At 41.0% G+C, this 72,089-nt stretch overlaps 1 protein-coding gene across 1 annotated transcript; it reads left to right on the top strand.

The window, feature by feature from the left end:
• Window positions 1-38,629: 38,629 nt before the first annotated feature.
• Window positions 38,630-61,960, top strand: LOC125746952 (CTTNBP2 N-terminal-like protein). The gene is made up of 5 exons (XM_049021550.1): window positions 38,630-38,700; window positions 47,883-47,990; window positions 57,236-57,478; window positions 57,766-57,873; window positions 58,650-61,960. The coding sequence occupies exons 1-5, from the start codon at window positions 38,662-38,664 to the stop codon at window positions 59,847-59,849; spliced, it is 1,698 nt and encodes a 565-aa protein (XP_048877507.1). The 5' UTR covers window positions 38,630-38,661; the 3' UTR covers window positions 59,850-61,960.
• Window positions 61,961-72,089: the final 10,129 nt, after the last annotated feature.

Raw genomic sequence — 72,089 nt, 5'->3', positions numbered from 1 at the left:
GATCTACATGAAGAGAAGGCAAACACATTTTTCATTGATGTGTCTCTTAGCCTTTTTGTTTCTTGCCTTTTCTCTTTCTAGGAGATGCTTATCTGGCTCGTCTCCTTTCTATTTCAGGTTCATTATCCTGTAAAGGCGCTTATCAACATTTTACAGGACAAAGTTGACTTAAAATCGTACCCTATGAGCTATACTCTCAAGCACAGGCTATACTGTAAAGCACGAAATAACCAAATATTATTACAGTCATCGGCATTGGCTAAATTCAGTTTGTAATATAAATACGTTCCTATGAGTCAGCTGGATATGTGGACAATTACAATTAAAATACTCATTGTCATATAAAATTGCCCCATTTTGTGCAACTGACATGACAAATAACACCATCCATTGTATGCGTGAGATACTGGGATATACCAGAGAAATTAGGGAAGCGGACAGGCTGCACACAAAGATACTAATGGGATTTTAGTAAGATCACATGAAAGTCAAGGCCATAAAGACCTTTCTGAATAGATGTAATAAATATGGATTCAGATGGTCCCGGCTTGATTCAGTTCAATCCTGTTTGGAATGTCTGTCTCATACAAAAAGGTCCTATTAATTTTCATCACAGACATGTCCCCGCGCATTTCCTTTAATTGTCATGCAACACACTACTATAATTAGCATTCATCAAGGGCCGCGCACGGGGAGGTTTCACCTGCCTCTGTATGGTTCGCAGGCATGTTTTACTATATTCACAGTCACACTGGGTGTAACTTGGGACTGAATGATTATAACTGGTTGAATTGTCCAAGGTGTTCAGATATCCTCACTGCCAAAATACTAATAGCAACAGGATAACAGGATAACGCATATATTGGGCTGTTGAGAATGGAGGGACGTTCACACACACACTAAATGAGTTATACCCCTATCAAAATTCAAGATTCAATCTTACTAGATATCTGAAAGGGAGTAAAGACATTTGAAATGTTCCGGCTTTTTAATGTACATAACATTTCCTGCTTCAGTTATGATATAGACCTCTAAAAATGATCTCTCTTTTTGATGTGATTTTATCTTTATATTTAGATGTAGATATGGCTAAATCTCTTTTTAAATAGAAGGATAATCTCAAGTCGAATATTATCCATGATGCCTCTATTATAAGCCACTATTTCGCACATGTATCTACACAATCCCTACTGACTAACTAGAAAATGTCCCTATTACCTCACCAGGTGTTATTTTGTATTTCTGTTCATTTATATTCTTGTTGTTCATTGAGCATTTTCACTCAGAGAAACTTGTCATTCAAAACATGTCGTAAAAAATACAAAGTCAAACAAAAATCACTCTATAAAACTTCATTGCCATTATCACCAATTAACATGATTATTCTTTAAACAAGCTTGGAATAATAATTACATAAACGTTTGTTTTGAGAAATAAAACATGCATTTTTTTCTTTAGATGCAGACAGAAGATATTTGAGAAGATTCAGAGATGCAGAAGAGCAAAGCAAGTATATGATATGTCATTTTCAAAATAGTGAGTCCTCTGGTTCAGCTGTAAAGGAAAATGCAGCGAACACAGACTTTCATTGCTGTTATAGATGAAACCAAGTTTATGCAATAACCCATAATTAATAGACATAATGACACAAGGATATAACCTTGTCATGTACTTGCTAATCTTCTTGGGATCATCTTGATCTCTGCAGTTGCCTGCAGTCAGACTCAACATCAGAGTTTCTGAACAATGAGGTCAGTGACATTAAAGACCCCCATCACACAGACAGCCCCACAAGAGCTCTTAATTGTAATTATGTCATCGTGAGGAGCTCAAGCATTTAATTGCTCCATGCAAAGTGTGACCTCCTGAAATTTCATCAAGGTATTGACCCCCAGCTGTTGTTCTCCTTCTTTATAGCAGGGTAGAACAGGCACAGAGATATGGGTGCTGCAACGATATTGCAATTTTCCAGTTTACTGGGCCATTTAGTGTCCAATGTGGCTAAAATGGAGTCATGGTGAAGATTAAAGATCAGCGAAATAGAAAACAAGTGTGACCTAACTACACATATATTAGGACTGCCAGCTTGCCAGTAGCTTTATTATAGAAGAGTAATATATAGTCTGTATATTTAAATGTCTTTTTCAACACGTCAATCTATATTTTCACCCTACATTGATGATGCTTTGATATAGATAACGAGTGATAACTGATATAGAAAATTAACCATTGGATGGATGGATGGATGGAGGCATAGATGGATGGATGGAGGCATAGTGTATGTAGCAACCTGCTTAGCAAAATATCCATCCATCCATCTATCTATCTGTCTATCTGGCTGTTACGCAGTGAGTGGCTCAGTGGATTATGTCTCTGTGCCCGTGGTCAGAAGGTTGCTGGTTTAAGCCCCGGCCTCAGCACACATGTCAAATAGTGAGCCCCCCCCCCCCCAAAAAAAAAAGCTATGCAGACCATGATGAGCTGGAGGCAAAAAGAATTCCAAGGTACCTCTCCTCATACAGTACTTGTGCAAATGGATGATTTATCTTCTTATCTTGAGCAGGGTCCTAATGGGAGATTCCAGGTACCATTGAACTATAATACAAGAAAACACAAGATGGCAAAAAACAAAACGTTTATAATTATTACATATTTCATGTCATGTTGCCCTACATGGACATCCTACAAGGATTAGTGCAAGGTCGTGCTGCAGAATCTGCAAAAAATCTAAAAAGACAACTAATGATCTTCATGCATCTCCTACACTATCATCATGTGTTCAGTCTCAAGAGATTCTACAAGAAGATCTTAAGGCGTCATCAAAAAAAAAAAAAGAGTAGCTAAGACCAACACAATTGCAAGTACAGGAAATTAAATAGTTTTGTATCGAAGACCAGGCCAAAATATCTCCTGGTCAAGTCTTTACTGCATCTACAGAAAGTAGGTGGTACAAGTTACTGCCTTGAAGAAGGTTCCATTAGTTACTAAATGTAAGGAATCACTTACCATTTCCATCAGTTACTTTGACTCTTCAAATAAATTTTTCAACATACTGTGTGTGTTTTTGTTTGATGAGACGAACAAATTATTTATTACTGTGACTCACATGAAGACGAGATCATTATTTAGGTGCCATTTATACAGAAGTCCAGATAATTCCAAAAGCTTCACACACTTTTTTCCCAGAGCTGTAAATGATTAAGTATAATTAAATATCTCAATATAATCTGTTGAATTATTCAATTTGGCCGTTTTATGAGAAGGTGATGACTGGAAACCGAGTTTCTGTAGTTTCAGTCGACTTCCTTATGCAGCTGACCGAGTGCATTAGGAGACCTTGTTAACATTTGAATTATAAAGTTCCCTTTCATGATGTCTGTGTTCCTGCATGTTAACATTAAATCAGTTTGTTACTAGTTCTATTAGACCTGCTTTCTCATTATTATTATTATCATACAGAGATCGAATATGGGTCACGAGTGCTCCCCCATTCATATGGGCTGGATCCAGATTTGCAGTTATCCAGTGAATCTGCCTGGCCTTACATCCAGTGCACATGGGTGCACAAATTCTGAAGTGCAAACAAAGTGTGACATTTGGGAAATGTCCGACTCGGATCATCTTCACGCCCAAACACATTGTCTCATAAAAACGGACAAATGAAAGCAATTGCTGTTATTGGTCTCTTCATTCTCAGTGTGGTTTTCTTTTGCTTGATGGGCTCCTCCCTTCAAGCAGAGTTCCCATTTGTCACAGAAAACTGGAATATCTTTCCAGCGTGCTGTTTCAAAATAAAGAAAGGGAGTGAACAAAAAAGTCAATAAAACTGACCTGTGTCTCAGATGAATGATAAAAAGAATATGACACAGAAGCCAGAGGCTCTCTTCCTGCCAGTATTAGAAAATAGATATGAAGGAAGGGAAAAGGGAATTCAATCACTGATAGCCCTCATCTTCCCAACATGTGAAAATATATAGCACACTGGGTTCTATACAGTTTAAGTAGGCAGGATTATAAAGGCTGTGGATAAATAGTAATCTCCCACAACTGAAAAGAAAGCAACCAAATTCACACTGTTTATGTTGATATGAGGTGACCTACAAACACTGTCAAAAGTAATGAGGACGCAAAGATCTTCTCACTTGGCTATTAAAAACTGTACTAATTGTAATCAGTGTTTCACATCAGCTGAAGGGCACTCTCTGCTACCTTGTTGCTGGCTCTTCGAAGGTCATGTGACATTATAGGAAGAAGACTGATTGGTGTGCTGGCTCTTCGAAGGTCATGTGACATCATAGGAGGAAGACTGATTGGTGTGCTGGCTCCTCAAAGGTCATGTGACATCATAGGAGCCTCCTTTCAAGAGGCAAGGTTATACTGAGTCATGGACTGGCCACTGCTGTTATACCAGAGAGAAAGGTGATTTTATCTTTTTGTCAAACAAAATGAAACACAATAGGTGCCCATTCCTCAGCATGTTCTCCTGTCTTCTTTAACGTCTCACTTATCTCTCTTATCTTTAATAATGCACCTTCACATCCTTGGCACTTGTGTTGACAGGAAGTGAGAGTAGACATTGATTGACAGTTTTACTTGCTGTTGTTCTTAATTACTCTTGTTAATTAAAAAAATCCTGCCCTTTGTGTTTTTCTTCTTACTGCAATATATTCCATGAATTGTGTAATCTTTCTGGCAATGAACATAACCTCCAGCTACTGCACATATTTTCTTTATGCAATCTTTCTGTTTGATTTTTTTTTTACTATTGGCTGTATCCGCTAAAGGTTACACAAAGTACCTGTGAGTTGATCCCAATTTCCAAAATGGAATGGAATATTTTTGAGTGTTACTATCATTAAGAGTGAGGCGGTGCATTTTAATAATGGATTTAATTGATAATTGATACTTTATTGATCCCCTGTAGGGAAATTATCTTCACGCCTCCCTCAACTTGCTCTTTGTGGAGTAAGTTGACCGCGCAGGGCTGCCACCCGTAGCGGCACCCAGGGGTTAAGGGTCTTGCTCAAGGACCCGCAAATGTGCTGAGGCTGGGTTCGAACCTGCGACCTTCTGATTACAAGGACACAGGCTTAGCCCACTGAGCGACACACTGCCCCCTTCTTCTTCTTTTTTTTTATATATAAAAAAAAATATGAAAATAAATATGTATTTATTTATTTATTTAAATATCAGATTCTCTTTAATAAACATTTTGTGGGAAACAAACAGATAGTAATATATTAGATGCTTCAGTATTTGTCTCTTTATTTCCAAAGCCTTTGCAAAGATTTGATTTACTTAATCTATATCTCCTTTGATGTGTAATGTGCATAATTTTATCTTCCAGATTTGTTTGCTCAGATGGAGAAAATGAAATGCTTTGGAATTATTCAACATATACTGTAGATGCTCACGGGGGATGCAAGCATGTTTATCTTTTTGTTGAGGTGACAAGCCACTTCGGAATGTTTGAAAGCAAATGAAGGGCATGGTGGCATCCTGATAGACGAGGTTCAGTTTTAAAAGCTCCTTTTCCCGGGATCTGTACATGGCAATTGAAACAATACCAATTGGAAAGGGGAGAGAGGCCAAGGAATTGCTCAAGTTGGATTTTCTAAGTTTGTTTATTATCCACAGTGGAAAAACACTTTGATTTTCATTGAAGTTGAACTTAAAATGAGCACATTGCCTTCTCATCCAAAGTTTTATATCCAATATGAAAGATAAGTCAATGGGGCATTGCATTTAAGAACATCAGAGCTGCTGGCCCCTCTCAGTCTCCTTGCCTGCTCCTGCTGTCAGTTCTACAACTGAAGATAAAAATTGCTTTACAGATTTTTTGGAAAAAGTGAAAAAAAGCTTTTCAGAACTGACTGCTTTGAGACTTTCAAACACGCTTCGAAGAATAAATTGTCATCAAATGAGTGTAGTCAATTGCGTGAATTGCACCCAACACCTCTGAATATGTCATTTTGCGTACTGTACCCATTTTTTTACTTTTTCAACATGTTTAGAGATCCCAGTTTTCATCTATCTGAAGTTTATGACCATTGGCTCTCAATGCCCTTTGAATGAAAAACAGTGGAAAAATTAACTCCATAGACAATCATATTCTTACAGGGGACTAGGACACAGATTGAAATAAAAAGAAACACAAATTTTCTCTGTTCAAGCTTTAGAATTAACATTTAACTCTCCGTAATTGGAATAATGCTACAAGGAACTCAATGCTAATCCTAATCAACTAGTATTGACTGCAGAACCAGCAGTCAAAGCTCCAATTCATGTTTGTCAAAAAAAATAATGACTAACAGATAAGAAAACTCTTAGTTGTGTATGGTGAAAATGTCAACTCTAGTTATATCAAAACCAGAATTCCTGATTTTTTTTAAATTATTCAAGGGTAGAAATTTAAAAGAAATCTCTTTCATTATCAATTAGATGTCTATTTGACCAACAAACTGGGTTTAACTTGGATTTAATAATAAAGTTCTAACCATATGTATTCTGAAACTTTCAGTGAATTTTAGATTAATGGATTTGATTTGAGTCATTCAATTAACATTTTCAGATAATAGGGGCTCAAATTGAAGGAAATCTTGTAATCACAGTGCAGTGCCAGGAAAGAGAAGAATTAAATGAGGGTGTCTTTTGGCAGACTTAAGAATGAAAGAACAACTGTTTTTTCCAAACATGGGCGAGGGAACTGGTGGTTAGTCTCCAGATGATTAGTCGTAGTTTTATAATGTTACATCACGGCTTTTTAATCAACCAAAAACTTTAACAAAAGAAATGTTACTGACTGCAAGTGGTGGAAAAAAAAGATGGAAGAGAGAACTATCAACCTGCCAACATCTGAAATTCAGCACACAGTAGACAATGTCTGCATGGGCTTAGTGAGATATTGCGATGTGGGTTTTCTAAGTTATGAATGAATAGTAGGAAACACAAATCCAGGATTGAGGTTTCAATGCCAGACCCAGTTGTGTCCATATTTCCCAGGCAGCGGTGGAAAGCTCAGCAGGGTAGCGATCTGTGCTCAGGAAGGTCCATTCATCTTCTAGCTGTTTATCCTGGCCAGGATCATGGAAGAGCACACACAGTCATACACTACAGCAAGTCTTTGGGCTGTGGCAGGAAGTCTGTGCAACACAGAGAGAACAAAACAAATAGGAGGTGGAATTTAAACCCTCAACCCTGGGGGTATGAAACATCAGTGCCATCTACTGTGCCTCCCTGTGTCAAAAGGTCATGGGTTCAAATCCTATGGCTGGGAGGATAATCAATTAATTGGGTCATTGCAAAAAACCCCAACTGCTTCAGGTACACTCATGGAACACTCTGTCTCACCCTAACCTTTCCCCACTTGCATATCACAGAAGTGTCTGTGAAATAAGCAAATGTAACGTAAATAGTTTTCCTCAGTTCCAAGGGGTGAACTAGTGCCTCTAAAGTACCCAAGTAAGTGATGCTCTGGCCTGTAATGGACTGGACCACCCAGAATGTCTCCAGCCTTTTCCTGTGCTTCCTGAACTAAAGTTCAAGGTCACTATGACCATGCACTGAATACACAATTATGGGGGTAAATGAATGAGTGAAGCTTTTAAATTGATCTTAATTTGTACCACAATGGTTCCATGATTAATATCAACAGGCATGAAATTTTGAAGGGAAATAAATAGACACCAGGCAATTCAGTTTGCTATTTATTCAGTTTGGAATTTGCCAGAAGGGCTGACATTGCTCTTGCTTTTGGTAATTAGTTGTGTTAGTATTTTCCCAATTTAGACCCCTTTTAACAATTAAAACTTTCTTAACTCATTTACTTCTTTATTTGACTTCCATTATACATTACTGATTTCTAACATACATCATGACAATGAGATGTATGAGAAGTAAAGCACATTGTTTTGCTAATTGTTTCCGTTTTTCTGTAGCCTGTTCATATTGACACTACTCAACTCTCTGACCCACCAATCAAACTGCAGATCATTGTTACATTAGAGGAAACGGCATCACAGGAGTGTGGCTTGGTGGCAGAGTGAGTTGTCAGCTCTGTGAATGTGTCCTTCTCATGTTCTCCCTCTGTATTTGTTGCCTTCCTCTGGCAGCCAATGCACCACATGTGCTTCAGGTGAGCTGATGAGTGTTAATTGCCCTAAGTGTGTATGTGAGTGCCCCGTGACAGACTGAGGGGGTCAAGCCTAAGATGAACACTGCACCGTTTCCTTCTGCTTCCTAATCAGAGCAGCATAACCTGAATAATAATGGTATGATAATTACTGAAGAAATATGAAAGAATTGCAAATAACACTTTATTTAAATACCCCGCGTTGGGTTGGTGTCCCATCCTGGGTTGTTCCCTACCTTGTACCTGTAATAATAATCGACATTTTATTGATCCCAGAGGGGAAATTGTCTTTACGCCTCCCTCAACTTGCTCTTCGTAGAGTAAGCTGTCTGTGAAGGGCAGCCACCTGTTGGGACACCAAGGGAACTGGGGGTTAAGGGCCTTGCTTAAGGACCCGCAGTCATGCTGAGACTGGGTTTGAACCAGCAACCTTGTGATTGCAGGCAGACAGGTTTAGCCCACAGAGCCACACGCTGCCCCTGGTGCAGGAGTTGAGCTATGACTCCCCCGCCCCCCATGGATGGATGGATGAACTTTACTTAAAGCTGTTATTTATTATGTACTATAGATACCTTCATAATGCATTATAATGGTCAGTATTAATAATAATGAATAAGTATTACAGTATCTTCAATTGACAGTCATAAGGCATTATAGTGTTAATTATAATACTTCATAAGCTCCAATGAAGCTCTCATCTACAATGCATTGTAACTACTTTCACAATGCATTATAATGGTCAGTAGAAGAATTTTGGATGCTTTGTACTGCATTATGAAGGTATGATTATCATAAGGTATGAAGGTATCATTATAGATGAGAGCTTCAAATAGCATTTATAATGCATAACATATATGGATATTATGTGTTATAACATGTTATGCCTTTTTATACAAATTTATAGTCATGTTTATATAGTTTTTATACTATAGAAAATAATTTATTGGAAATGGTATGTGGGCTGGCTGTATGTCAAGTTAAGAGGGGCTGACCTATTTTCAGAAGATAAGTGTCCTGTGTCCTTCGTAAAGTATATATATGAGATTGCTGGGAAGCAGCAATCAAGGGAGTTCCTCAGGCTGGGGGTATTGAGGACACAAAGCTACCTAATGTGCACCACAGACAGTTAGATCTCACTAAAAACCCTCTAAAAGGGGATGCAAGATGCCAGCAAAGATCCATCCATTTTCCACGGTCATTCATCCAGTACAGGGTCACCATGAGCCTTAAGCCAGACCTGGGAAATTCAGGGTGTGAGGGAGAGGGGGCCTTGGACAGTATGTCAGTCTGTTACAGGGCAAACGCACACAGCGCCATAGCACCTAACTGACTGGTCAAAGCCAGCTACTGTAACAGCTCACCTTCACTCAAAGATGTTTCCGTTAGATGGTAGAACAGTTCGAACATTTAAAAATAACTTCCATGTTTCATTCTTTTATAACATTAAACCTGACACGATAATGAAAACACTGTTTAAGTTAGTCACCTACAGCATATTTTCATGAATTTTTTACTGGAAATGCAATAAAATCTCTAAGCTGGAAAAAAAATGATAAGCATTTATAGGTCACAGCTCTGTAATCCTATTCTGAGCTGAATGAAGGCAGGTGCGACTGAATTTTAACTTTCTGAAGAGGAAGATAACCCCTGTCTTAGCCAATACATTCCAACAAGGTTGCCTGGCATCAGTTGCTAAGATACCAACCGCTCCCCCCAGTTGCTGCGATAGACTGTTATTACGATGAACCTATATTTAGAAATGAGCCGTATTTATCCTTGACCTAAGAAGGACACGACTGGCTTTCCTGCCAAGAATAGATTTCTGCAGTTGTTCACATACTTAACTCTATGGAATAGCATCGGAATAGAAAAAAAATGTTTCTTACTGTAATTCCCATTGCTCTATATTCTACCATTGCTGTTATATTATTCATCTACCAAGAGCTCACATCTTTAACTTTGCATAAAGTGCAGTTTGAAGGTTACAATGCAAATCATGCCAGTGCAGTATATCTAACAACTGTAGCCTTCTGTTCTTAATTCGAATTAAATATTTACATTTTCTATTCACCGCCTCCACTCTGTTTATGTGGAGTTTGCATGTTCTTCCCGTGTTACGTGAGTTTCCGCCAGGTTCTACGATTTCCCCACGGAGTCAGGATAACTGATGTCCATAAATTAGCCACAGTGCATGATTGTGTGTGGGTGTGTGCGTATATGGACCCTGTGATAAACTAGCATCCTGTCCCGGGTGTACCCCAGCCTGATGCCCTTGCCATGACCCTGACCAGCATGAGTGGTTGGAAGATGGATGCATGCATTTTTCATTCAGTCCTGTTGCAAAATTTTATCAGGTATACATTTTATTTAACATACAGGAAATACAACTGGTTTACATCCGTATTTCAAAGTAAATATCTGTCCAGCTCAGTGCACTAAACTAAAATCCATAAATGCAATAGTGAGCAATTTATATTATGCAATTCAGTGTGAAGAACATTGCACATATTTCAAGTCACCGACTAGTCACTGTTTAATAGTATAATCGGAAAGTTAAAACATGGCTTCTCTTTGCGTTAAATGCTAGTAATGCTCTTTCCTTTTCCCTCTTTGTGTTACTGTATGTACATTATGTAGCCTATCTCGATTGTCTATTAGTAGTATTCTATTAGTATTAATAGTATTCTATGACCGTGTAGATAATCCCTAAGGTGAAGATTCATATCATCTCCTCCTTAAGACTTCCATATGGCTTCTACTTGCAGGTTTTGTTATGGTATCTTCCCACTCATGCGGTTTTTTATCTTTTGGTCATTTTTACACTTTCATTGTTGACTTCATATAAAATCCTTCCTTCAACTTCAGTTTGAGTCTAGTTACCCTGCAAGTTCCTCATTTCCCCAGTCATAAAATTTCAATGTGTGTAGTTCATATTTTCCACAACAAACCTTCTCTCTACTGTTGTTGTCAACTACGCTTGTTATATCATTTGTTTGTGTTGCCATCCAGACAACAAAAATACACTTCTGACCTGTGTCCAGACTGTGGGACACTTTGTAATGCATTTCTGCAGGACAGCTGCCATCCTGACGACAGTTTCATTAAAAGACAAAAGAAACCCTGATGTGAATTGTACGCTTCTTCTGATGAGTGGGTTTGTAGGAGGTTACGGTCTCTGAAAAACGGCGTGATTTTGTGGTGCCGGCTTCACTGTAGGATCCGGTACAAATATTTCATTACTATTTAATAATATATCAGAAGGAAGCTTCCTAGTTGAAATGATTTAGGAGCTGAACAGATTTCTGTCGCATATGTTTATCTAGTACAAAAAAATTACCAGCCTGTAAAAAGATGAATGAAACAGAATATATTTCACTTTGGCTGTAGTGGTACATAAGTATAAATACAACTAAATACAGAGGTTGAATTCCATTGCTAATGTAGCCTGAGCGGTACTCAAAATTAAACTTGGTTCTACATGTGGAAGTTCAAGTTTGACATGCGATACAATTGTAGGGCAGGGGGGTTAGGATGATTCCAGGGGTCCCTGAGTGATGGGGGGCCTGAAAGCTTTGGAACATGATTAGATTGGTTTGTACTGAGGGCCCAATGTGATGTCATGCTTTCATGGGACCCAAAATCTGTAGCGGCACTCCTGTGTGCAGGTCGTTTGGTGGAGACGATTTACGATTTACACCCACCACTTGACCTGTCCAGCTTTGTTGGGTGGCCATCAGTACTGACCCAAACTTGGATTCATACCCGATCCTGCGGCCTGGATCAGAGAGGCAGCGGCACCCCCTGAGGAGCCACTGCGTCTGCCTTGTGCCGCACCATTACACAGGAATGATGTGGCTCCCCGCTAAGCTGCTGGCTAGCTGGCTTACTGAATCTAAATGATAGCATAAAAGAGATGCTTCCCTAAAATGCAAGCTCACCTGCCTTTTAAGGAGAATCCAGACCTGGGCCTGTATTCACAAAGCATCTTAAGGCTAAAAGAAGCTCCAAACTCCTAAAAATTATGGGCATGTCAGTCCTGAATGTAGAACTTTTTTTGACTAAGAGCAATTCACGAAGCCCCTTAGCGCTAAGAGTAGCACGTAAGTCTGGGAGAACTAAAAAGTAGTGGAGAGGATTCCTAAGTCACTAAGACCGATTCACAAACAGTTGCAAAATGGCTGCTGTCAGTCCACGCCGCAATGTCTTGGAAACCTTAAATGACTGCTGAATTACTTAAAGGATACCGCCTCATTCGGGAGGGAGTAATGATTGTTGTGGAGCTTGGGAGGGATGCAGTAACATCTCCAACAAACTGAAACAACCCAATCATATACAGTGGAAACCGCGTATAGTGATCGCATGCAGTATAACCATTTTTTTTCTTTTTCTTTATGTCTCAGGCAGATTACCATCTAATTGACATTCGTATATGTATTACATGAATATAAGTTAATGCATCGCGATGTACTGAATTTTATTGATTTGTTCAAAATACATTACAACTGTTTCAAATGCTTTTCAAATTACTGAACTGTTTATAAATTCAAAGACGTTGTAAATCTGCACTGTACATAAAATATTCCTTAATGTAGTTTTGCTGCTGCATCTCCTTGACTCATTATTGCAAGCAAACCCATGCATGAGAACTGCTGTCAGCCAAATGGATCGAGTCTTGCTCTTAGCTTAGGCTCTTTTCCTAACAAAAAGTTGCTTTCAGCCACTTTGTGAATCAGTTTTAGGAAAGAACTCTTATTTAAAAACTATTAGTGTGATTTAGGAGTACTCTTAGAGATATGATAAAATACAGGCCCCAAACCTAAAGGTTGGTTTGATGCAGGACCAGGTAAGATTATTTTTCTTCCAATTTATGCAGCTAGGTTTTAAAAAAAGAAACACCGGGTAAACAGCATTTTTATTCATCCAGTCATTAATTTATTTCACGGAACTGCTTGTCCAGTTCAAGGTTGTAGTGATCCTGGAGCCTATCCAACGAAGTATAGGACACAAGGTAGAGTGTACCTTGGATAAGAACAAAAGTCCATCTCAGGGCACTTACACCAAGGGCAATTTAGAGGCATCATTTCACCTGAACAGGAAGTCTTTGGACTTTGGTTTGGGACCCATATAAAAACATCTACACAGTCCATGCACACAACCAAGGCCCAAATCCGTGCTGCAATTCTGGAGTTGTAAGGTCATGATGCATGGCTTTCCTCAGAAACATCCATCTTGGCAACAATTTCATTAGAGGACAGCAGAAATCCTGATCTGAATTATACACCTTCTTCTGATAACTGCATCTGTAGGTCATAGCCCCTGAAAAACGGTGCGTCTTTGCGGTACTGGCTTCTCTGTAGGATCCAGTATACAGATATTTCAATACAATTTAATAATATGTCACAGGAAAGCTTCTGAGCTGAAATCATCCATCCATCCATCCTCTCACTGCATATCCATCCATCCATCCATTTTCCAAACCGCTTATCCTATTGGGTCGCGGGGGGTCCGGAGCCTATCCCGGAATCAATGGGCACGAGGCAGGGAACAACCCAGGATGGGGGGCCAGCCCATCGCAGGGCACACTCACACACCATACACTCACACATGCACACCTACGGGCAATTCAGCAACTCCAATTAGCCTCAGCATGTTTTTGGACTGTGGGGGGAAACCGGAGTACCCGGAGGAAACCCCACGACGACACGGGGAGAACATGCAAACTCCGCACACATGTGACCCAGGCGGAGACTCGAACCCGGGTCCCAGAGGTGTGAGGCGACAGTGCTAACCACTGCACCACCATGCCGCCCCTACTGCATATCTTTTCTGATATTTTTTATCTGTCTCATCCCATCTGGGGTATGAATTAATAAGAATGAAATATGTATCATTACTGTATGTGTTGAAACAACTTAAGTGCTGTAATTCCATCCATTTTCCAAACCGCTTATCCTACTGGGTCGCGGGGGGTCCAGAGCCTATCCCGGAAACAATGGGCACGAGGCAGGGAACAACCCAGGATGGGGGGCCAGCCCATCGCAGAGTGCTGTAATTTTGTACTAGAAATTGTTCTGAGATTTGTTTTCCTCTCATAAATGAAGTATGTTTGGGTGTCTCTCTGTTAGCTACTGTAGTGGTGGGGCTGGGTCTGACATTCTGGAAACCATTGGGCTGCAGTTTGATATAACCACACTTTCTTTTTGCTGTAAGGCAGATTTTTTTTTGCTGATCAGTATGATGGCCTGGGGGCTGGATGGCCTTTGCTGCAATATATCAAAATAAGAAAACAATAACCTTTATGCACTTGCTAACATATAAAGCAGTATCATAACCCCCCCCCCCCCCCCGCCCCCCGACACAGTTTCTTCCCTGAGATTCTACTGTAAGCTGCTTTAGATAAATATACTCATTAAGCACTAACTAAAACACTAAAATGAAAACATTCATTAGGACTTGTCCCAAAGATGGAAATGCTCACCATTCATACCTACTATGCTATATTTACTCATGTATGACTAAGAAAATACTCAGACTTAATCCATCAACTTTACGAATCTATCTTGTTTTCAATAGAGAAACAGGGAGTTATGTATGATATTGTAAACGGGTGGACAAAATGACAGAAAGAGCTAACAGTATAGTAGTATCAGGGACCCAGAAAAGACTTGGGCCACCCTTTACCTTCAGAGAAACCTCAATCTAAGTTCAAGATTACATGTAATGCAATGCTTAACATTTTTCCAGAAAATCCTCCAGTTCTTGCACGGATAAAGGAGGAACTCCTTTCACAATATCCACTTTAGCAATAACCATAGAGGTGCAGTAAAAATTAGGTCTCCTCATTGGGGAGACACTGGACAGCACTGTAACTTCATCCTTACATCCTCATATTGCTTACACTTTACTTGAAGGGGCAGAAGTAACTTAGTAATTCAGTTACTACTCAAGTTCAAATCATGAACAAATACAGTAACTGCATGGAATACATGAACCGTTATGATTAATGATGCACAAACATAGGATCAGTACCTAAAAAACTGGTAAATTAATACATCAAATAAGAGTGTACATTATTTGTGCCTCATTGAAGTGTTGACCCTCAAATTTGGTTACTATATGGTGTTTGGGAGGGTAATCTTCCTTGAAAAAGAGAGCATTATGAAGAACCAGTCTTTGCATTACAGGTCCCAATCATCGGTCCTAATGAGTCTCACAAGATGGCTGTCCATACCATTATAGTGCTCCAGATTGTATGCTGAAGGCATCCTTCAGCCAGCTTTCCCGAAACATAAACCAGTCTCCATGTGGGAAAAAAAAAAAAATGACTCATATGACCAAACTACTTTTTTCGGTTGTAAATCCAGGTTTTGTGATGCTTATGTCAGGGACTAGCTGGATCCCCCTTACTACAGTATAAGCAGGTACTAAAACCCCCAAACCACAGAATATTAAATTGAAGCTAATTTATGAAATCACAAAGGAATATAAGGCCAGGGGTCATATGTTCATAATCTCGCAAACCCACAGCAACCAGACGAGCAGGCAATCTAATACAATCCAACCACACTGCTGCCCGTAAGAAAACAAATCAAAGCACACAGAGCCGCAAAAGAACAGAAGCTATTTACATGGACCCATGGTAAAACATATAAAATGTATCCGAAAGTGCAGTTGCTATAACGCCCACAGTTCGCCGCTTGTCACTGCGATGCCTCCGATCCTCTTCGGGGCGGAACAATCGGACGACTCCTCGATGCACGCTGCTCGTCAGGCACTTGAGGGAAAAAAACCCGAGTGAAGGAAAGGGGAACAGGCAAAAAGTAGACATCAACACACAACAGAAAATACAAACATTCCTTTAAAACAGCATCACTGTGCAATTAAACCACATCGGGTCCCGCTACCAGTCGTCTGTCCTGGATCCAAATCACTCCGCCTGTTTCCCGTCGTCTCTCACACGCTTCCCAATATACTTTAACCAATAAATGAATTAATTTATCACACATGTATTTAATCATAAATAAAAAGAAATTAATAAAAAAACACAAAATAACCCAAAACACAGCACACAAAATGCAATACAAATAAAACACGAACCAATAAAAAAAAACAAACAAATAAAATATTCTCTTCCTTCTCCTTCACATTGCCTGACACAGCAGGCTATGCATATTTGAACACTGAACTTGGATAAACGCTATTTCCTACTGTTAGGCTTGTCATAAAAAAATCAGCTTTGCAAAGCTCATGTAGTTTTCTTTGAGGCTGGGTCGTAGAGATGTTTTCTCAGTTCTCTGGTAATTTTTTACATTGTGTTTTCATGGTGTTTAGCAAATATTTTTATGTTGATGAGTTTTTATGCAGATTGTCTGTGCTTGGCATGTGTGTCATAATTTTTAAGAGTTACGCATTAACTCAATGTGCTGCTTGTCAGAGCTCTTTACCAACTGACATATTGCTAACTGACATTCAGCCTAACATGACTGACGTTTTAGCTGGATTGTTAGTAGAAATACATGCTACAGCGGTTCTGATGTGTAAAACGTTATAATAGATCGAACATGTAAACTTTTATGGAGGACTGACACACAGGGGAAACTCCTATCTCTTTACCTTCAAAAACAAAAAACTTTATTAACTCTTTTCAATGTCGGCTTAGCTCACAACTGCCACCCTTCAGTCATCAACACAAACTCATTTACATATATACAGTTGGCAGTTGAGAGCACATCTTTCATTTCTGCCAACAAATATCCTGGCAAAGAGTTTAATAGCACGAACTGAAGAAGATCAGGGTTGAAAGATGGGTTTAAGGAGATCACACAGTTAAGCAGATCACAGTGCTGGGAGCAACCTGAAGTCAGAAATTGAGAAATCGTGCAAAAAGGTCATACACGAGAGAAACCCAACACCACAAACATGTAACTAGTGAGACCACAAACCAACAATGAGAGACAGGACAACAAAATGAGTGCCTGAGCGTTACTGATAACGAGGCACAGGCACATGCAATCGGGAACCAGAACAGCCCATTCAGTAGTGTGGGATTGTTGGTGGTTCTCTGTAACACAATCTACAGTGTTTTGATGCTTAGATACCGTGATTTAGTTATTTCAAGTTTAAATTCCTTTAACAAGTCCTGTTTCAATTATTTTGCCCATTTTTATTATTTTCAATTGGATATATCATCTATCCATCTTCTGTATCTACTTGTCTTATTCAGTGTTGAAGGGGTCTGGAGGCGATCTTGGAAACTGCAGGCACAAGGCAAGGAACAACCCAGGAACAATAACCCCCTGTGCCATCCCATCATGCATGTGCACAAAATTTGGTAACTCTAATTAATCTTACCATGTTTTTGGACTGGGTACGAAAACAAGAGCTTCTACAGGAAATCCCATGATGACATGAGGAGTAGATGCACATGGAGCCAGGTTGGGGACCTGATTGCTGGTCCGAAGAGGTGTAAGGCAACGGTGCCAACCACCATATACACCCCCCCCCCCCCCCCCCCCCCCAATAGCATATTGTGTTTTCAAAGCACTTCTTATAGGAAGCAAGGCCACATAAATGAACTTTACTACTGACATTGCTGCTGCTGGCTGCATTCGCAGCCTTAATTATTCATTGTATCTACTTGCTGTATCTGGCAAAAATTACATGCAATGTATAGCAAAAGGTACTGGCCACTGAAAATGAACCCAACCCACTTCCCCGACCCATTATTATTGGGAATATTTAGAAATATTGATATGAAACCCAGACCATCAACAAGCACTTTCCACATAACTTTCAGAGCAACTATCTGTTTAAATTCCGTTCTCAAACTGTGGTACATATCACCAGAAATATGACTTTGCTGAGGTGTAAAATCCTGTATTAAATATGCAGAAATGCCTTTTTTACCCACTAAAAGGAAAGCATTACTTGCATTTTTATTATTGAAGTTACACTATGTCTTCACATTGTGTCTTTACATGTGTTATAAACTTGGGAGGTGGAACAAAGTATTTTTTCAAACATTCTGTAGCAATAACCGCAAGATCAAGATGTCACAAATTAGTAATGGTAGCATTTGACATCATAATATATCCTTACTAAAAGATCTGGAAGACAAGTTACAGTATCTCCTTATTGCTGTTGCCTCCTACAGATTTGACATATGTCAGCTCAACCAGGGACATTTCTCATTTGTATCGCAGTGCAAATATGTTGTGTTACTGCATAAGCAACATCTTAGAGTTACTGATGGACGCAGGGATCAGGCAGTGAATGACAGAGCTGTTCCTTTAAAGATATAACAGGAAGCTGGTAAGGATGGGATCCAGACCACAGAAAAAAATACAAGAAAAAAAATGAACATGCTGGTTCAGCTTCGATGCTAAAGGGCACTTTGCTTCAATGACTTATTGTTGGTCAATTAATGCACTGTATTGTAAACAGGGATGGTCACCTGGCCCTCCCTTCCAGTAGCAGGCCTGCCCCCACCTTTTAATTTTTTTGCTGATTAGCCTTAATGTCTGCTAAAGGACATTCATACATTAGCTGACTAAACACAGAATAGATTTTAACTTATTTAGGCAGGCTACATTTGCCTCTAATTTAAAAATACATGAATAAATGTATCCTATGAATTCAAAGTTTATCGTGACAAGAAAGGCCTTGCGTACTGAATTACAAAATGCAAACGTGTATAATGCTATACTTTGAGCTAAGTCTAAAGTGCACCATTTTCCACTCAATAGCCAAATGAGTAATTTGTTTGATTGATAAAGCGCAATTTTCAGATGAGCACAAATGTAGCATACATTAATAGTGAATACCATTGTCTGAAGGCTAACTGTGCTATGCTATTCATCATCTTAATTTTCTCACTGTTCTTCCTTGCGAGGTCTGTGATACTATATCATTGTAATATGTAAATATTTTCAGTAGCACAGTGGTTAGCACGTCTGGGTCCAGGGTTTGAGTCTCTGCCCTGGCTTTGCATGTGTACGGCTTGCATGTTCTCCCCATGCCATCGTAGATTTTCCTCTGGGTTCTCCAGTTTGTCCCCACAATCCAAAAACACGTTAAAGTGAATTGAAAATGTAAAAATGATAGTGTGAATAGTGCGTGTGCCCTTTGTTAGACTCTTAGCGCTCTTAGCTTTTGAGATCTGGATTTCCACAACCCTGCACAAGACAAGGCAAGTATGGAAAATGGATGGATGGATTCAGTGGCATTGTGCCAATCAATATAGGTAGGGATGTGCCTACCCAATATGTTTTAAAAATGTAACATATAAATTTTTCCATTCAACCGATAATACTAACGATCGCATCTCTTAATCCACTCCCCCACCCCTCATCATTCCTGCCCTCTATCGATAACTCAACACGAGTTGTCACGTTGTGACATTCACAACTCACATCTTAGCAGCATTAAACAAGATTAGCTATATCTAGCTATTCAGCGGTTGTCATTTGCTGGACATGTTAGAATGTATAATAATTATACAGAGTTTCAAGATAAACTTTATGTATTCCACAAGGGGAAATTTGGGTGTCGCAGCAGCTAATATAGAAATTAGGTATAGCAATTTACAACAGCTTAATCAGCATTTAACAATCTCATACACCATAGGATGTCATCTTGAATGGCTTCGGCATGCTTCTTCACCAGATTGATCTACAAACAAATGGAGGCTTTCATGAATGATCAACCCCTGAGGCTGTGTGTGCTTAAGCTAGGAGGTGGGAAGGTTGTATAGCTACAGAATCTGAGGTTCAAATCCCAGATAATAAATGAGTTAATCAGCCTGTCAGTCGTATATTTGCTGGCAATGGGTTTGTACATGAGGTGGAGGAGCACCTGGCCATTGGCCACAGGTCTATGCAGAGGACACCGCTCAGGGGATGTGCGTAGACAGAACATTGCAGAAAAGCAGACAATCCAGAGGACATGTAATAATGAGGCAGGGAAAACAGCAGCACATGGAGCCTTAATAGCTATTAGACTTAGTGACTCGTAACGAGGGAGCGGGAAGTTACTGCAGCATGCTAAAAGGTGCACACCGCAGACCATCAGCCTACACGTCTTAAATAAATGTTTTTATTAATGCATTTTCGCTCTGAGTTTTAGACGGCTGGCAATCACACTGTTTGCACAGCCTTTGTCTTACCCAGAAGCCTTATTGATGAACGGTAGGTTGGGGGTGAATTCTAATGAGAGAATAATTTCATATTTGGATGAGTTCAAGGTGAGACGTCTTTACTTTATCCAAAGATTTATAATAGCAGCCCAATTAGATGGGTGTGTGTGCATGGCAGTGAGAAATTATGAGTTCACCCTGCCTGGCAAACAGTTTCTTTTTCCAGTGTTAGAAAGCACTGCAATTAACTAATGGCTTTGCTATGTCTTCATGTATAGTTTTATTCAAAACAACGTTCCCCAAGCAGCTCGTTTTGCATGATGAGTTCAGCAGTGTTGATGGGACTTGATCCTTGGTGAGAAATCAGGGAATCCGCTCCTTTTTCTCGGCACTCTACCTCTCCTCTTTCTTGGACCCTTTGAGGACACGTCAGGTTCTGTTCCGTCACATGACATGACAGGAAGTGACAGCAGTCTGGCTGAGTGTTATCTGCATCAAGATCCAGCTGCTCGTGGGCGACAGAGACACACATTACCCTCTACATCCCAGTTCAGACCACTTGCCTACATCATGACTTGCTACTGCCAGTGCCTCTTCTGCCAGCCAGAAGTACAGCTTCATCGTCTGTAGACACTTGACCGGTGGCCGGGTTTACAGGTACATAATCTTCTCAGTGCTAGGTCTTTTGGCAAATTTGTCTGGTTTTTAGTTTTAGTGTTTAATGGGGAAAGGGGAACTTACGGCCAATATACTCTTGAACAGACCATGTTTCTAAGTGGGTGTTCACAATGTTTCTGGTAATTTAGGTCGTCAACTCAGTTTGCAATCTCAGTACCAGAAATCTAGTTTGAAGCCGTTCCAAATGAAGAAAAAAACAGGGTAAAAAAAAACAGGAGGCTAATTTGCATAGCCCTCAGGCAGTCAGATTCACGTCCTGCTTCTGAAACAGTGCTGCAATTGCATATCACAGTCAGCCTGCTCCTCTGCTAACAACGAAACTGGCAGGACTGAAACCAGCTTGAATGGCATTGCCAGGAACAGTTGAGAAACAGTGCATAATGTAATTGTCAGAAATATTTAAAACCTCATAAAACAAAGTGGAAAATGAAGAGGAACGCTGCAACAACTCTCATACAGACAGAACATTCCAGTTTTATCAGAAAGCTTTTTTGCTCACTGGTCAGTTTCTATATCAACTATGACTGTGTATGTTCAATAGTAATTCAATGATAATTGCAAATGGACCTCACCTTAGACTGTGCTACTGTATTGCACATTAATGTAACAACATGAACAGATTTCGGCAATTATTTTGTCATATTTTCTCAAAAATCATGTCAATAAAAGTGTGCAGTTTTATACTACAGTGTCATAATAGATACACGCTCATGACATCTAAAAAGAGAAAATAATGTTGCCAAAAAGTTATTGCTTTGTTTCACTTCAAGGTGGCAGAAAGCCTCAGGAGATATAACACGTTTCCTATATCCCTCCCTAGCTCTGTGTTGTGTTTTCACCCTATATTAATATAGGTTTGTACATTTTACTTATTGTGTATGTCTGTGTACGCTGTGATGGACTTCCTGTCCTCCGCCCAGTGCCTCATGGGATTGGCTCCAAGTTGAATGTGATCCTACACTGGATGAATGATTATGGACACTGGAGTTTTCATTCAAATTGTTTGCCCTTTGTCAATATGATCAACACTATGACAATTATCCTTGATGTTTATAACTGTAGCTTTGAGTTTATATTTAGTCTTAAACATCTCAAATCTGGAATTAGGATGACAGTGTGATTAGAGAAAGACAGCAGAAGTCTCGCAAGCATTTCATAAGTTGATGTGCTTAATGAATTTTTAAAAAGCAATTAAAAGCAAAAAAGCAAAACTGCTTATCTAGGACAGGGTTGCAGGGAGCCTGGAACCTGTCCCAGCCAACAGAGGAGTGAGGCAGAGGAGACCTTGCACGGGTTGCAGAATCGCTATTGCAGTAAATGTGCCGTTTAACTGTTCAAACAGACTGTGTTAAGTTTTCAGCTTAATGGCATTAAGAAATGATCCCTCCCTGCTTGGAAACCCGATGACTGTGTGCCGAAGAGGAGCAGGTGACCTACGCTGGACGTTTACTCTGCTGTCCGCTTACGTCACCGCCGCAGCCTCTCCGACTGCCGACATGCTCTTATTACGTGCTCTTATTTAAGCGTGATCATTTAAAGCCAGCCTGGGTGAAAGTCAACAGAGTTTATCACAAAAACGGCGACAACATAACGTAATTGTAATTCAAATACAGGCTGTGTTCCATGACGATAACGGAGCAATTTTAGCTTGAGTCAGGTCCAGTCGTAATAAAACAACATGTCTGCCAACTCGGATGTCCGTGTAGATAAAAGGCCGGCTGTCGTGAATGCTGCAAACAGAACCTTACGGATGTCTATATTCCACCACTGGCAAATGAAAGAAAAAAAAGAAATTACTAAAATAACGCAGACATGTCCTATTACAAGCACAGAGCTCCTAATTATGTTTCTCAATGTGCAAGGAGAAGAAATATTATTTTTGAATTGCTGCATCTCTGTCACATCCGCCTTCAATTGTGATGCCAGAGACAAGAAGCGACTCAGATATGGGAAACGGTAGAGCAGAGGAGGGGGATTCTATAGGCATGTCATAATGATGTGCCTGTGGTGCTTTGTTTTTTAGGAATATGAACTGAATGTGCTCAGAATTTTAAGATGGTGATTCTTTTTAGGCTTTTTGAGGTGATAATTCTACAGTCTATTGCATGCATTCAGATGTATATGTAGGTTCATATAACGTATATATAAGCCACTTGAAAATAAAATAATTGGCATAATCATCAAAGTGTTGATTCTGTTACCTAACCTTAATACAACCTCGTATCTCTCATAAACATCCATGCAGAGCAGATGTATATTTGCATAGCTCTGCAGTATTGCCATAAAGTCTATATTGACTGAGGTACTACAGTATATTGCCCACTATTGCCAGGATCATTGTCATTAACCTTTTCTGGCCTGCTGCCTTTCAGTGAGGCAGATAATAGCTTTTTCTCTAAAGCCGGATTCATTGAGCTCTCTCTCTCTCGTGTGTTTTTACAGCATAGCTAAATAACCTTAAAAACACAAAAGGTGCAGTTGTAGCATGCTTTCATTGCAAACATTTGAAAGAGGCAATAAAATTGGCTAAATGATAACTGAACAACAGTTTGCAATAAAATGTAACCCCTCTGAGAATAAAGGCCTTAATGGGTAAAGGGGTTTTACAGGCTTTAATGACTTTCAAATGTATCGTCATCTGAATTCAGATCTCCTGGTAGAGCATACTGTGACATACAGGTCCGAGGGGAGAAGTTTGACGTAGACCCACCTGGGAGGTGCCAATAAAACAGGGCAACCAGTCCAGAATAGTATTACTAGATCTCACCTCTGGGATCAGGTTTGGGGAAGGTTTTCACCAGGAAGCGCTTAGGGGGCAGGAGAGCCTTGTAACTCAACCAGAAATGGCTACTTTGGTAATAGGAAATATCAGCTAGATAGAGTCAGTCTTATCTACGTGCTAGGAGTGAGCACTAAAACTAAACCTGTCGATCAGGGGTGGAGGTTCTCCTACTTTGGAGTTCCCCAGAGTGACCTCATTAGTCTCAGGCTGAGAGCTGTGCAGTTGGAGTTTTTACTGGTGCATGGGAGGGCTGTCTCAATGTGACTTTGGTGAAAAAGCATCAGGCAATTACCCCTTGGGGGTGAGTTAGAGTCCGTAAATGGGGATTAGGCTAGATGGCCCACAATGACCTAGACGAACAGTCAGTGTTTGCTGGGAACATCCAGCAGAAGTTTTTGTGCAAAATGAATTAAGTTCACACCTCTGGAAAAAACATCTCCCCTGTGCCAAGTGAGGCCAAGGACATTGAGTCTGAATGGACCTCCTTCAAGTCCTTATTCATTGCAGACTGCAAAAAATTGTGGCCAGAAGGCAGTTGGTGCCTTTCATGGTGGTGACCACCAGTGGTGAGGAAAAGCTGTCAAGATGAAGAGAGAAGCTTTCAAAGCACTGTTTGCATGGGGATCTCAGGAGACAGCTGAAAGGTGCTGACAAGCAGCAGCTAAGGCAGTTACAGAGGTTAAAGCTTGTTCATGGGGGGAGATTGGAGAGGCCACAGAGGCCCTGAGACATTTCGGAAAGCCACTCAATACCTCTAGCGGTAGGGTGTGGGGTGTGGTGGGGGGGAGCAGAATTTGGAGTGTTAAGAGTGAAGAATGTTGTTGAGTGTGGGAAGGAACACTTTGAATGTATGCACAACCCACTACGAGAACATATGGGAAGCTTCTGGTGGATCAAAGTCTATTGCTGCAACTGAATTTGCTGTTGTGGCCAGAGGGCTCCATAATGGAAAGCCTACGGGGGTAGATGAAATGTTGAAAGCACTGGCTGTTGTTGAAATTAGGTGGCGTCTTTTCAATGTTGCATGGAAGGTGAAGTTCTTCTGGACTGGCTACCTATTTTTAAAACGGGGTACCACAGGGTTTGTTCCAGATATAAAGGAATCGCACTTCTCAGCCTCCCTGGGAAAGCCTCTGGCAGTGTACTGGAGAGGAGACTCTGTCTGACAGGCGAACTCAGGATTCAGGAAGAACAATGCAGATTCCAGCCTGGTTGTGGAACGATGAACCAACTCTTCTCCTTCATATAGCTGTGAGGGTTTGTGGGGACACAGTCTATACATGTGTTTTTGTGAACAAGAATATGAGCTACCGGAGCTATTGCCACTTGCTGCTCACCGTTTTTGCAAGGATGCGTCTTGTATTAGATTTTCATGTACAAGTTATGAAGGTGAAGGGGGAGAGAACTTAGTGATGGAGTTTACAGTGGCTCAAGATCTTAGTTCATGGGTGATGGTGAGAGGGAACATGAAATTGACAGGCAGGTCAGATGGTGACTGCAGTTCTGAGGGCACTGAACAGGTCAGCGGTGGTCAAATAGTTATGAGACTAAAGATATTTTCTGGTCAATATGCATCCCTATCCTCACATATGGTCATGAGCTTTGGGGAATGACTGAAAGGACAAGGTTGCGAAAGTTGCTGGGCTCATTCACTGCAACAGGTGAGGAGGTTGGACATCCAGATTGATCTTGAAAAAATATAAGGATGCCAACTAGTCAGTTGTCAGATGAGCTTTTCTGGACATGGCTTGCTGGATGAAGGCCCCAGGGCAAACCCAGGACATGCTGCAGGAAATATATCACCCAGCTGGAACCCCCCCCCCCAGAACAAGTTAGAGTCCATGGCCTTGGTAAAGGAAGTCTAGTCTAATCTGCTTGGCATTCTGCCACCATGCACCCCAGCAGGAAAAGTACCACGTACTATACGCCCTCAGTGGGACTAATCAAATCATCATCATCCAACACCAACACCTTCAAATTTCAAGTTTATGATCTACAAGGAAGAAGAAAACTGGAGATGCCCCTGGGGCATTTAGGCCACTTGAGATTGTTTATTGGGTCCCATTGAATGGCTTAGTTTCAAATACACTGTTGCTTTTACCTCACTAATGTAGCACCAGAAGCGAAGCCTGAGTATTCCAGCAGTGACATTTTGGCACACAGATGGCAAACCCCTTCAAGAGTAAATGTCTCAAATCTTCCCTTAGGGAACAGGAGGTGGTTATGTATTCCAATAAATGCCTTCTGCCTGAAGGCAAATACACATTTATTGTTCAGGTCTAAGCGGGAAATGCGCTGGCAAAATGAGGGGATAATCATACGATAAACCTTCAGAATTGTGATTCTATGTAGGCCTGTAAAATATCTTGAAATTTGTCACGATTTCACAAACACACACATATACGCAAGCCATCCACTCGCTTTCTGCATCATCATATTTTGTGAAGCCACTAAATATTCATGTCAGTCCAATTGCAGTGCTGCTTAAAAATGAGCAGCATCGCTCTTTGTCCCAAAATGAATGATTTCCGAAAAGATGATATGCATGGAATTTCAGCAGGTACGAAGTTCACATGCTGTATATATTAATAAAAATAATCTCTCTTAAAATATTTTTGGAGGAATCAGCAAATCATCCTGTTAGCACTTTAAAGGCACAGGTAGTAGACATAAGGTGAGAAAGCATGGATGGAGACACTGGCGGGAAAGTAATTCCATAACTCTGTCTGCTCTTAAGCACCATCTAGTGGTCAGAGAGATATTTTCCAAATTACAAAAACACCCCATACTTTACCATACAGTATTCCCAACCATAATTCTTATAGATTTGATTGATCGGCGGTCTGTGTACTTCAACCCACAGTCATTTCTTCTAAACACCCAGCAGGAAAGGAGACTTTCATTTAAAAATTGTTTACTGCAGGCTCTCCCATTAATGGGATGCGGCGATCATGACGTTGTTTTTATCTTTTCTTTTTTTCAGGGACATATTTGCGCTATAATCAGGTAACAAAACCAACATAATGACAATGAAAATATTCACGATGATTTGTAACAAGTGATCTTATTAAAATGGAAATGCTGACATTTCCCGGGTTCCAGACGAGCTTAATCTCCTCTGTCAGTTTAAACAAAAAGTGAAGGGAGGGATTAGGTGACACGGTTTACAAAATCACAAGTCAACAAATCTTAAACATTTCTTATGCAAGACAGAAAAAACTGCTCACTCTCAGACTCCTTTAGGTCTAGCCCCACAGTTGGTCGCTTCCTTAACCCGGTGCAATCGTCCGTGCGGAGTTTCTGAACGAGTGCGGCCAGTAAAGAATAGCCTGATGCACAACCCCATTGTATTCGGTAGCACTGATTCCTGTTGGGATCACTCCTACACAAATTCACACATTCGTCTTTTATTTTCTTTTCCTGTGAGGGAAACACCAGTTTTCAGTGTTGCTTTATTTTCTAGCTGGAAACCCTGTGACAGTGGGAGATCTCCGCTTTATTAGAAGTGATTGAAATTAAGTGATCAGCGTTTAGTAATCTTTCTACTTGCTGCGGTTAGATAGGTCTACACGTAATTACACCTCGTGTCATTGTTACGGGCACGCTTTGAAAGCAGGACTCCCGGCTGCTGAAGTGAAGCGGTGGAGTGAATCGCTCTTGCGGGAGAAGATTGGCAAGGAAGCTCATTGATTGCCCAGCTGCGGCCTGGATTTCTTATGTTTTGGCCTCGAAGTGTCAATACAATTTATTGCAAACATTATAGTTTTATCTGCCCCAAAGTGATTACAATAGATTTTCCAGGTTACCCTCCCCAGATTTTTGATGGAAAAGCACGTCATGGCAGTGATAGCGGTCTCTCTGTGTGTGTATGTGTGTGTGTGTGTGTGTGTGTGTGTGTGTGTATAAATGCATGCATCTACACAAAATAAATAGAACATGTAACATGAAAAACATGGCGCAAGCTTGCCTATGGCAGGTGTTACATAAAGCTGAATATAGCAGCAGAGTTGAATATAACTACATGGGCAGCAGCCGAGTCAGAACCAGTGAAAGATGACAGTAGAGACTGCAGTTACCAAAAAATGACCATTAAGCTATACGGCTCTTCTTTGTGTCCCACTCTGTAAACATCCAGTTTATTTATGGATAAATAGAATGGCCATAGACATAAATCTGACTTCCTGAAATACAGGGCTGGATGCAAACACGTCTGGCTTTATATCACAGCCGTCCTTGTATTAAAAATGGGCTTTCCAGAGCAATCGCGGTACAATGCAGGAATTTTGTGAACATGCAGTGAGAAATTTGCTGTCAGCCGCTGTATATTGCATCCTGGGAATTATCTGATTGTATGTATGTATATTCAAGACATTGCATAATACATTGCAGAACATATTCAGAAGCATTTCTTTACTATAGACTGTATTTATTCTAATACACAGGTTAGATAGATAGATAGATAGATAGATAGATAGATAGATAGATAGATAGATAGATAGATAACATATTTAACCTATTTTAGAAGGACAACAGTTCCAATACAGTGCACGTAACTGCTAAAGCATCCATACATCCATCCATGCATCCATCCGTCCATCTATCAATCTTCTGACCACTCATCCTGGAAAGGGGTGAATGGAGTGTCCTGGATCTATTCGCAGGCAGGGTATGGCAAAAGACTGCAGTACTCCCTGGATGGGAAAGCAAAACAGCTTGTCACCACATATATCAACTTTTACAGGTTCAAAACCCTGTGTTCATTCATCTGTTTCTTCCTGCTGTCTATTTCAACTTTTTATAGATGTATCCGGGTTTCTCTGGGTTCTCCAGAATCTTTCCACAGACATGGTTTAAGTTGATTGGGGTCTCTAAATTGTTAGTGTTTGATTGGGTGTGTGGCCACGTGTTGGACTGATTTTCCATTCACGATGTCCCCTGTCAGGTGCCTGCTGCTTCCCAAGATAGGCTCCAGGTCCACCATGTCATTTACAGATCTTTTTCCGCTTCACCTACTTATTCTATTATGTTTCAACAGGAAAAAAAACCTTGTTGCATCCTTTGCCAAAGGACAATCTTCGGGCCCTTATTGAGAGCTGAACCTGCAAACTTTTGTTCCTTAACCATGGGGCTGCCTACTGCCTTATACAAAACGAAGAAGAAAACGTTTCGTAATGTTCCATATAAAGTGGGAGTGTGGGCAGATTAGGGCCACCTTATCTACCTGGGGGGAAGAGCAGAGCGCTGGGAGGTGAGCAGAGGCGGACGAGTGCTAAGATGAGGGTGGAACGACACGTCCAAAGCGGAATGTATGCAGGACGAATGCAAAGCAGCCAAAGAGATGCATCAGCTGGCCAATGAGACGTCGGAATGTGTACGGCTATCTTTCAGTTATGCAAACTTATGTGATACCCTTCGCCTAACCCCTTAACTTTTGGGGAAGCCCACATGCTCTGTCCTCCCAGCCCGCAGAAAATGCAGCAAGTACTTAAGCGAATGGGAATCTCGCTGCTCCTCATCCTTTGTGTCAATAGCACAGCTTCGGCGGAACATTGTTATCGATGCTCCTGCATTAAAACCTTTAATAAAAAATGTAAAGGGTCTCTTATTGGTTATTGCTGCCAAGAGATCCAGTGATCGTGTATGAGTTTTGTAGAATAGCTACTTAGAAAGCAGCAGAGGATATTTATATGCTTAGCAATGTACTAATATTTCAGCGTGGACTGCCAGGTGCTGAAAGGTGCATTCTCGCTCGGAGGAAAAGTCATAAAGTAATTCCTCCGACTGAAGTCAGGTACTCCCATTGCTTTCACACAGCCAGGCTAGCAGATCAGTCACGTCGGACAACAAATGAAGCTTTCATTTCCCTAGAACAGCCATCCATCAACTTGATGGTTACTTATAATGTAAATTAAGGCCAAGGGAGACTGGAAAAATTAAAATACGGTGGCATGGGGAAAAAAACAGAAGGGGGCTGAGATTGTTATAGGTGAAGAGGAACCTACATCCAGGAGATTATTATTATTATGACAACCTTGATTACTTGGACATAAATATTAATTTTCAATGTACTCTGGCTGTTCAGTTTTAAAGACCCCAGAATAAAGGGCTATTTAGGTAAATGAGCCCCCAAAAATCCACAAATTGTGGAGAAGGAATTTCTGTCATTGCAGGCAAGACATATTCTTTATAACTGCTGGAGATCCCAGAGTAGAATATCAGATTATATGATGCTGCCCATTAAAACACGTTCAATAGCACCCTGTGCCTTTAGTGCAGTTTATTGATTTTTTTGAGGACACCCACAAAACTAGACTTTAGCATCTTCAAGTTATAAATTGTGTTAAATCACTAAATCCTTCACAACTTAGTGTCTACCTAGGTATACACACACTAACAATGGACTGAGAAGAGTGTTTGCTAGCACTTCACTAGTAACTCAGTTGCTACTCAAGTACAAATCGTGAACAAATATAGTAACTGCATTTAATACATGAACTGTATGAATGCTTAATGATGAACGAACTTGGGATTAGTGCATAATGAACTGGTTATTTGATGTATTAAGCAAGACTGTACTACAACATTATTTTGTCCATTTTGCTTGTTTTACATTCACATTCACATTTTTTTAACCCTATTCCATTTGCATTTCATTTGAAGTGCATTCATTGTAATAAATGTGAGCCCAGGCTTTGACATTAAAGCGTACCTGTTTTGCAATGACTGACTGTCTGTGTCTGATTGCACCAGATAGCCTTTAGCAGTTCAATAGACTTCTTTCACTTGAAAGGTGTAGAACGAAAGCTGGACGCTTGTGACCTTGCACCCTTTATGTTTTTAAGTCCTCCTTCTTCCCATAATGCTCTGGTTTTTTTCCACATTGCTTCTCTTGCCCAATGTTCTCTAATTCTAGCTATAAAAGACTGTTCTTTTTACAATTTTAATATATGAATGTCTTTTTGTCTTTTAGTTATATTGTGCACTTTTGGAATATGCCTTTTGTTTTACTCCCTAATTACAGAGTAATATTTTTGGTATATTACATTTAACACAATGGCAATCCTCCTGCAGCTACCTATGCGTGTTGATGGCCTGTCTGTTGCTCAGTGTACTTGTTATTTGGATTGACCTGTAAGCAGCTTTGGGGGAAAAAAACATCTGCATAAAATGTATTGATATTTTTAATCAATCTGTTATTTGCTGTTTTTAAAATGTCTGAGGTGCTTTGGATTCAGGCTTGAAGTGCCATATATCTTATAGTGTAAGCCAGTTTGTGATTAAAAATACAAAGGAAGAAAGCTCAGTTCCATTTTCATGTATTGATTAAGACCTTTTTCTATGGTGGAACAGGATTGTAATTAAGGACCTATTTTTATTAGCAGAGCTCAGGATGACTGCATTGTGTACCAGAGACTGTCATAATTCTAGCTCAGTTAATTTCATGCTAGAAAAACAACATCCTGCAAAAATATTTTGAGGTTGAAGGCAGATTCATATCAAAAAAGCATTGCTACTGTATGTGGATCAAGAAACCTGAAATAGTTTGCAATAACAACTACCAAAAAAAAACATTCAAATCAAATATTTATTCAGATCACATTTTCTCATAACCGACTACCTGATCCCACCCAAAAAAATTATTTACTTTGTTTCTTTCACTGCATCATAATTGGAACCAAAATAGGAACTGGTGGCACAATTCAGAAAAATTTATATATGTAAACTAGTATAATATTCTGAAATGATGTGTGCACTTATATTCTCTCTGAAGACACAAGGATCAAGACCTACATCAACTTCACTCAACACTCTTCAGAGTTAAATGCGCATTAATGCACTAGCACCGCTGGGAAATCAGTAGCATTCTCATTTTGAACATGCTGAATTATACATCTAGTTTCACATCTGACATGCAAGGGAGCAGGTCATGTCTGAGTAATTTGAAATCACTTGACATTAAACAAGGCCGGTTGTGCTGTGTAATTATACAGGGTGTACACAGGAATGATATTCGAATGTAAGTGCACACTGGGAGCCGATGCATTTTACAGTGGGGCATTAATAACACACAACTGACATTTTGTTTGGGACAAAACTGGAAAGAACAGACAGAAAAACAGTTTCATGGCAAACAGTCAGGGACTGTTCTGATAAATGTCTCCAGTAAAGGGGTTTGGCAAGTTTGACAGGCCATCTGATCGAGCTGAAAGTGGCGAGTCCCCATTCTGGTCACTTGGGAGAGACAGAAACAGAAACAGCATGAAATACCTCCAGGTTTCTTTCAATGAAAGGACATGACCAGCCAAACAATGAGAAGACACAGTTGAAACAAAAAACTGAATTTAAATTTGTTTACAGCAAACTAATATATGTCCCCCCCATCCCCCAATTCAAATACGCATGCTGGAAGCTGACACTTCACCGCTCTTACAGTGGGCTTTCTTTGGGCTCTCTGAACTTTAGTTTTAGTCAGGTTTTGTACACTTTTCAAAACTTTCTGTACCCCATTGTTTTGTGTCCTAGGAAACAGACACCTCCCTCCCAAGACACAATGACAAGCAGAAAAACCCACTCGATGTCTTGTGCCTGTTGAAAATATATGAGGTGCTGGAAAAGCAAGCCAGGTAGACTTTATGGGTGATTAAAACTCAGTAAATCAACATGACAACATTTCTTGTTGCTCACTTGATGCTGCTACAATAACACCTTGCCAACCAGTTATTATTCTGAGGTTTCAGACACCAAACAGAAAACATGACAGTATTGTAAAATTAATAGGACAGATTGATTAGTGTTGGTAACAGAGAGGGTGTTTGGAGACTTGCCCAGCAAACTATGGCTGTAGATTTGCACTGTGTTCACAGTCCTTTCACGTGGGGAGGGTCTGCTTTTTGTACGGCTTACTGTGCCTCCTGTTCTTGCTTTGCTCCATTCAGTGCTGTGTTGTTCAGAGAATACGTATTTCAACCTTGGGCAAGTTTATAGGCCATTGACAGCAGAAAGCTGTAAAACGCTCAGCGCTCCAATTATATGCCTGCAGTGGTTCTATGCTTGAGCTGAGATACACAGAAGTGAGCAACTTATGAAAATGTGCAGGTCCACCGCACCTCACTTTGAGACAGTGGTTTCTTTATGTGAGCGATTGTGATTTGTCACACTTGTGCCAAGATTACTGTTGTTACCACAGAATTTCAGCTTCACTCAGACACAAAGAAAAATATATATATATATTTTGCAAAAAAAATAAAAACAATGACCTGGATTAAATCTCCACTCCACTGAGTCCAGCATGCTTGTCCTCTTTTGCATGGATCATTTTATATATATAATTCTGTGTTATACACGCTGATCTAGATCAATTACTTGTAAATTTCACCAATTCTCAAAATATACATGTACGTTTTTATCCTGAGCTTTTGTAAACTGTTCTTTAAATTTGGTTGCTACTCCTTACTAATTCACATAAATTTTATTTCAACCCAGTGTTCAAAAATGTGCATCCCCTTTCATAGATAAAAGGATTTTAATGAAGGTTGGTGCCCCATCCTGGGTTGTTCCCTGCCTTGTGCCTGTAGCATCCGATTTTTGTGAAAATGAAACTCAGCTACATCATCATACCAAGGGATAAAACGGAAAGATAGGATGCCCTGAAAAAGAGCAATAAAAATGTGGCACTAACCACACAAAGTCCCTTCTGTTTATTCTCACACTCGTGTCAAAGCGCAGCGGCTCACAGGGAAGCAAAGCAAAGCAGGGGAGCAGGATACGGCAGAAGCATTTGCTTCAGCATGCGGACCTCCAGCTCACCCAGTGCAGTAGCACTAATAAAAAGAATAATTCAGTGTTAATAATGCACCTTTGTCCTTATGGAAAGGAAATGCCATCTGAGCAGAACAGTGATAAATTACACGCCGGCCGGTGGGAACATCAAAATATTTACAGACATATTGTTCCTCAGCGTTCTTGCTTGTCATCCTCCTGGTCGGCCACTTTTAAAGCTGGGTGTCAAACAGTAGCTTATTCAGGGTCAGCCTGACATATATGGGGGTGATCATGATATTTTCATTTCAGATTTATAATCAGGGATATGGGATACGTCTCATGCCCACATCAAGCCAGGCATCTAGTTAGCCACGCCCACTAAGTTCCTGCTCAGCCTCCCTGGAATACTAAAGCACACCTGGAGCTCATCAAGCGAATTGACTGGCCTTGTTTAAAAACACATGCTTTTCAGCGACTTCCTAGTGAAGCACTCAGTATCCCTCCGTAATGCAGTTCATGATCTGGTTTTTCCTTTTTGTCTTGTCGTTTGACTATCTGCCCTAAACGTTTTGACTTTCTGTTTGTGTTTGGACTATGGATTTGGATGACAGTTTGGATTTGTCTGCTTGTTTGCTTCTGCCTTGTTTTGGACCCTTTTCTGGACTACAGTTCTGCAAATAAACTTGTTTTTGTCATTTGGGGCATCTTGAGAAACTATTAGCCGAATGATTTTGTGCTGACTGTCCATTCACAAGGTTTGTATACTACTCAGGTGTAATAGGAGGATAAGTTATGCAAATCAACTGAAACAAGTTGTCATGTCTTTATGCCGACTGACCACAATTAACACGGACATTAATTCATATTTATTGCCTTGGGTCTGGATTTAGGACCTGGTGGATTAATAAAAATTGTATGGAAATAACTCAGGAGGAGGTGCCAATCTATCGAGGGCACATGCACCATTCATGCCTATGGGGAATCTGGCAACTCCAATTAACCTCAGCATGTTTTTGGATGGTGGGGGGAAACCAGGGAACCCAGAGGAAACCCCAAGACAACACAGGGAGGGGCCCGAACCCCAGAGCATTCAGCTGAAACATACATGGATAGCTGAAGCACAGTCATATCACCCAGCCCTAACCCCACCCGAGCAGGCCTGCCAGTCTGTGGGCACAGTGCCTCCTCTGTCCATCCACCCAGCCCTAATCCCGCCCGAGCAGGCCTGCCAGTCCGTGGGCACAGTACCTTCTCTGTCTATCCACCCAGCCCTAACTCCATCCGAGCAGGCCTGCCAGTCTGTGGGCACAGTGCCTCCTCTGTCTATCCACCCAGCCCTAACTCCATCCGAGCAGGCCTGCCAGTTCATGGGCACAGTGCCTCCTCTGTCCATTCACCCAGCTCTAACCCCACCCGAGCAGGCCTGCCGGTTCATGGGCACAGTGCCTCCTCTGTCCATCCACCCAGCTCTAACCCCACCCGAGCAGGCCTGCCGGTTCATGGGCACAGTGCCTCCTCTGTCCATCCACCCAGCTCTAACCCCACCCGAGCAGGCCTGCCGGTTCATGGGCACAGTGCCTCCTCTGTCCATCCACCCAGCTCTAACCCCACCCGAGCAGACCTTCCGGTTCATGGGCACAGTGCCTCCTCTGTCCATCCACTCAGCTCTAACCCCACCCGAGCAGGGCTGCCAGTCTGTGGGTACAGTGCCTCCTCTGTCCATCCACCCAGCTCTCACCCTACCCAAGCAGGCCTTCCAGTTCATGGGCACAGTGCCTCCTCTGTCCATCCACCCAGCTCTCACCCTACCCAAGCAGGCCTTCCAGTTCATGGGCACAGTGCCTCCTCTGTCCATCCACCCAGCTCTCACCCTACCCAAGCAGGCCTTCCAGTTCATGGGCACAGTGCCTCCTCTGTCCATCCACTCAGTCATACCTCCCAGCTCTAACTCCACCCGAGCAGGCCTGCCAGTCTGTGGGTACAGTGCCTCCTCTGTCCATCCACCCAGCTCTAACCCCACCCGAGCAGGCCTGCCGGTTCATGGGCACAGTGCCTCCTCTACCATAAAAAAAAAACAAAAAAACTTTGTTACCATAAGTACAGTCAGCTACTTTTATATGGTCCTTATAGGTAAATGGAGAATGGAAATAGAATAAAATCAGCAGTTGATTCATAAGCCTGAGATGGCTTGTTCCATGCCTTGTGCCTGTAGCTTCCAGGATAGACTCCACACCCCCCACGACCCTGAATAAGAAAAGTGGTTTCAGAAAATAGATGGATGGATGGATTATTTATAGGCAAAATGCAGCTATTTATATGAAGGATCTTGCATAAAATGTCCCCATCATTTTCATGAATATTCTACCCATCTTGCATCTCAAACTTTGATTGCCTGTCTTTTTGTATAATAATAACAACACTAGAACATGGACCAAATGCACATCTGAACCCTGAGCAAGGCATTAGTTAATGTTATCAAATAAGTCCTTTACAGGAACAACAAACTTGCTTCAAACCCCGCTCTGGTGTCCCGCTACAACCATCAGAATTATGCCATTGCCATCTGCTGGTCTATTTTAGGAACTACAATAACAGCTCAAATATTTTTAAAAGAAATGAGGGAGACTAGAATCTGCTAAGGATTTTATCTTGTTCATCAGCAAACAGAAGGCCAATAACAAATTTGAGACTAGAGTACAACAGTCCTGGTGCATCTTAGCTGTCTTTTCTTGGCAGTTAATTTCCAGCTACACAACTCACTAGAACACACTGTATGTGGTAGCTTGTGTCCACCTCCTGAAATTGAATTCTGTGTTTATTAATGTTTTTTATGTTTCCACAGGCACAGTTCCATGGTTCAGTAATTTCTTTATAGTGGTATAAAGCAAAAACGTCAGACCAGCATGGAGTAGGATGCTTTCTCTGATGCATCCATACAGAGAGTTGGTGTGAAAGGCTCACTGCCATCTCCAAAGGTAACATTTCCGCTATGCTTAGTGTATTATTCCTGTTTTAGCTATCCTTCCTACATTTTATGTATTGCTTGTTTTTATATGAAAGCTGACCTGTAGTGATGCTTTTGACCAGCTGAGAACAACGTTCACCAGAAACAAGCTCACGAATCTTCCTCTCGCTTCTGTTGTGAAAATCGTAGACCACCCAAGAAGCCCCTCTCCCAGGATCTGTTTTTTCTCTTAGCTAAGCTTGGATAACACAGAAGAAATGAAGGGAAATGCCGCACTTCCTTGGGCCTTGGGGAACAGTGGCCAAGACAGCGATGCGTGAGACCAGGTGGAAGGAGTGTGGAAGACGCACCCTACCAGCTATGCCATTGTTTTCCCACATTTTTGTTTTCCCCGGATAATAAAAAAGATATCACAAGTAAATCAGTTTTAACAAACTCTCAGTAAATGGTCATTTGACAACCTTGTGTAGATATACTTTTGTCTCATTTTGATTGATTTTGACTTTGATTAGCAACACACCTGCCGGCTAAACCTGAATTTACATAAGCGATTAACATTTACAGTGTATTTATATAAGCGATTAACGGTAACAGTATTCGAACCCCTGAGTTTTGCAATGTTAGCATATAGCTCCAACTGGGAAGCTGCAAGAGCAGACATGAGTCCTTTTATGACCCATGCCACAATGTAGACTGTTACACACATGTTAATTCGAGATATCTGGGAACATTATATTTCCAATATATCAGTTATTACAAATTTTTGACGCCAGAGAAACTAAGTGCAATAATTTTAAATAAATAACATGTTCAATAAACAATCCACAGTTCATCAAGTACTATGAATGTGGATCATATGAAATCCAACACAAAAGCTGTTTATATGAGAAACCATATGCTAGTTGTTTTGCACCATAATACAAGGAAAGGAAAAGAATCATACATAACAATAGATATTGAATACATTTGCATTTTTTAGTAGGTATGTTTTTGTTGATATTGATGCTTTATTGATCCCTATGGGGAAATTCTCTTCAGACCTCCCCCAACTTGCCCTCTGTAGCTCAGAGCAAGCTGGCTGTGAAGGACAGCCACCCATAGCAGCACCCAAGGAGCTGGGGGTTAAGGGCCTTGTTCAAGGACCCACAGACGTGACGTGACTGGGCTCAAACCAGTGACCTTCTGATCGCAGGCACAGAGGCTTAGCCCACTGAGTGACATATACTTAATGAAACAGGGTCAGCTAGTCCCTGTAGCAGTTGGGGTTAAGGTCCTTGCTCAGGGGCTTGACGATAATACCACTCTGCTGGTCATACTAACTTAACTCATAGGACCACACACCATAGCTGCTGAAATGGTCCCCAAAAGCAAGAATTTTGTACATCTTTATTGTTTTAAAGACCCCTATCCCCAGGGCTGGAGTAGGATTAAAAATAAGTAAATTTTGCTAAGCGTTGGGGGTACTATTAATTTTGCCGATGGGGGGCCCATGAGCCTGGAATGCTAGACGGCCAGTCCGGGCCTGCCTCTCCCCAGCGGTTATACAAATATTGCTTTATAATGTTTAGCGGCGTCAGAATGTGGCTTGTCGTGGTTTTCGCCACTAGATGGCGAGTTGACCCCAATTACCAAATACTTATGCTACGTAAGACCATTGCTTGTATTCAATATCCAAAGAGAGGCATATGTGTCACTTTTATAGGAAGCAGATCTAGAACTGTATTTGTCGACATTATTTGAGTTGCCATTTGCGAATATTCCAATTTGTTTATCTGAAAAAAGAGAGTATATTCAGTCTTTTTAAATTTCACACCAAAGTCTGTTAAACGTGGTCAAAATCCATCACCCGTCGTTTCAGTAAGTCACATCGTCCAACGATGCACTGCAATGTCTTATAAAATGATTTGCAACACACAATGTGCTGACCTAACATGGGGGTAATGGTTAAAATAGCCATGTGGAGGCTGAAGGAAATGACTCAAGCAGTGCTTGTCAGAAGTAAAGGGGGAAAAAATCCAAACAAAGACTTTCCTAGACTCGGGTCCAGAACCCCCCGTTGCTCCCGCCCACTGCCTTCCCGAGGAAATTATCATTGGATAGTAGATCGGTCTGTCGCCTGTTCATTGGCTGAACGCTTTGTCACTTGATGATCTGCACAGTCCGCTGGGATTTCTGCGGCAACTAGATTCGATTAGTTGCAGTTTTTATGGATGCGGGCAGTTAAGGACTCGGGACCGGGACACATGAATGTACGTTCAGTTTCTATGTAGTATTTTTATTGCTTTGAATATGTGGTTACTGAGCTGCATTCGTTTTAAGATACTTTGGGCTAGTTATAGTGGGTTTCTGAACAAAGTAGCAAAGAAAAAAGTAAAATGTTTGGATATAGCATCAGTGTGTTCTTTGTAAACCTATATTTCGCTACGTGTATTTCTTTGCGTCGGAATAGTTATTGATGCCTCTTTAAACATAACTAAGAGCTTTCCATGTAAATATCTTTGACACGAATTATCAGTGAATATCGTAGTTATTAAGAAGTCTTACAGTAACTATGAATATGAATGATTATTTAAATCATGGAGACTGCCAATGTCTTCCCTGCTAGATTTGTCAGGTTTGCAATACTTAAATACCAAAAAAGCGATTAAAATAGTGCTGTATTGGAACGTGTTACAGAAACCATAAGACTTTACAGTGACTGTATAATGCCCTTCTTTAAACTCTGACAACTGATGTAGTCTGGGTTTTTTCCAGTAGTGATTACATAATGTTTCCCTTCATTGGCTTGTAAAAACCATAAACGGTAAGTTTGCCTGAACTGAAAAAAGCAATTCACCCCGACTTTATGCAGTGCGACCTCCTGAAGGGATGCAGATATAGACGTGTGCTTTAAATGCAGAGCATACATTCCTGTAAGTCAATGTAAATGCACAACGCGGTTGGTAAAGCGTATTTAAATCCTTTATCTTTTTTTTTTTTACTGGTTTTTCGACATGCTTTCTGAAAAGTCACTTTTGTTTATCAGGGTATACATGCAGCTCTCTTTTTTTTTTTTTTTTACCGTACGGTGCCTTGACACAAGCCAACGTTACTCTAATAGGTACTCATAGAAAATTATATGCTCAAAAATTGTAAAATATGCCTACTTGCAGCTGATGACCTGCAGCCACCGACTGGTTGTATTCACTTTTCAGACATCTGCATTTGGGGACGGAGTGAACAGTTTTATCTCACAGAACAGATGGACAGGCATTCTTGGCTCTGTAAAGGAAGTAATTTAATTTCCATCAGTTCCAAAACTTGACAGATCCCTCATTGCACTCCTCGCGTATCAGTTATTTTTCTCGGTGCTGTTACATCGGCCGATGTATTTCCAGAACCGTTTGTTGCTGTAGAAAAACTTTGTTTTTGCATCTGTTCCAGTTTTACTGAAATCCCGTACACTGGTAATGGGCAGTGTATGGATGGATAATTACTGAACAAAGTTTAGTGTCATATAGAGTGTTGTCTGTCTCCATTTAAAAGGCTGTATGCCGTGAAATCTCTTCCCAGGGCTGGGAAATCATATTTGAGGAGGTGCACCAAAATTTATGATGCACTTCTTCGTGTATATTAGCTCGTTGGCTGACCCATTTTCAAAAAAAAAAAAATGTTGTCGATTTAGGTAGTTTTGGAAATTTAACGAAAGCTTGTCATTGGATTACATAAAGAGTGAAGGAGTTTTGGTTCCCCATATTGTAGAATAAGTTGAGGAAGCCTGATTTAAATCATTGGAAATCTCGTGTCAAAAACAATAAGAAATGGACTGAGTGAATTCTGCAAACTTGTTCTTCGGTTGTATCATTTTACCAGTCCATGTTAACATGGAGATCCATCCATCCATCCATTTCCTATACCCACTTGTCTCGTGCAGGGTCATGGGGGTCTGGAGAACATTCCAGAAGGACAGGACACCAAATAGAGCTGATATCTCCTTTTAAATGCATTTTCATAATATAAGAGATTTATCCTTCAAAGGAATTTGAATATTAATTACAATTATGCTAGAGATCACGCAGTAGCCTAAGCCAGTTGTGTCTAACAACCATGAAAAGTGAAGCCTTCAATGTTAGCCTACTATTGTCATAAGTGAAGAAAATTTCAAAGGGACATATACACACATTTATATACACATTGTATACACATTTTTATTCATTTAGTACCCGCAGGACAGAATTGGCAACGGCAACAACAAAAACGTCTAAATTATGGTGTAAAATTATCAAATGAATGACATAAGACAGCTGACACAGGTTTTCGCCATAAAATAGTTTATGACGACGAACAACATCCTGCCATCAAATACTTCCTTTGGTCTGGGCTGCGTCTAACTATGCTTGGGCAGCTCCATGTGCTTTTCAGGTGTCTGGATGTTGCTATATTGTTGCATTATTCTTCTGATTCATACTTAATTTGACTTGTTGTCTTGCTACCTACTTTCAGCCATTTTGCGTAGCTGAACTCGTTTACGGAAGTCCACTCTTAGTGCCACTCACATGTGAAAAAGGGCTGGGTAGCCTAACTAAGGATTCTGTGGTGAGTGGGAGAGTTTCCTGCTCATTCATAGTCCATATTAGTTTTGCCTGGATAAAGTCCTGATCAAAATCAGTTTTGACATGTTAGCTCGCTCCAATGAACCCTTCCATGCATCTCAGCTCAGCGCTAATTTTTATTCTCCCAAACTCGCAGTGTGTGCCAGCCGCAAAGCTTTATAAAATGAGGGCCTACATGATAAACAAGCAGTAGTAAACTTGACAAACTTACCACACACATACTTCCCCCATTGCATGGAGCTCTTCAATTTTGAAGACTTGAAACCACGAAAACAATTAAGATAACACAGAAGCACTGTTTAAAATGTTTGTGTGTGCCTTTTACTGCTTTTGTTCTCTTAATGGTTTTTCTTCATTTGTTTGTGTTTTCTTAATGTGTCACACTTACTGTAGGTGACAGTGCTGAACGAGCTGTTTTGAATGTCCCTCTTCCATTGCTCTTGTTGCCAATATGGTCACTGGAGCCCCTTTCAGCCAGCTCTGTTTTTGCGTTGTTACTAATCATGTTTTTTTGCTGTCATGTGACTTTATTTTTATCATGATATGTAAAAAGAAACACCAGCAAACTGACCACCAGTGTAACAAAATCAACCATCAAATTAGGACGTGTAGCGGAGGCCAGTTCTGATTCTTTCTGTTCTTGTCTTTCCCATAATTATCGGTAACTATTGTTTTCCAAGAGAGGGAAACCATCTCAAACCCATCTCTTAAATGGTATGTTAAGGTTTCCCAGTCCGCCAAATGTCCAAAAGAGTTTCATGTCCACATCAGTTAAAAAGGAAAAAATGGCTCTGGAACTGCAGCTAAATGTGTGAATATCATGCTGTTTTTATCTCCAGAGGTGAAATTGGAGTCTACTGGATAGTGACTGTATATCACAGGACAGCAATGATCGCTGCTTTATGTATGGGATACAGAAAGGGAAGTTGATCAGTGTTGATATTTTTCCTCCCAAGATTTAATCATTTTGGTCTAACCAAGAATGGTTCTTGAGGCCTCAGTTTGGGCATTTCGTCACCAGCATATTGTGAAATTGCCATGGGAAACATGAAAGTGATGAATGTGATTGGTACAAAGTGGTCAGTTAATGAAATGATGCTTTATTTGCCATACAGATACAGTAGAATGCTTCTTTTTGCATGAGACATTAACACACATGTATGCAGTTGAGAGTGAAGCTTGGGGTCTGAGTGCATGGAGGCAATTTATCCAGCAACCCTGGAGCATTTTGCGAAATTAAGAGCCTTGCTTAAGGGGGCAAGGGATATATGACTATTATGCCAAGGACGGGAAACAAACTGGTCACTCTCCGATGACAGGCACATAGGCCTAATGCACTGAGCGACATGCCACCCACTTGGGATAGATAGACTTCTATTTTGAAGTCTTTCACTTTGATTGCAGTTTCAGATGACTTCAGGGACACGTTTTGTTAAAATAGTTCCTTAGTTTTGCACAGTGGTTTCGTGCTGTGCCATTTTGATCACTTGTGGTCTGGGTCAGTCCGTACCAAATCAACCAATGTCCAGAAAAGTTCCATGGGCATCATTCCTGATTTTGATGAAAACTTGATATTTTGATCCTTCATATTTGACCCTGGGAGTTTATATTGAAGGAGTTCAGTTGAAGCTTATTTTCAGCATGTATAGTTCAGATATGCTTCTTTCAACTGTATAAGTTTCACTCCCATCACTAACTATCTACACAGTCAACCACGCCCCCGAAGTAGGGGGTCCTGTGGGGGATTTCTCACCTGTGACCATTTTCAGATGGCAATATATCAAAGAATAAATGGTTATTTAAAATGAATTTGCATCTGCTTACAGTATCTTCCTCAAATAACAAAAATATAGAAGAATATTGGATGTAGGTGTGATGGTGACCCCACAGCTTGGGATCAAAATCCGAAAAAAGTGAGAAAAAACTGATTTTTGCAGGTCCATAACTTTGAAGTGCTTCCCCTGCACTAATTTTAATGCCAGATTCTGAAATAGCAGGGAAAAGTATACCAGGAGAGCAATTTTCAGCTCTCTAGCATGGTTAGAAGTGAAGATATGGTCTCCTGAAAACCCTTACAAATTATATGCGCGATTCGCGAGTGCAAAAAAGGGGCGTGGCACCCAAATTTGAAAGGGCCATAACTTTGGACTGCATCAGAATTTTTCAATAAAACTTGGGGAATTTTCAGTGTTCTCTATATGGATCAAAATACCAAGTTTTCATCAAAATCAGGAATGATGCCCATGGAGCCCCTGGTTGATTTGGCATGGACTGACCCGTCTGTGTCCTCAATCGTGACGCCAGCTTTGGCAACTTTGGTAAATCTGATAGTCCACAGTCCTTTTGCTGGCTTGGTATCTGTCGACCAGCAAGGAACTGTAATGTTTAGGCTACTGAGGACTGCAGCAGCTTGGTGTAAATAAGTTATTTGTAAACTCTGAGGTGCCAAAGCTCATAAAGTCCACGATGAAACCATACACACAAATCTGTAAGAACTATAATGCAGTAATAATTACTTAAACATGTAACAATGCAGTACTTTCTATCGACACCTGTTAGTTAAATCACACTTTTCACCTGCGTTGCACTTTTCTTGCTCCTTTTTGTGGTCCTTCTCATTAGCATTAGCATCCAGAAACGCTGCTCCTCTCCTTCCTGTCTCTGCTCATTTTCATTAGCATTAGAATCCAGAAACACTGCTCCTCTCCTCCCTGTCTCTGCTCATTAGCATTAGCATCCAGAAACGCTGCTCCTCTCCTCCCTGTCTCTGCTCATTTTCATTAGCATTAGAATCCAGAAACGCTGCTCCTCTCCTCCCTGTCTCTGCTCATTAGCATTAGCATCCAGAAACGCTGCTCCTCTCCTCCCTGTCTCTGCTCATTTTCATTAGCATTAGCATCCAGAAACACTGCTCCTCTCCTCCCTGTCTCTGCTCATTAGCATTAGCATCCAGAAACGCTGCTCTTCTCCTCCCTGTCTCTGCTCATTTTCATTAGCATTAGAATCCAGAAACGCTGCTCCTCTCCTCCCTGTCTCTGCTCATTAGCATTAGCATCCAGAAACGCTGCTCCTCTCCTCCCTGTCTCTGCTCATTTTCATTAGCATTAGCATCCAGAAACACTGCTCTTCTCCTCGCTGTCTCTGCTTGTTCTTCCATCAAGTTTTCTGGTTTGGGTTCCAATGGTTTTGCTGCTTTGCAAAACGCTATCTTTTAATTATTAACCTGTCGTGTATCCTCATGTAGTTGGTAAAAAGTGTGCTATGTGGATTTTCCCTTTCAAATCAAAAATATGATAAAATATACAAATTTAGCTGGATGTATGTAAAAAAAATATATAACAAAAATGGTCTTGTAAATATACAGTTTGCATTTATTCCAAAGTATAACTCGAATTATTTTCAAGTTTAATTATATTGAGGGTAGCATTTGAGGAGGCAGATCAGACTGCTCTGCGCTAGAGGTCATGGAGCTGAGCTTTGGCACAACTTAAGCTCTGGATAAATGTAGATCACTTATGTTTTTAAACTTAATTTCTGAATTACTCCTGATACAATTGGAACACATGCATTCAAATCATCAACAGCAGAAATAAAAATAGTGTTTTGTGTGAGATTCACAGGCTAAATGACAGCGAGGTGTTAGGGATACATTGGCACAAATAAACATGGCTAAAGAGATTGCTACCAGTGACTTCTTCTGGACGGAAGTTGAAACAGAGGAGCGTGGGAATGTTTGGGTTTCCCATGCTAACACTTGACCTGCTTAGCAGTTTGCTCATGTGCATTTGTACATTCATAATTTGTTTTGCGACGGGTGGAATTTAAAGGAGACCAGAGTGGTTTCACTGCAAGTCAACAAGTAGGTACCAAGACTGTATTTTGTCAACGTCGTGCCTGTAGAGAGCCACAGACTCGTTTGCGCCCTTGATGTTTATGAGGTTGTGAAGCCAGCGAGGTAAAAAAAAAAAAGAAAGAAGTTATAATAATAATCCCAGTTACCGCAGGGAAAGGAATGAGTAGGACTTTGATTTGTGGGAGCGGGCAGGCTTCATCCTCATTTAGTGTCCCTCTTGTGGGACCCTGACAGCCACACGAGCTGGAGCACCAGAGCAGTGGGACGCAGAGTAGAGGAACTTCATGCAAGGCCGATTACAGGCTGCAGAAGGAAGCTTTGGTTTGATTTGCGTTATTTTGTTTTGGGTATTTTTCCCTTGCTGCTGATGTGGAGCAGCACTTGCTGCACTTGGCAGTGTTTTCATTTTTTTTGGTTCTGGCAGTGATATGGTTGCAAAGAAGAAGACATCTTCAGTTCAGCTCTCGTCTTTCCACAGCCAATCACATTTATAAACACATTTTGTAAAAAATTAATAAAAAAAGGACGTTAAAGCTCCCTGCTTGTATGAGTCCAAAATGTTATTTTAGATGTGTAAGAGCCAACTGCTTACATTCATTCAGTCATCTACCTTCCTAAAGGGTATAAACTGTCTGCTGAAAGAGCCTCCTCAAGGCAGCTGAAGAGTTTCTGTCGATACGGAACGTGTCTACAGACCAATCAGCAGAAATGTCTCCTGGGATGCCACTGATCCCACCACCCATGTCTGAAGCTCCATAGATGCCATTTTACCTTTTGATGTAACAGTGCAGAAAACTTTGTCAGCCACACAGCTGACATGGAGGCCAGCTAGAGTAAAACTGCACTGACTGACTAGCTGAACTGGAAAGTGATTTAATCCTACCACCACAATCTGGAAATCATACACCCTACTGCTTTAGTGCAACTGAAGGCTTGTGTTCGTGGTATACTGCTGTAACTTCTCCTTTATTTATACTGTATGTGTGTATATATGTTTTTTAAATCGGCTCTTGTCTGATAATCTTGCGGCATTCTTCAGGTACGGTATGCCTCTGAGGTGAGTGGACGAAACAGCAACTCAGTGTGCAGAAGTCAGGGCATGAAGAGGTGGGATGACTCAGTGCTGTGTTCCGTGCAGCTAGCGCACAGACCGCAGAGAACGTCGTCGCTGCACACACCCTTCCGCGTTTCTTTTTGCTGGGTTTCTGGGATTCCATCTGGCTTGGAAAGATGGTGGCTTGGCTCTTCTGCATCTACTGGGGGTGGTGTGCATCTATGTATGTATCTCATTCATTATGCTAACTCTGTTATCATGAGGGACAGTCCTGCATTCAGTGTGCCAGCACTGACTTTTCATACTCTTATTGTCCGTTGGACATATTATTTAACACAGTATATTAGTAGTAGCATTAGCATTTACGTACTGAAATATTAGGGCTTTACTTACCATGAGGGTCTGAGAAAGGTCTATGTACATATATACAGTCAGATAGAGGAAACTCCTTTATCAGATCCAGGTGATGTTAGGAGCTCATTCCACCCAATGTGCAAAAAGCAGAATCTAGAGGGGGATTTTGGGTGACAAGGACTGTTCAGAATCCAGCTTCTGGTGTTAGTGGTTTGGCAGGAGTGACTGGTCCTGAGCTGAAGCTGGTTGCTCAGTTGGTCAGGACCAGGTCTGGAGATTGATTCTGGCTGTGGCCCCGAGGTGCTGGAAGGAAGCCGCATGCATTTATCTTGGGATGTTGACCAGATTAGCAGCTGTGTTTTGAATCATGCAGCGGGGTCATCTCTTAGCATATGCAGAGAGACTTGTCAGAGTTTTCCAGGAGTCTACAGGAGTGCTTGGGCCTTGGGACGAGAAGAGATTATACACGGGATGATGAGGCGTTGACAGTGACAGCATGGCTTTTTTTTTAATGAGTAGCACAATACGGACAGTGAAACTTTTCCTGAATGGCTGTTTACTCCTTTACTCATTGAAGGCTTGTTTCTGTTGGATATTGGGAATTTTACAGACTTACTCAAACACCCCTCTTCTGACTGGCTTATTTGAGCAATGACTGCACAGCAGTGTCCCTGTTATTAATTTCTCTGTTTTAAAACGGCAGGGCTCCGTGTAAAAATAAACAGCTGGAGGCTGCCCGGGTCAAAGTGCAGCTGCTTCTTTGAAGACCGGCTGTGGAAAGCAGGCACGCGAGAACCCGCAGCACATTTCGCATTTCCAGCCAGCCACCTCTGAACAAAACGTCTCTTTACAAACCACACAGGCCTTCAACGGCCACTGAGAAGGACAACAGGCTCTCTCATTTGCACCACGGCTTTTGAAATATGCCTTTTAAAATATTCAAACAGCTTTCCGGTCGTCTCAAAGAAGCACTTCTAATAAAGTCCAACCATCATTATATAATCCAGAAGAGGTTTTGAAATTGGTGCAGTTAGATCTTTCCCCAGATAGCACAGTATCAATATTATTTAGGTATGCTAATTATAATACTTATGTTTCTGTGTTGCTATATTTTGTTTTAGTGTTGATCTACAATATAGTATAGAATAGTGTGTTGTTAAAAGCCTGTGGACCTCTGCTTCGAACTGTGCAGATACAGAATTATGAAGCTGGTTTTCCACGTTCAGTTTTGCATTTGTCACAGTGTTGATTGTTGTGAATATTTCATCCATAAGCTCCAGCAAAGAAAGCTATATGCAAATAAGTCCCCCAACCCGCAAGTACTGTATATGAGAAATCGTCAGGGAGGGAGTAGTTCCATTGTCCACCTCAGGAGGATGAGTCAGGTGACTGGCATTGTTCTCCATGACACTTTACACCTGTTTCTTACTCCTGTTATGTTCAATTTGCATTTTCATGCACGTAGCGCAGTCTATGCTCTAGTAATTTAGATGGTTATAAATTCTTGCATTTACAATAGGACTTGCAGAGCTCCTATGGAAATGAGATGTCTCACTCTGTGACATGGTTAAATCACAGGCACACGGGATGAACGTGGAGCAGCTGAGCAGGCCAGAGCTGCTGATGCTCCTGAGCATGCTGGAAGGGGAGCTGGAGGCACGGGACCAGGTGATCGAGGTGCTCAAGGTAGGTGACCCTGAAAGCGGCTCGGAACCTGTCGCCAGGGGGTCAGTTGGGTCCTAAAGCAGTCTAGTTGAGTTAATGTACTTAAATTGCTTGCTTATATTCCATGTTAGTGTGCGCCATTTATTAGGATATTTTCATTTAATGTCTTCATTTTGAAAATGATTGTTTTTCAGTATGCTTAATGATGCTTAGTGGCATAGGCTATTTTATCCTCAGTGCATCATGAACTTTCTGACCCTGGCGTAGAAAACATTACATGCAAAGACGAGAATGATCTTGATGTTGTTTGTCGACAATGAAAAGTGTTGGTTGCTACTGATTTGAATGCCTTTTGCTGGCATTCTTAATAAGCCACATTAACATATCTGGGGAATTTCAGACCTGCAGTGACCCAGAAGGCACCGCAGAAAGGGGGTATGCTGATGGCTTGTGAGAAGTTAATCCAATAGAAGTTGAATCGAGCAGGACCAGTTCAGAGTGTAACCCCCATCTGGACTGGCCTCCGAAGAACACAAAGACTTAAGACTTCAGATAATTGACTCAAGCTGGGTCAGACTAATTTTAGTTCTGGCTAAGCCAGGTTTTCATTAATACGTACAAAAATAAACCAAACTCTACTGGCTTATTTACCGAGAAAGATGTAATGGCAGAATAATGATAATTTTAACGGCAGTTAACTTAGAATCTAACTAATAGAACTTTGAACTTTTATCATTAAGTTTTACTATTTTGTTTTATTTAAACTGGTTCTCCCGGGTGTTAAAAATTTGCAGTGCTTTGTTTCTCAGCTTGGGTCTGCAGTGTGGTCTAGAGTTTACCGAAGCTGCATTCAGCAATGAGGTTTGCATTGTGGATAATGTGTGGCATGTCAGCCCTGGAAGTTGACCAGTAAGGGAATGGAATGTTGTCTAAGAGGGAGAGGCCCACTGAGAATCGGTGACTGGATAACATCAGATGCTACGTTAGCTCTTCTGTGTTGGATTAAATCACAGTAAATTTGGTTCCCTAACACATGCCTTTATCCAAAGTGACTGCTACAACCTTAGAGTTTTACAGCTGGGGATTATTTTCAATGAAGTGTTTTCCATTCATTATTAAAAGCTTTTCAACCTTGAGCACAGGCCCAGTACTGGGACTGTAGCTTTTTGTTTAACTTCATTTTATATACTGTTCTTTCACAAGCAATTGCTTGAAGTTGTTGTATTTGTTCGGCAACAGTATTCCAGTTTAATTTAAATAAGAATCTGAAAGCTGAACGGAGTCCCCCAACAGGATTTCCATAGCAGGATTTCATTTTCATTTTCAAAATATTCAGTCAAGGATACTAGAGTTCAAGAAATGTTCAGGGGAACAAAGGTTTTGATTATGTGGAACCACCATTTTGGTCTCAATGCACCTGCTTTGAACATAGAAATCTAGCCCCGAGAAGTTTCAGGAAGTGGACTCTCACAGTCCTGGTGACATACAAAATACAGCTGGTCATACCATCAGCAGTCGCTGTGACTGATGAGTAACAACCAAATGCCTGCATGCTTCGCGTCATCTCCTAACCTTGTAGCTATAAAGCAGCCTACCGCTGTAAACTGAGCCTCTGTAAGTTCATCCTTCCACTTCAAAGCCTAGGAATCTGAATGATGGAGACGTAATAAAATAACATGGAGCTGCCAACAAGTCTGGCCTTGTTATTGGTCTTTCATAGGCACTCAGATAATGTCCCCATTCACTCAGGCCATGCTTCGTTTTTTTCTCTCTTTGCTTCACTTCATTGGCTTCACTGAGCAAGCATTTCATTGAGCTATGAATACATGACGTACTTTATCACTGTTGCTGCTGATTTCCTACCAACAGGCCATTGAAAGGCAGAGGAAGAGGAGTGGCCTGCCTTCCTTGGTGCATACGAAAGCTGCACTTTCATCATACTAGAAGTACTACTAGTAAAAGTTAGAAGAATCCACTTACTATTGTTTCTCTCCTCTCCTCGCTCCAGGTCTTAACAATGACTGTTGGGACAGTAGGAAGTCTTGGCAGTCTGTGATTATACCTGGGGGGTTATGCCACTGGGTCAGTTTTGTATTAATGACTCATTTAATTGGATTATGGATGCGACCAAATCATTAATCTTTCAATGAATTGGAGCCATTTTGGTCGCATGGCAGAGCCCATAGTGAACGCTGCGGATGACTGCCCCTCTTTGTGTACGCCAGCAATGGCCTGTGTGTTTGAGTTTCCAGGTGTGCAGCTTCACCTGAAGATGGGGAGTGCATCTTTACGGGCAGGATGCTGCCCCCCCACACGTGTTAAGAGCCTCTGCATGGCACGGCCTGGCCTTTGTTGCTGTTCTGGGCCACTTCCCCTAGAGCTCAGCATTTCTGGCTGCCGATTGTTTATTGTAAAAAGGAAGTGGGCAGAGAGGTCGTCACAGTTGGTGGCAAATGCCGACTGTGGTGTCTCTCTTAAGGGAACGCCAAGTTCAATTGCCCCCCGTTCTTAAGAGAGCTTGGGGACCGTTTGAAATCCATTCTTCCGGCTCACGTGAGCCCATGTCCCCTAGATGAACTGGAGAGAAATCACCCGTGACCTCGAGGTGGTGCATTTGTCAAAAGGGATGGCTATGGAAAATCCCCCTACAAGGGGACATGAAAGTGGACCACATGGAGCCCCATGGAGAGAGACAAAGTGAAACGAAAACTGGGTATGTAGGGATGAGAAAGAGCGTACAGGGATCCTCAGGTTTTGTTTTCTGCACATACCAGCAGAACTAGACCGATGATAGGGATCAGCATGCTGTTTCTGAGATTGCAGCAGGCGTCTGTCTACGGGACGGTGAGTCGAGACCGGCAGTTTGCAGCAGGGCAAAGGCCCCAGTAAAGGAGACGACATGACTCCACACCCTGCTCATGGACGTTCTCGTCCTCAGGGCAATGTTCTCTGTCCGTGGTGTGAAGTCCCCTTTTGCGCATGGGGGGTTGGCCTCTATAGGCACAGTGTCTCACTTCCCCCTCCACTGCCTTTGTATTGTCTGTTGCTGCTTGTATCTAGGGACATGATGGTGAGCTGTTCTCTTTCCAGGGTTTTGCTTGAAATGATGCGATGCAGAAGGCGTACAGTTACTCGGAAATGGCTGTACACACACACACATTTGTAATAATGTCTTTGTGGGGACTCTCTATCCATTTCTATGGAGAAAACTAATCCCAACACGACAACCCACTGCCCCTACTGCCCAGCCCTAACCTTAACCATAAGCAATTAAACAAGATATGAGACTTTTTTGGTTTTTGGTTGTATTCACAGATCTTTGTGGGGACCGGAAAAATGATCGCAACAACATCAAAATTACATTGTGGGGAACATCTTTGTTAGCCTGATACAGATCATGCACGTTATATGGAAAACATTTATTGACTTTGGAAAGCCCAAGCAGGTGTATAGATTGCTTGTTGGGAAACTTAAGATGGACTAGTATTAATACAATTAAAATCATTTTGAGTGAGCAATTTATACATTTTTATTGACCTCAAATTACTCAGCCCCCACTTTGGGACTTATTTTAAGTAATTGCAGGTTGGCTGTGTTAAGATCATTTTCACAAAACCCTTTTTCAGTGTAAATGCTAATATTTTATCGTTTAAAATGATAGTACTGGCTTTTCTGCATATTTCTGTGGGAATTTTGGCTTCATTTTTGAAAACCAATATTAAAAAACTTTCCAAAATAACATGGAACAGAAAGAAAAAGTTGGCTTTTATATTTTTTTTAGACACTAATGTCCACTTGTCCAAAATGAAGTGTATTCACAGCACTGCAGCTACAGCTTGATACATTACACTTTTATACACTTTCCTGAAGTGATAGAGAGCCCTTCCTAGTCAGACAGTAGAGCTGGTAAGCTTTCCATCAGGGATTCACTGCTGCCATTTGTCTCAGTCCAAATACAAACACCAATGCTTGCTTTCTGGTATTCATCGACACCGATACCAATTAGCACTGTGCGATGTCTAACAAATTATACTTAAAAGTAAAGGGGTAAACTGTAATGTTGAATGTAATGTTCGATTAACATGTCTAAAGCCACCAGGGCCCTGCTTTGACTAGTGTGACTTTCTGATTAAAAAATTTCAGTGACTTTTGGCTTCTATTAACAGTAGTATTTCCTCTCAGCTAAAATTGGAATATCTTGCAGAGACATTGGGACCCACGTGGGTGGCGTGCGAGTGACCAAAGCCACAAGCTGGGGGGAGGGAAGTAGGAGCGCTAGAAAGGAGGAAGTTCTGTAACAGCTGAATGCCAAACTGAGATGGATGACTGAAGTCCATGACCACCCAGGGGAACCTCACTCAGCACGCTAATTAATGCCTGTACCTGCTCACTGCCTCGGTGCTGTTATTTTATGGAGATTAAGACACAGATTACTTCCATTGTCGCAATTGTTAGCAACTATTCATGCATCTTGATCACAACTGTTCATGTATAATACATGACCTATTTAAAGACTTTTTTTTTTTTAAAAAAAGACTTCATTTATTACATGAATAAAAGTCAACAAAAGTGAGATTTATTAAATGAAAACATAATGCGTGTTCTTATCTTTGTTACTTTGTTAGATGAATGTCACATTCAGTGTGCAGATTCTGAATTGAATTCTAGCTGGGTAATTAAGCACACAAACAATCTAGATTTCACTGCAACACGTTGACAGTATTTAAATATTGAACATATATATTCACTGATCATGTCTCCTGGTCTTTCTTTGAGGGGGAATGGATACATATAATATATATCTGGATACAGACATAGGTGCAAAAATATTCATTTGTGTTACCAGTAGCTATCTGCTGCTAATAATATAGGCTGAGAAATAATCATAAAGTCATCTTTGAGCCGTTGAGAGAGATCACTAAGTTTCTCTTTAACGAAAACTATAGACATGGGCTCAATGCCCTAAAACATTCTGACACTGCATTACCACCAACAACCAGAAGGGGTGCTGAAGCACCCCTGCTACAAGCACTGCTGGTTACAGGGATGGTATGGTAACTACTACTGATAGCACCGTCACCTCACACTTCCAGGGTTGGGAGTTTGTATCATACCTCTGCTGAAGAGTTTTAATGATTTCCCCATATTGATTAGATTTCCGGGTGCTCTGGTTTACACTCAGAGTTAATCGGCATGTCCGAACTGGATGTAGTGTCTCTGTATATAGACCCTGCGATGGACTGACATTCTGTCCAGAGTGGACCACTGACTTGTGGTATGTGCTGCTTGCAATAGGATGTAGGGCCTACATGACCCTGTCCAGGAAAAGCAGTTAGAAGATGGATTTGGATACCCGTTAAAACTCAGTTTCAATTTCAGTTAAAACTCTGCATTTAGTTAACGTTGAGTGAGAACCATCTGGACGTCTGGCATAAGCAGGGTGTTACCTCTGCTTTGTGTGTGTTTGCTGTCCCTCAGTGTCTGATTCAGCTTCAGATGCTCAGAACATGTTTCCCAGTGGCCAACCAAAACATGCTCAAACATCTGCTACTCTCTTTATGCTCCCCACGAGGTTTGACTAATTGAGCTGTTAATACCCCTTTCGCTTCACAGACCACAGCCCCCCAACTCTGCCTGAACCAGGCTCAGAGCCAACCTGCGGCTTTCTGACAGAACTGCACCTTAATGGTCTTTTAACAGCTCAGCTGCATGGTCCCAGCTCCTTGTTGGGGAAGGTTCATGGGGCAGGATGTTATTTATTTAAAGTATAGCTGAAAAAATAGAAGGACGACTTATTTTACAATTGCCAGAGCCTCTAAGCTATTAAATGCATTGGTATAATTTTAATAAATGGCTTCACTGGAGCTTTGATGAAATACTCTAAAGATATGGCGTCCCAGAGTTTTTAAATATTTTCTCTATAAGGCAACATTCTGTCAGGTTTGTAAAATCTGGTGTATCACAGATTACTGATAGCATGCTGTTCATAAAATCATTAAACTTAAGGTGGAAGCAGAAAAAAAGAGAAGAAAAAAACTACTTGAATAGCAGCCAGCTCAGATTTATAATACACGTCAATATTTTTGGGGATAAAAGACCAGTGGAATGTAAACCCCTGATTTAGACTAACAGAAGAAGTGGAATTCTTTTTCAGTTGTTATCTGGGTATGGTTTCATTTTATATTTTACACTAAGACCATAGATCGTACTATAAAAAAAGCATGAGAAACATCAAGCAGACATGTAAACGTAGAGATTCTGTGGAATCAGGAGCTTCCATTTGATGTGTTATTATCAATATACTTTCCATAGCAAGACCCCAATGAGTAGGGTGACTTTGTGCTTTGCTCCTAACGATCACTCAGCTAATGGAAAGACCATATAGTCTTTTTAGATTGCCTCTTGATCTCAAGGCCATTGCTTTACAGTTCAGGACTTTTAAGCATTCCGAAGTGCAGTTAACTTTGCCAGAGCAGTATCCAGTTTATAACTAAACAGACCAGCCGGTGTTGTCAATACCGTGAAGTTGTTACTCAAACATTGTGGAGCCATATGCCTGCATTGTAAGTGCTTGGCCAATACTGTGGCTTTTCTCAGCCACAGCCAATAAAGGACTCCTGCCATGGAGTTTGCAAGAAGACCCCATGCTGCTCCTCCTACTCTTTCAATTTAATAAGTAACCCACCCATGACAGTGCAGTTGAATCCATACAGATTCAATACTCATAAAAATGCTGGAACAACCCCATCAAAGCTCTCTTTAAGGGCCATTTATGCTGAGGAGGTCTCAGGTTGACTAGACTTCCTGTCAGGATGGTAATCTCTGATTGGAAGACACATATTAATCATCCTATTCTCTGAGCAAAGAGGCCAAGACACAAAGTGTAACTAAAAATTTGATTCGTTTGTATTGACTGTTATAAAACAATGGAGTCAAGTTTTGGCACTGAGTGTCACATTCCTTGAGTTATGGCTTCCAGTGAAACTGTGAGGCTCTAAAATGAATGCCCTCTTAATTTTTGTTGGGTTGTTTTTGTCTTTTGTAGTGTTTGGGTTTATAGCAGTCTTGAGGCTTATCTTGGGGGGACACGGATGGTAGCTGTACTTGATAAAGCATGTAGATAACCCAATTTTAACCTTTAAGCTTCACCGCTTTCCTCTTGAAATTCAAGACATTAAATCTTGCAGTAAGGAATTTTTGCCTTTCCCTTAAAACATATTGGTTTGTGTCCAATTTTAGATTCCCAAAAACTTTTTCCCTGAAATACAGTGTTGAATATCCTCATCCTCGCAAGTCTGCTATAACTTAGCTCACTTAAACATACTTGATGTGATTTGTGATACGAATAAACACACCAGTGAGCTCTGCTTTCCCAAAGAAGTTGCCTGACAAGCAACTGCAAGAAATCACCCACACACTTGGGGGTTTTACCCCTCTGTGTTTCTTCCAGGGGAAGCCTCTTATCTCACAAGAATGCCCTTCTTCCCAGAATCCCCTGCAAATATGCAAAGAAGCATTCTCCAGTGTTACACTAAAGTGAGATCTTACCATTCAGTCCCTGCAGGCATTTGTTTAAGGTCAAACAAAGAATTCCCATACAAGCTTAGGAATTCCCAGCACACGAGAGGGAAAAGGAAACAGTTGACGGCTGCAACACCATCACAATTTTCAGTAGCCAGGAATTTCACTGTAGCCATTTAGCCAACAAAGAAATGGGGACATCAACACAACCATTGACTGAGGTTTTCAATGAAGCCCCAAAGAATCCTATTCTGTCAATGAAGAAGGTTAATGAGACAATATTGATTTCTGAGAGGTGTAGACATCTAGCAACAGGAAACCACATTCCGGCCCTCAATAAAGCAACATCTTCTTGGATGCTGCTAAGTAGTTTAATTGTGCTACAGTATCTGACAAAGGCTACTTTTTTATTTATGGGCCAGGAATGTTTTGTTTGGCTTGCCTCACGCACTTTGATTTTAAGTGAAAAGCCTCCTCCTAATTAAGTTACTTGGGTGTCATGGTATGGGAGAGAATGTGTAAGAGCGACGGCCTCTGGGAAAAAAAAATAAACTTGAGTAATTCTACAGGAATGTGACACTGCAGCTAAAACAGCCAGCCCCCGCCTTGCACTAAGTAGGTAGGTCTCTGAGCTCAAGTAGGACTTTTTAGTGCGTCAGTGACCTCTTACTTGCCCTCTACTGCAGCGCCTGATTAGATGTAACCAGCTTGTGTTGGGGGTAGAGCTAGGGAGTATGACCAAAAATTGATATCACGGTATTTTTCAAAGTTATATCGGTTTTACGGTATACAACGGTATTTTTTTAAAAAGTATGACTGGGCGTTTACCATATTTTACAGGATTTTACAGGACACATTTTTGTTTTACGATTTTTTGTTCCCACGTTAACTATATTATTTTGTTATTAGCCATTGCTCCTATCCGCTACCTTAATGATAACATACAGCTAACATGTTTGTTGGCTAACTGCTTATAGATAAACGGCTAATGTTAAGGTGCGCACTAACCAAGTTAACATTTTTGATAAGTGTTTAATAGGCCAGTGTTACTGGAGCGCGAGCTTTAAGATGCTTCGCCAAGTTTGATATGCTACTTGACTTCATCGCCACAAATGTGTAGCGCTGTTTGCATTGAGGTTTATCAACATCCTTAGCCTTTCCATGTTCATCTGCAAAATACTTCCAAACGGCACTTTTGTGTTTTTTTTTTTTTTTTTTTTAACTAAACCAGCTTGCAAAGTGCCTTCAACTGCAGCATATTCCATGTTCGGCCAACTCAGAATGTGTGTGTTAACCAGTGCGAATGCGTTCATTGACTATTGAGAGGAGAGGAGGGGCTGCGTGAGTGTGTGTGGGTGTGTGCGTGCACACGAATGAGGCAAAAACCGCACTGTTGGTATCAGTAAGGGTGACAATGAGTATCTAATCAGATACAAATTTTTTATATCGATTAGTATCTGAGAATCAATCTTTTTGACGAGCACAGTGTCTTGTTATTTTCAACTCCAGCATCAGCTATATCTTCCATTTCTGATCTTTCGTAGTACATTTTTAGTGGTGCAGCAGTGAAAAAATGGTCCCCCCTTAAACAGTTTCCGAATGTTGTGTAGGATATTTAAACCAGTATTGCGGTATAAGAAAAATTCATGTTATAACAATAATAAAAAACGGTTTTCGGTATGAACCGTTATACTGCCCAACGCTAGTTGGGGGTCTTGCCCTATAACCTTGCCCTGTCTGTCTAGGCCCAACGACGAGATGCCTTTGTGCAGGAACGCTACAGCTTGTACCGCTCGAATGACCCCTTCCTGGCCCTCCAGAGGGATTGCGAGGTGGTACCGGGGCCACTTCCAGAGGACAGGGCTCCACTTGGCCCAGCTCCTCAGCCCAGTCCCTTGACTGTGCTCCAGCTGGTGGTAACCCACTGCAAAAGGATGCAGCAGAAGATGCTGGCTCAGCTGGCAGCAGCAGAGCACCGGCACAGGAAGGTAACATCCAAACCTAACTAGACCCCTTAGGTATCTCATTTAAGAAGCTTTTATGACACTCATTTCAATGCTTATTGGGACCATCTACCTGAATAAATCTCCTGTGTGAGACAAAGGCTACAACGAAGAACATGAGGTGTCAGGTTACACTCTTGTAGAAGACCAAGAGTGTAATGCTATAATTGTTTCATTCTGATTTGGACCTTGTGTGTAGCCATGGTTGGTTTGATTGGTCTTTCCTCGCATGGCAATTTTTTTTCAATTCTGCCCCCTTGTGTGCATGATAGGTCATTGCTGATCTAGAGGAAGAAAAGCGTAGGCATGCCCAAGATACCGCGGAAGGGGATGATGTCACCTACATGCTTGAGAAGGACAGAGAGCGGCTCTTGCAGCAGGTATAATCATTAACGTTCATTAACGTGCAGTCTATCCCACAAGGAAGGTGCAAATCAACTATCCTTCAAATGCAGTTCAACTTGGGCAAGCGTTGTGGTTGTGTGAATTAAGGTTATTGTGTAAATTTAAGGTTGCAAATATGGCATAAATAACTTCTAGGAGCAGTCTCCCAGTAATGTTGTGGTCACATGATGCCCATATCAGTTCCATAAAAGAAATAATCTTGGTTTAAGGCCATTGTTCAAATTGCTAAACTTAATACTAGTGAATGCTTTGCCAATGAAGTCTGCCACCGGGTGCTAGGATGTGAAATCACAAGCCGGATGTGTGTGTGTGGGTGGGGGTGCTGACCGCCAAGGCCAAAACCCAGACTCCAGCAATTAGCTGCTTAAATGGAGTGGAAAGAAATTGTTAGGCAAGAGCGACTTGTACTGTGAAGCACTGTGTTTCACATGCTTGCTCCCTGATAAAATCCTAGCCCAAGCTTTCCGATAACCACACTCAGCACCAGGTCTTCTGAGGGCATAGCTGATGGCAGAGGAGAACTCAACTTAGTCAAACGACCAGCATATGCGTGTGTAAAATGCCTTTACGTGACTCTGATTATTTCTCTTTGCCTGAAAAAGAGGCACTTAATTTTCTTGGGAATGCCGTTTGTTATCATAATAGCTTAATGGGACTATGGTGAGCCATTAATTTTATTAATGATATCCATGTTAAGCTTTTATTTTGTATGTGCTGCTCATAATCCTTATGCATACGTACCCGTCTGCAGCTGGATTTCGAGAAAACCCAGTTACGCCGTCTGGAGAAGGAGCAGAGGAGACTCCTGGCCCAGGTAGAGGAGGAGCGAGTCCAGCACCGGCAAATCTCGGCCTCCCTCGTGAAAGAGTGCCAGAGGGCCAGTGCCCGGAGCGCGGAGCTGAGCCGAAAACTGGACGAGGAGCGAGTGCTGACCCAGGGTCTGCTGGTGGGGCTGGAGGAGGAACGAGAGCGAATGAGATTAGAGCTGGAGGCGGAACGCGAGCATCTGGGGGCGGAGAATAAGAGGCTGAGGGCGGAGCTGGGGGCGGAGTGCCAGCAGCTGAAGACACAGCTGAGGCAGGGGGAGGAACACAATCAGATGCTGCAGACTGAGCTGGAAAGACTGGAGCTAGGGAGGTCAGTGAGGGACAGAGACTCCGTCACGGTGGTTAGCATGACATCTGTCGCCAGCCAGACAGAGGTGGGTGACAATCAACCTCCTGAAGTATCTCTGCAACCCAAACTGAATGGACACCACCCTCAGGAGGCAGACTTCCTCACCGAGGAGTGCGGCCAGGAGAATGGCCACGATAACAGGGTCGCTTACTCTCCAACCTCCTTCCATCAGGGTTTGGACTCAAGCAGCGCTGCTACCTCTCCCTGCTCCTCACCACTCCTGGTCAAACGCCAGACCTCTCTCTGTGGTTCCCCTGGGTACCAGTCCTCATATCAGGCCAGCATCACCCAGCGCTTCCAGGCTGCCCGACACAAGTTCCAGGGTCCCCAGGAGCAGGAGTCCCAGGGGGGCAGCATGGCGCGCTCGCCCCGGGACCTCTCCCCCGTATCCACACCGACTGAACCCGGCTCTGTTAAGCAGATGGCCCGTCATACCGTCACCCAGGTGCTGTCACGCTTCACCTGCCAGCAGGGCAGCGCTAAACCCCCTGCCCCCTTCGGCACGGACTACCGCACCCTGGCTCAGGCGTCCCTAGTCACAGGCAAGTCCTCTAATGCCCAGTGCATGGGTGTCAAATCCCCGAAACTTCCCCGCACAGAACGGGGCAACCCACCCCCCATCCCCCCGAAGAAGCCTGGCCTAGCCCAGTCTCCAGCTTCACCCAGCCCCACTGCGCGGGCCAGCCACTTCCCTGAGCTCTCCATCATCTGTGGCTTCAGCAGCACCCAGGAAGACAACAAAGAGCGAGATCTTGTTATGTCCTCACCCAGCTAACCTACACTCTAGGCTTCTCACACCACCCTTGAGATACCTTTATTAAATAGAAAATTATACGCATATTTAATAGATTTTATCCTTATCATTGCAGTCCCAGGTATATTTCAGAGTAGGTTCTAATCAGTACCTGGAATTTATGCAGTAGTTCCAGATCAATCAGCTGCTGAAGGAAATAAAGAATAAAAGCCCTATTTGTTAGTTACTGTTAGCTTACGCTTGACAGACAGTAACACATTCACCAAGCTACTGCTCATATAATTATTTCAGCTCAAAGCCAGACAAGATGCATATATTCCTGCAGAATGGTATTCAAGAAAGCCATTACACAACGATTGATTGGATAAAAGTGCAAGCTTTCATTTCAGTGCAGCCAGAGGCAGAACTCAGTCTGAATAGTAGGGTAAGGAGAGGAGAGCTGAAGCTACTTAATGTAACGTGAGCCGATTTTAGTGGGCAGATGAGCTTAACTGCGCTAGTCTGCAGAATGGTGCCTGGTCCAGCTCAAACCAGAAGATCACTGGAAGAATCATCTGGTATGCCTTCATCTTTAGTCTAGGTACTGACTTCCTTGAGATAAGTAGCCTCAAGGGGAAGAACAGGTTAACGACATGCCATTGTTTAGGCTCCTATGTGTGGTGATAATTGAGGATCATTTTTGGTGAGCAGTCTGTCCCAGCTCATATGACAGGGTGTCAGAAAGGGGGAAGGTTGTATGATCAAGCCAACAGAACAAAGAAGGGAGTGTCCTCCATTGGTGTTGAGTCTTACTGTATCACCCATTCTAAGTGCAATTATTTTATCCATCTTTAAGTAATTTCCAAGGCGTAGGTGTATTATTATTAGGTGCCAGGGCAATGTATATTAAACAAAATTATATTCTGGAATATTCCATTTGCTTTAGCAGCTCCATATTAAGAATCTTAACAGTTAGGACCATGGCACTTTAATAAAAATGTATGTATGGATATTGAAATTTCTGTACAAAAGGTATTTACTAGGTAGTACACTGATTTTATAAAGCACAGTTGTTTGCATATACATTTTGTTTTATAATATATAGCAAATTTATATTCATACATAATATGTTATTTGATATGTAAATTAACAAAGCATGTGTGTCAATCACAGACCTTATATATTTTATTTTTTTCACTAAGGTCACCATAGACATTTTCATTTGGCAGCTACTGTATGATTTAACAGTTTTGACCTGTAAACCAGTTTGTCTTTGGTTTTTGAACCTCCCTTCAGGGAGCCCTGACTAGCTTTGCTTGCAGTGTGGAACCGCAGTGAACGGGGCCTCTGGCACTGAAGTGTAGAATAGCCAGGAGTCTGCAAGGAGAGGTTTCAGCACCACTGGGCTTATGTCATATGGTGCTCCTCATGTCCCTTGACAAACAACATGACCATTTGTCTTTACTATGTATTCAAAAGTATTTTTGCTTGCTAAGTTGCATTTCAAAATGTATTTATTTTCAAAGATTATTTACAATGGCTTAAATTGTGTTTATGAAAGGGACATATGATTGTGTTTTAGATATCTGAATTTATGTAGATGCATCATTAAACTACTTTAACATGTATACAGATATGTCTATTTAGATGCATTTTGTTGCATCCAAAGAACAGCACGTTATTTCAAGGGGCTATTGCAGTATTCTGCAGATATACATCCAGGGCTCCATCTCTTCATGTCCAAATCACTCCTTTGTCAGCTTTGCCTCCTTCAACATTACCCTTTTTTTGTTCCAAATTTTTGTGAATGATTCAGAAACGTGAACCTTTTTTTCCCAAAATTTAATAAACAATTCTAAGTGAACCGTTTAATAAAAGGCAAATGTTAAGCTACAAATCATGTTTTTCATCAGCTTTAATGTTAAATTTCATTAGTATCTCTAGCCAGGCCTTCGTTTCTCAAAGAGGATGAAATATTCTTACGTTACGCCTTCGTTACGTTTCGTTTTCTTTCCCGTGATGTTGTATTTTCACTTATTTCATACTGCTGCCAAAACTTCAGCTACTAGCTATAACCTGCAAGGCGTGGAACAAACAATTTAACCACACAATGTGTACAACACCTATATGACATTAAAATATCTTTCAGATTTTTTAGTTTATCTTGTATTGCTTTGAAGTGCTAACCCCCCCCTGCTCTGTACCTCACAAGGCCTGCCCTCCACTCTGATTCTGACTGAACCCCTGTATTGGACCCCTGTATACATCAAACACCTAAGCAGCACATGTGTTTAAGGTTCCAGGCTCTACTGAGTGGTTGCAGTTCATGGATGAAACGTGCTTTATGTTCCTCAGAAATACATTTATGCTACCAATATGTGTTTAATTCTAAAGCCTACAATCTATGGCCAAGAATGGAAATATCCCCTCCATTCACCATATTTGGTCTCTTTATATTAATGATTAGATTTAATTAAGTGAATAAACAAACGGATGAATGAATGAAAGTTTTGTGGTCAAGGAGGCTGATGGAAAAGAAAATCAAATGGCTTCAACTCCTGCATATGACCCAAACCCAAAAATAAACTTTAAAGAACCCAGAAATTTGAAAAAAGTAAATATGAAGCAGAAACATAAATCAGCCATAGACAGAACCCACATCAGCAGCTGATCTTACTCATCTCTAGCAGGATAACAACTCCACGGGGGGCTAGCTGTGGGTCCTGCAAGCACATGACTGGTGATTAATTGCCATAGCAACATGGAACAATTACATTCCATGTTCCTGATGTGGTTATTTCCATCTCACACATTTTATAAAATGCTTATTGCTTTCTCTTGATTTTATGAATGTTAACTAGGATGTAATTTGTATTTGCAGTGGTGTGTACCTTTGAAATATGCTTTAAATAATAGTAATATTATGTCATTCAGTGGACACAGCATCTCACCACTGTCCCTCAAGAAAGTCAGAAGCATATTCCATAATATGCGCAAACATTCTCTTGCCATGAAAGTGTTTTAAAATCATCATATTGTATAGAATGGAAAACACCTCTGAACTTTCAAATTGAGCTGCAAATTTCCTTCTTGCAGAATGTGTCCACTAGGTGGCACTGGTGGATAAAACTAGGATGCAAAAAGTAATTAGGAAATTTTTTCTTTCAGCAAAGGAAAGCTGTTAAATAAAATCAAGATGCACTACCATCAAAAGCTTTTATAGTCTGCATATTCAGTATAGAAATTATTTTATTCCAAACAGAAGTTTCAGAATAAAGATGAAAATACATTATGCATATGTCAGTGTTTCATGGGTCAAATGAAGCAGCTACTACATAAAATGATGTCACTCTACTACAGGGGTGTGTCTAGAGCTGAGAAGATACTGCCTTGGGTCCCCGACCTAATTTTACATAAATTTTATGTGTTGAAGGGCCTCTGTAAAGTGCTGGGCCAGAAAATGCATGTAATAACTGGAAACATCCAGCCTTAAATAAAGTCAGTTTCAGAATTAAAAAGTATAAAAATCATAAAAATTTTATTTAACTAATACTCTTGTGTTCTTGTGTTGGACTGTGAAAAAAAATTACCCAATAATTTTCAAATAATTGAACATTAGCTACTATGGCCAAATTTCCTACAGCTGTAACATCAGAGGTTACCTTTCCTCTCCTCCAGCTTCCCCTGAGATGCTAACTGAATGCTTTGATTTTAGCTGCGAATTCTGGTCTCACATTGTTCACAATCAGGAAGGAATACTTCCGGGGCTCACCCCTTTCAGGAAGCAGGATTCCTTGCTTAGCCGGATAACTTGTCGGATTTAAGGTACCCCAGTTAAAATGGACTTTTTCTTTGTTGATTTACATTTACCTCAGACTACCTTAAAGCTCACAAGTTATCCAGCAAAGCAAGAAATCCAGATTTGTGATACAGGTCCTAAGTCTCTATTAAAAATATTTGCTCTCGCTATTCTCCCATTGTGGTATCAAAAATACTGTTAATGTTATCAAATAATAACATGTTGTGACTTTAAAATTAACATTAATGTGGTGACAGTAATATATATCAACATCATAAATTGTAGAGCTCTTAGACAATTAATTTCCTTAATCGTGATTAATCGTAGAAACATAATGATTCATCGCATATTCAATCATGATAATATGTAATTTGTTGAAAATTTGCTGGCAAGTAATGGTACTCTAACACGATCACAGTAAAGCTAGATTTCACACGAGACAAACCCAGAGTAGGCCTAGGTAGTGTCAGAATAACAAGACAGAACTGAATAAATGAAATATCATGTAACAGGTACCAATAAAGCAAAGAACCAAGCTGACCTGGAAAAACACAGAAGATGAAAAGATTATCAGTGGATTACCACTGCCAAACCTCTGACATTAAATTAAATCTGTGATTTACAGATTATCTGATTCCTTCAAAAATCCATCCATCCATTATCTACCACTTTTCGGGTTGGGTCGCGGGGGCAGTCTAAGCAGGGAAACCCAGACTTCCCTCTCCCCGGCCACTTCACCTATCTCCTCTGGAGGAATTCCGAGGCGTTCCCAGGCCAGCCGAGAGACATAGTCCCTCCAGCGTGTCCTGGGTCTTCCCTGGGGCCTCCTCCCAGTGGGACATGCCCGGAGAGCCCAGCCACCCTGCGGAGGAGCAGCAGCTCTACTCTGAGTCTCTCCCGAATGACCGAGCTCCTCACCCTATCTCTAAGGGAGAGCCCAGCCACCCTGCGGAGGAAACCCATTTTAGCCGCTTGTATTCATGACCTCGCTTTTTCGGTCACTACCCACAGCTCATGACCATAGGTGAGGGTAGGAACGTAGATCGACTGGTAAATCGAGAGCTTTGCCTTTTGGCTCAGCTCCTTCTTCACCATGACAGTCCGATGCAGCGCCCGCATCACTGCTGACGCCGCACCGATCCGCCTGTCGATCTCCTGCTCCATCCTTCCCTCACTCGTGAACTCGTGACCCCGAGATATTTAAACTTCCGTCAAAATAGGAGGAGACTGGTTCCAGAGCCCTAGCCATGTGTCGAGGTGAGCCCGACTATTTAGTCGGAACTTCAGACCCTCGCACACCAGCTCAGGCTCCTTCCCCACCAGAGAGGTCACATTCCATGTCCCTAGAGCTGGCTTCTGCAGCTGAGGATCAGACCGCCAAGGTCCCCGCCTTTGGCCACTGCCCAACTCGCACTGCACCCGACCCCTTTGGCCCCTCCTATAGGTGGTGAGCCTATTGGAGGGGGGACCCACATGCCTCCTTCAGGCTGTGCCTGACCAGGCCCCATGGGTACAGGCCTGGCCACCAGGTGCTTGCCATCGAGCCCCACCCCCAGGCCTGGCACCGGTGACCCACAGCCGGGCGAGGGAAAACAGGAATCAATGTTTTTTCTCATCATAAGGGGTCTGATGAGCCGTACTTCGTCTGGTTCCTCACCCAGGACCTGTTTGTCTTGGGTGACCCTATCAGGGGCATAAAGCCCCGGGCAACATAGCTCCTGGGATCACTGGAACATACAAACCCCTCCACCACGATAGGATGTCAGCTCCAGGAGAGCTTCCTTCAAAAATACTACTTGAAATCAAATGCAAGCTGAAATATTATGCTTTCAATACAGCTAGATGAAGCGGCAACAATGATAAAAGAGAGAATATTGCATTATAGTGGTACCTCAGAACTTGAACTTAATCCGTTCAGAACTCAGGTTCGAATCCTAAAATGTTCGAGTTCTTATCGAATTTTTCCCATAAGAAATAATGGAAAACCAATTAATTGGTTCCCTGCCCCAAAAAATTACACTTAAATGTATAGATTCTTTTTTAGAATTTAAACATATGAATGTACAAATGAACAGGATAAAATAAGAAGAGTATATACTAAATACATCTTACCACATTTATCATCATCACATTTATAACCTATTTGGCAAATTGATTTCACAAACAGTAGCCTGACAACCTTTGACCAAAGTGAACTTAATAACTGGAAAAATCCTCCTTTTTATAATGGATATTTTGTAACAATATGTGATAAATAAATATGTCATTTAAACCATTATTTGAATGATAATTTAAATGGCCATTTAAATGATTAATGATTTAAATAAATGATTAATGATTTAAATAAATGATTATCTGTCCATCCATTCATTTTCTCTCACTGCTTATCCTATTCAGGGTCACAGGAATAAATGGTAAATGGACTGCATTTATATAGCGCTTTTCTACTCCTACAAATACTCAAAGTGCTTTACAATTCATGCCTCACATTCACACACCAGTGATAAAGGCTCATCTGATTGGTTATATTGCAAACTAAGCCAAAATAGATCGATCTTGCCTAGTCGATTGAATTCTCATTTAAAACCGTATTTGTTACATGCTGGGGCAATATAACATCTGAATTTCCCAAAGTATTAAACCTTCCTAACTTCAGGATGATAGTTAAACTGCCAACTTTCTCTGGTCATCACGCAGTGTTGGCTATAGGTAAATTTAGTTAATCCATATTGATGCAATTTGATAATGAAATGTTCGGGGCCTCACGCATGACAAAACGATAAAAATTATATATATCGTGGCCAGAGGTGACAATTTCAGGTCCAGAAAGTAAAAATCCAGACCATGATTTACTTTCAACCAACCAGTTGAGCATAAAGCGTCACAATCACAGAGTCTTCTGGTTGGTTGAAAGTAAATCATGGTCTGGATTTTTATTTTCTGAACATGAAATTGCCACCTCTGATCGTGGCCATGTTTTATATATCTTGGGAATTAATTACAATAGACCTAGTCTCCCTTTATCTGTGGTTTACCTCGGTCCGAGGTAAGCAAAATGTTAAATGTGTAACAGTATGTTTTTTTCATAGTGCCTTCATTCTTTGATGGTTATAAAAACATAATTGCTCCAAATATTTTTTCTTTGCTTTATCATCTCTTGGGAATTATGCAAAAATGTCAGAATCCCTTTCATTCAAGAGAACACAGTACTGTACAGTAATGAACAATGTACTTTATCATTACTGTATTTAATGTTGACAATTTCTTACTGAGTTTAATTAATCGATTAAACTTTTTTCCCGTGTTGTTGTGGGGCTTCCTCTGGGTACTCCAGTGCCCTCCAATCCAAACACATGCTAAGGTGAACTGGAGTTAGCAAATTGCCCGTACATATCTGTGAGTGAATGGTGTGTAAATCTGCCCTGTGATGGGATGTACACAAAAATTATGCTATATATGGGGCCTGTGGGATGTTTGTTGTTGTCTGCAGTTTTCTTTATCTGCTATAGGTCTTAGAATGTATCACCAGCAGATCTGGAGGGGCTACTGTAGTGAAACCTTGCCACAATATATATAATTATTATCGCTACGTCATGAGCAGGACTGTGTAGTTGGCCTAAAGTAAGGACAGTTTACTTACGATCTTGTTCAGTTAGGAATATTTCACTTTCTTGTCTTAAGTTAGGATAGGAACAATGACTGAGGACTGTTCATCTATAATGAATTTTTTCCTAAATTCCTACATAACTAGTCCTAACCCTAGTTACCATGGTTACCAAACAGTTAAGATACAATCTGCAAGTTTCTGTAATATGGCCCTGGGATGGAACAGAAAAAACGCAGTTGTAAAGGAGAATTCAATCAACTAGGCCAGATCAGTCAGGTGTGACTTAATTTGCACTGTAACCAATTAGATGTTTTGTTTAAAGGTCGCCCACTGAGTTTTATGGTTGCCAGTATCATTTAATTAATAATTTGAACAATTATTTGTACAATTTAAATCTTGTCATAAAACACCCTCCATACCTTTCAAGGTATTGTCCTTCAATAAAATAAAACATATGTTACAAATTACAATATTCTATTCTATTTATGCTTCTGTTCTCTACCATCTGTTTCCCCGTGACAGCAAATTTTCTGATTTTCGCTGTGAATTCAGGAATTCTGTACAACATCACAACTTAAGCTCTCATGCTGTTTACAACCAGCAAGAAATATTATACATCTCAATTGAAAGATATCTGACTATCAAAATACTGCATGCATTAACATGATTAAAAAAATGGTAACGTTATGACTTTAAAATTAACATTATGCGTTAATGCCTTAACTTTCCAAGTCCTAATTAATTTACATGATAATTTGAAAAACTCTACAGTAAATCTCATTTTATTTGTGGCATTTTCTACCCCCAAGATGGTTCTATAACTATGTTCTCAGTGATTGGTGTGCTTTGTTAGCATTGGGCTGTGTGATATGCTTCAGATAAACTACACATCAGTCTATATAGGTCTTATATTTTGCAAGCAGAGAACATTAAAGTAAAGGAAGACAATAAAATAATCAGCTGTTTTATATAGAAATGTAAATGTCATGCTGGTCTGTCTATGAACACATATTTCACAGTTTGATATCCAAGAAGGATTGATATTTCTATAAATTCTTCCAGCAAAAACCAGCTGCAGCACTGATGCAGTTTAGGGTTTAGGACGGAGGCAGGTAATGACGGCCATCTGCTGATAAGGCGACTGGAATTCCTTTGCATAATCAGCGTTACTTGTTTCACTGGAGTTTCACTGCTGGATTCATTGCTGAATTTTTAGTAAAGAACAAGAATAGAAATCCACACCTTTACAGTAATGCATGAAGCTGTCTAACCAGCATAAAAAAACCTTTGAGAGGGACCTTTAGCTTCTACTCATTCATGTTCATAAAAATTATTTGATAGATATATTCTAAAATCTACATCTTTATAATATATAATTTATTAATGTGACCTTGACTACGATAAGCAGTCTGTATATGGATGGATGATATCACTTGCGTGAACTGAGTGTTTTCCATATGTAAAAGCCTGTAACATTTAAGTATTAGTTAACGCTTGCAATAGCAATACCATTTTGTCCAAATCAATACCCACAATTGCCTAACTGTTTGAACGTGTGGCAGCATGTTCCTACAGCAGTTTTGCATTACTATGTCAGTGCCAGGCTGTGTTTTGCCTCTTTCTTCAAGACACTTCAAAACCATTCAGCAATTTGGGACCATCTGGCTAAAGCCAACAAAGGGTACTTCTTTAACCTCAGAACCTTGAACAAGGACAGTAGTTGTGTTCACAGGATCTTAACAATGCATAGATGTACAGCAAGGTGTGATTCAGCTCTGGAAAATGCTTTAAATATTGAGTTAGTTTATGGTTTCCATTGGTTGGCTATCAGCTTTAGGGGTTTAGGGTTCGAGGGGGTGCTATGGGGCAATACATGAAAACTTGAGAGGCAGACTGTCAAGAGTCTTGGACTGAAAGGGAATTTACCAGATCCAGACATCAGTCCTGCAGATGTCGCTGTGAATGTGATGCTGATGCTGGCAGTGGTGGGTTAGTGGGTGGGGTGCTCTTTCTTCTAGGTCCTCTGCAAAGTACAAAAGGTTACCTTAAATGAGGTGCAGCTGAGGAAGACCCCATGCCATCATCAGAACAGGGTCTCTAACCGCAGTGGAGCTTGAGCCAGTGGGCTGTAAATCAACCTGGTGGCGCCAGGGAGCGTGTCCCACTGTTTCAGATTAAGAAGGTCCCCCAGCAGCACCTGGGGCGGCTCTACTTCGGCCAATCTGGCCCAAGGCAGAACAGCACAGAGAAACCAGCTGCAGGCAATCTGAAATGAACAGTTTATGGGCCACTGCAAGGTGATAAGAGGTTAGGTACTTACTAAATAAACTCCAAACTGTATGACTCTTCATCCTACTTACTTTTATCCTTCACCTCTTCTCACAGTGTGATGAATAAAAAGGCAGATCATATTACAAGCACAACAAGCATGTTGAATTTAACCTTTTTCCACTTGCTAAAGTGTTTTTGGTACCACTTTACAATGAGGCCCCCTTTGCCACTTATAAATGATTAATTAAAAAAGAAAAACTATAACTTGTTTATAATTGTCTATTAATGATTTACAAAGTGTTACAACCTAATTAATAAGCTGAATATAAACCATTCATATATCTTTCTTTTAGCGTAGTCTTGTAAAGTGGTACAAATGTGTTTTTTCTTTTTTTGCAGTCAAACTTATTAAGGTCAGCATTTTTATCCAAATATGAGTTTTTAAGATATTAATAATGTCATCACATTTGCCAAGAAAAGAGTTATGTTCTTGCTGCACATATTGATGACATGCTAAAAATACTGATGTTCTGAGCAACCAGAACCGAAGTCTTCTAGCAGAACCATGGTTTGATGCTTCCTGGTGTGAATGTTCTTTGTCTTTCAGTTACGTAGCCCCATTTAGCTCTTGCTATGTTCAAAATGCAATAAATACCTTTCACTCTAATACACTTGTACCTGGGTTTTCATTAGAAGCTCAGCCTAGCTGGACTTACACCTAGTTGAGCCCTTGACAGCCGTATGTTTGTCGTGCTGTTTCCTCACTTTTACATCACTTGAAACAAATAGGCCTGATAAATAAATTTGCGGAAATGTCTATAATTATATGACCTATAATTATGAACCAGGGATGTGCCACAACATTAATGTGTGTTTTGAAGCAATAAAAATAATATATTCAGAATCAATTGCTTGTATCTCTTTTTTATATGCTTTGTTGTAGCTTGGAGCTGGATGTTTCTATAAAGAAAAATCATATATGATGGGAATGTCACATGTTGCATGTTTTAAGTTCCTGACACTATAGAGTTGTTTTCTCCATTCTGAGTTGAGGAATGAGGAGGTCTATGTATGAAATCAAACTTTTATGTAGACCATATGCTAAATTTTTGTAAAAACACAAGCATAGGAAAACCTCATTGCTTCTTGCAGGGGTATTGTACAAACCAATTTTGTGGGTAGGCACCATTTCAAAACTACGCAGAAGAAATAAAAAAGATGCAGATTTTAATGTTCTTGAAACTTTATGTAACTCTGTCCTGTCTTGTCTGTTTGATCTGCATCCTATCCAGTCCTTTGACTTTTGCACAAGGCTTCTAACTTAGCCTGCTTTATTCCACCATTCTAGCAGTTGTAAACAGATAAGGATAGCCAATTTTGTTTATTGTTGCTGAGATGTGACAACTCGTTAATGATGTATAGAGTTATCGGTAAAAGGCAGGAAGAACCGTTCTAGCAGTTGTAAACAGCTAAGGATAGCCAATTTTGTTTATTGTTGCTGAGATGTGACAACTCGTTAATGATGTGTAGAGTTATCGGTAAAAGGCAGGAAGAACCGTTCTAACAGTTGTAAACAGCTAAGGATAGCCAATTTTGTTTATTGTTGCTGAGATGTGACAACTCGTTAATAATGTGTAGAGTTATCGGTAAAAGGCAGGAAGGATGAGGGATGTGATTAGATGGATTATCCTGGCAGCAAGATTATTGCAAGTTTATCTATGTGTTATTCATAGACAATGTAGGCACATTATTGGTTGTATGAATAATTAAGTAATATGTTACATTTTTACAAAATATAGGGTAGGCATATGCCTACCTAAATTGATTGTCACAATGCCACTGGCTTCTTGAAGTACTTTTGTGACAGCAATTGACAAAAATTCTGTTTTTGGGTCGTCTAAGGCTTTCAATATTGTGTCAAATACTATGTGTCAATATTGTGGTCTAGCAGACCTTTTCAAGACTCGCTGTAAAATCACTAGATTTTCATTGTGACACTTATTTGCATTATGACCATCCATGCTAAATCTGAGAGATAATTCACAGTGAACAGGAAGGACGAGCACAGTGAGATCACAGTATATATTAGACTAGCGTGAAGTGGAGATTTAAGAGCTTTGGGGCCCGTCTAGACTCCAGACCACCAAGGACCATAGAATTAAATTAGTAACACATGGGCGATAGCAGTTACTTTGAACCCAGTCCCCTGTCATTATGCCCAAGCTCACCATAAGTATGCTTGTTCTGTCCTTTGAGGAAAGTCACTGTTATATACGCTAACCATTAGCTTATTTCATAGCGACTTTTTTCCACAGCTATCCTGTTTCACACTTCAGCCATTTATGCTGCTTAATATATTGGAAACTCCAGGAATCCTCTTTGGACTTGAACTTGTAACCTTTTGGTTGTAACTCCAGCTTTTTGACAGGTACACTTTTCCACCGCTGTCTCAGTGCGGTCGTCTGCACTTTTATGCAGATTTAGGCATCATGGATTATCCATTAACCATCATCTGCAATTTGGCTGCTCAGCGTCTACAAAATCCATCTAACTGGTCTTACTTTTCCTATTTGAAATTAATAATCCTTAAGATGTCCTTCTGGGA

The sequence above is a fragment of the Brienomyrus brachyistius genome, chromosome 8, assembly GCF_023856365.1.
Source record: "Brienomyrus brachyistius isolate T26 chromosome 8, BBRACH_0.4, whole genome shotgun sequence".
Classification (NCBI taxonomy): domain Eukaryota; kingdom Metazoa; phylum Chordata; class Actinopteri; order Osteoglossiformes; family Mormyridae; genus Brienomyrus; species Brienomyrus brachyistius.
The sequence above is the reverse complement of the archived record's forward strand: the minus strand, read 5'-3'. Positions and strand labels throughout refer to the sequence as shown.

Coding starts and splice junctions, on each gene's coding strand:
- LOC125746952 (XM_049021550.1), top strand. CDS start 38,662: ATGCGGGCAGTTAAGGACTCGGGACCGGGACACATGAAT. Junction 38,701..47,882: donor CGGGACCGGGACACATGAAT/GTACGTTCAGTT, acceptor GTTAAATCACAG/GCACACGGGATGAACGTGGA. Junction 47,991..57,235: donor AGGTGATCGAGGTGCTCAAG/GTAGGTGACCCT, acceptor CTGTCTGTCTAG/GCCCAACGACGAGATGCCTT.